General features: G+C 37.6%; 4 protein-coding genes and 1 long non-coding RNA gene across 5 annotated transcripts; 2 read left to right on the top strand and 3 right to left on the bottom strand.

Annotated features, from left to right (window-relative positions):
- Window positions 1–5801: 5801 nt before the first annotated feature.
- Window positions 5802–12063, bottom strand: LOC141907339 (uncharacterized). The gene is made up of 5 exons (XM_074796950.1): window positions 11663–12063; window positions 7282–7406; window positions 6648–6766; window positions 6397–6536; window positions 5802–5970 (listed from the first exon to the last, which is right to left on the bottom strand). Exons 1-5 carry the CDS (start codon window positions 11948–11950, stop codon window positions 5851–5853), a joined length of 792 nt encoding a protein of 263 aa, XP_074653051.1. The 5' UTR covers window positions 11951–12063; the 3' UTR covers window positions 5802–5850.
- Window positions 12064–19628: 7565 nt separating this feature from the next.
- LOC141907736 (uncharacterized) lies at window positions 19629–21030 on the top strand. The gene is made up of 2 exons (XM_074797476.1): window positions 19629–20067; window positions 20288–21030. Exons 1-2 carry the CDS (start codon window positions 19629–19631, stop codon window positions 21028–21030), a joined length of 1182 nt encoding a protein of 393 aa, XP_074653577.1.
- Window positions 21031–24976: 3946 nt separating this feature from the next.
- On the bottom strand, window positions 24977–26378 carry LOC141907735 (uncharacterized). The gene is made up of 2 exons (XM_074797475.1): window positions 25940–26378; window positions 24977–25719 (listed from the first exon to the last, which is right to left on the bottom strand). The coding sequence occupies exons 1-2, from the start codon at window positions 26376–26378 to the stop codon at window positions 24977–24979; spliced, it is 1182 nt and encodes a 393-aa protein (XP_074653576.1).
- Window positions 26379–36479: 10101 nt separating this feature from the next.
- LOC141907687 (uncharacterized) lies at window positions 36480–37520 on the top strand. Its single transcript, XR_012619536.1, has 3 exons — window positions 36480–36526; window positions 36879–36971; window positions 37461–37520. It is a non-coding gene; the product is annotated as an uncharacterized LOC141907687 (long non-coding RNA).
- Window positions 37521–44799: 7279 nt separating this feature from the next.
- On the bottom strand, window positions 44800–49931 carry LOC141907586 (collagen alpha-6(VI) chain-like). Its single transcript, XM_074797270.1, has 10 exons — window positions 49860–49931; window positions 49659–49754; window positions 49160–49440; window positions 48522–48789; window positions 47387–47661; window positions 46862–47070; window positions 46238–46299; window positions 45853–46136; window positions 45513–45771; window positions 44800–44914 (listed from the first exon to the last, which is right to left on the bottom strand). Coding segments are annotated over exons 1-10 (1791 nt in total). The 5' UTR covers window positions 49915–49931; the 3' UTR covers window positions 44800–44912.
- Window positions 49932–69114: the final 19183 nt, after the last annotated feature.

Raw genomic sequence — 69114 nt, 5'->3', positions numbered from 1 at the left:
TCTGTTCGGGAGGTAAATATCTGGCGATATACATAAAAAAGGTATCGAATCATTTAATAAACATAAGTAACTTTTGTAGATTTCCTATTCTATTACTGAACTCGTGAATTACTTAGATTTTATTATCATTTGTTGTAATTTTTGTGTCAATCTAATTGCTCTGTGCAATGTTACTGTAACTTGTGGAGTAATAAACTAAACTGAAACTGAAGTCCAGACCTACGCACGACAAAAGATAAGAAGTTCGGCCCATCAATACATTTACAAGGGTAGTTAGTGTACGTATCAACTCATGTCACGGTTGAAAAATGTCCAGTAAATAGAGACTTACCCGACCTATTGTGAAGGTCAGGTACGGGAATCGGAGAAAGGAATTTTACCGTTGTTACCTTATTCTCAGTTAAAGACCAAACATGTCATCTGTCTTCTCACGCTGGAAAGGGCAATAAATAGTAATTGCACAAAGTGATTAATTTCAGAAGTTAGATTTTTGTAGATCATTATTATTACTATATTGCGTTTACTGATTTTTTAGTATTTTAGATTTTTGTATTTGACACCATCATAACCATTATTCTTTTTACCGATTTTCAAGGCTATTATTGAATTGGAATTCTTGTGTGTTGAATTTTATTTCCTTTAATCGATTTATTCCCCAATTGATCTTGAAATTGTTCATGATCGCAAGAACCCTCGTAATCGAGATTAACAATTGGTGCCGACGAATGGGCGGGAATTCGCGTAAATCGAGCGTAGAACACCGGCCTTCATTAGACGATTGCGGCGCGGCTGTCGATCCACTATAAAAAAATAAAATATAGATCAGCTATTTAGAATGGAGTTCCGACTGCGGTCAACTGGCCGATGGATGGATGTACAGAGAGAAAATAGGACTTGGCCTTTTTGCGTTAGTGCTCTTGGGTGAAATTCATTTACATATCATGTTGTCCAGCCATTGGTGTTTTAAGAACCAAGCATATTGACAGAAAGAAAATTTCCAACGTATCCACACTAGTATGAATTCTCCTCACTCATGCAGACAAAAAACAGCAAAACTTATGTATCTTTACAAGTAAAATTGCTAAAATATTTGTGTAAAGACGGCAATCGCCACTTGTTTAGTACTTGGTATATTGTTTCTATTTTTGTCACTAATTTTTCTCAATTTGTCTCAATTGTAGACCTTGAGTTTGTGAAATAAACTGTTAACTGGTTTATACGTTTTAAACTGGAATAAACTGCACTTGAAAATTAAGGACCCGATGATGGTGTGGACGCTACTGAGTGACTGATTCAGTCTCTCCATGTAGCTCTATCATTTTTCTTCTTCCTTTACATACAGCGGCGGATCAAGGATTCCATTGAGTGGGTGCACAAATCCAAATCGGGGGTCTGGGGGTCCGAAACGACCAAACGCAATGAACACCGGCCAATGATCGAAACGACATGAACGATGTAGGACTGCCGCTGGTAATTGTAAACGACGACATATGCTTACGCATTTTCAGGGATTTTTCACATGCTTGTCTTCCTTCTCGCGAAAAGGTCAGTCCATGAAAAATACCGAGGACTTTAGGGGTGCACATTATTTGTGATAACTTCCAATAATGTAACTTTCTAATAGAAATAGGTTTCTATTTCTATTATTTAATACAACTAGCATGACAAATGAAATTCAAAACATAGAATGTTTCCTTTAAGCGAGTTTCAGTAGTTTTCTGATAGTTTTACGCCACGCTGTCGATGATTGGATTAAAAAAATCTCATGATCGTACGACCGTACAATGACATTCACTACTCGAGAAACTCGATCAATGTGTATAAGAAAATCAGCTTTACAATTGTCGAATGAATTATTACCCAATATGTCCCCAAATGCAAAGGAATGGATCAATATCAAGACCTATAGGCAGGGAGCCACGGGAGGTTCGACTATACGAGCGAGGTACCAATATCCGTGGTAACTCTGGTTTAGATATTGTTATACCCTCATTAAAAAATCAATATCTGGCAGAACGAGAATCACAAAAACAGAGAATCACAAAACCCTAAATCCTACTCTTCAGAATGTTCAAACAAATCGTCTGAATAACTGCATATACTTATGAATTATCGGGAACGGATTCGAACCTTCATTCTAAAGGTCTGACTGATAGAAATCAAAGCCCTCTGCAATAATCAAAACTTTAACACGTGGCATTTTCGATAGAAACTAACGATGTTAACAATCTCTGTCACCAATTAAGAATCAAATGCTTACCGCAGCCGGCAATGCCATAATATCTCTAAGAATTTAATAGGTTTGGGGTTATAGCGCATAACAACGTATGTATATTCCAGTCCTAGCGATGTTCGTTATGTGCATATTGCATGGCAGTGTATGAGAGAAATGTCGACGGTGTTCAAGTTATCTCTGATTTCATAGATAAGCAATTACGCGCAGTTAACGAGATATTTTTATGAATACTGTCTCTTGCTAAATACGACATCTAAGTTTCCAGATTAGAGGGGAAATTTTGTAGCATTATTAGACTGGGTGAAGATATAACGGATTTTGTAATATTGTTTATATGTTGTTTTATCCTGTTACGTTTGAACTTTGGCTTGGCATTCGTCTGTTAAAGGACATTGTAGCAGGATGGACAAACAGAGAATCACAAACGGAATCGTTGCGTAATCAATTAACGATTGATCGATAACGATAATCACCCAAATACAGATTTTCTAGAAATTGCAAAAAAATTATGTGGGTTTCTATGGTAGTATGGAAATATCTTTTCCAAATTGCCGTTCAATGGAGTTGATATAATCGAGTGGATTGTTCTTCAACCGATGATACGTATTTGCCGTAAATTAGATAGTTATAATTAATGATTATGTATTTCAAAAGCCTGTCCTTAAAACTTGCTCGTTTCCTTATACCGCTTCTCGTTCTTAGATTTGGATACAAATCATATGAAGTCAATATCCTTTTGATGCAGCAGACAAAATAACAAAATTGTTGTTTTCGTTTCGTCATTCATTCAAAGATGATCGACGTATGAATTCTTTACCGATTTTCGCCAAAGCCTCAGTGCCGGTGCTGCTGCTGCTGCTGCTGCTGCTGCTGCTGCTGCTGCTGCTGCTGCTGCTGCTGCTGCTGCTGCTGCTGCTGCTGCTGCTGCTGCTGCTGCTGCTGCTGCTGCTGCTGCTGCTGCTGCTGCTGCTGCTGCTGCTGCTGCTGCTGCTGCTGCTGCTGCTGCTGCTGCTGCTGCTGCTGCTGCTGCTGCTGCTGCTGCTGCTGCTGCTGCTGCTGCTGCTGCTGCTGCTGCTGCTGCTGCTGCTGCTGCTGCTGCTGCTGCTGCTGCTGCTGCTGCTGCTGCTGCTATTAACGTGATGGGATACGTGGGAAACGATGCCTCTAAATCGTGTGTTAGGTACTTGTCGAGATTTGTTAACATCATGAATTGGTGATAAGCGTGGTACCAAGTGTGACACGCCAAAGATAACACGAATTATGTCAACACAGCACGCCGTCTGGGCTGAATCGCAATGTATATATATATAGCGATTTTTCATTATTAGCTTTTCTATTAGTATAGTCTGCTCGTATATGCATATTTTTTCCTTTCGATTATCAGGTCCCAATATCAAATTAAACTTCTTGGCAAAGAGTACAATGCAACGAGATAATTCGATGATAGGATTTTAATCTCTATATATTACGGAAATGATATGAGCGATTCGAATATCAATTTCATCGCGATTAAAAACATAGATTTTCGAATACATCGCGGGAAAAAACCAATTGAGCCAGACAGGTCAAACAATGAGGCAATAGATGACGGGATTAACTTAGTGATATTAAAATCTCATTATGGTCTTTATAAATCAATGGTAAAATCTTCGTCACTCTATTTTCCGATTATCATTCCCTGTCAGTCGGTCGAGTGTCGTTGTACGTACCTTGTGCGAGGTAAGTGTTTTTATTTTCGTCAAGAAACATTGCATATTCTAGGAAAGATAACTGCTTTCGTATTTCATAGTCGATATATTGAAATGGTCCTCCTTCATTTTACGTTTCCATATATGCATACGAATTGCAGGATTTACAGCAAAGTGTGTCGTGTGTCATCGAGACAATAAAATAATCATCGACTTTCTATCTATCGTATCAGCGATGGAAAAGACCATAAAGATAATAGAAAATGAGTATCGTTTTTATGCGAAAGATCTTTTGCTTTTTGCTGTCAGGAAATTTAAATCATGAACCGATTTCTATTGACGCTGGTTGTCGTGGGTATTTGCAACACCCTGATGTGGCATCGAGCGAAGTCAGACGAACTGGTTCGATCCAAGTCCATCAGAAATCCTCCACAGCATCCGCCGTCACCCCCGATGTACGTACTACCTGCGGAATTCGTCGTTGGTAATAAAGAAGGCCCGAATGAAGACTTTGGAAACTAGAAAACTGTACAATTTCTCGTTGAATATTTCGATTTCAACGTTTCAATGTTAAACAGGATCATCTAATAACCATTGAAACATGGAGAAACATCACAATACTATTATTACATCTCTAATGTAATTCAATTCGTAAATAAAGAATGATAATGATGATAATATAAAGCAATAAAAAATCGTAGAAGGTAGACGGTATTTACTAATTCTGTTTTATTGACATGTCACATGAAGATCGTGTATTTCAGCGCGTTCATCAGAGATATAATCGATATCGCAGAGAAATGTGAAATTCTAATTCAATATGAATTTTGAATTCTAAAACTCTCCGTGCTCGTAGTTATTATTTCACGAAATGACGAAATTCATCAAAATGGAAATCGTTTCCGTTTCTTTGGTTGTTTAAGCCTTTTTGTACGAAACGACATACAGTCAAACCCGCTTAAACCGGATCGGCTTAATCCGGATTTTCGTCTAATCCGGTCAATATTTGCAGTCCATTTGTTCATCAATGGTCTAGAAAATGACCTTAAATCCGAATCCACGCAAAGCTTCAATGATTCACACCTACCATAAAATTGTCGACGATTAGGTCAGAACAATTCCAACTGAAAAGCAGACATTTATCCAACGTGTTTCCAAAAGTGCTTTTCATTTTCACCTCAGGTAAATCTCCAGGGAGACTGTATATAAGTCTTAAAATTTAAGTCCTACAATCACTGAGCCGAAAAGCTTAGAATATCGTAAAGATGGAATTTATCGAAAATCCGACTTTTTTCGATTTTCCACTAAAAACCATCGTCGGGAATGAATCAGAATAAGGAAATCAAAGTATATATAGATATTATACTTAAGTATATATATATATATATATATTTAATAGATTTTAACTTTACGATATTTCAAGCTTTTCGGATTTGTGATTGTAGGACTTAAATTTTTACTCTTCTGTCGTGACTCCTTGCGAAGTTTTACCTCATTTGCATACAAGTCTATTGATTTTAGATAGATACAGATACGTACATTACGTTGGATGATCACTGGATTTCTTACTTGACGCCACAATGAAACTCCACTTGCCACAGGGCGATTGCCTCTTGTTACAAACTGTTGAAAATTTTCGAAATCTAATTCGTGTGATGACGAACCAAAATAAGCATTCCTCAGAGAGATAGAATTCAATGGTCTGTGGGATCAGAAGTGAGCTAGGTCTACCGCGCATAAATCAATAGCAATAAACGAAAGTTTCACCTCATCTTTATTCAAACTTATACACCCGTTACCGAGAAAGTGGATAAGTGCATAGACGTGCATAAGTTCAAAGCAAGACATCGCAAAAGTACGTAATTTTCATAATGAGCTAAATTTGAAGAATCTTTTTTATTTCACCATCAATTAATTTCCAGCAATTTACAATTTCGACACGAAACCGTAGAGTGTAGTACAAATTATCATCAGCGCGACTGAAAACTTCCCCGATCGCTGAGAGGCGTTCGCCTCGCACGCTGCTTGTTGGAAACCATACGCCACCTAGTGATAATTTCAGAAAATACAAAAAAGAAAACTCAACATCGCGGAAGAATGAAAGTCATGTCCGTTATCATCGAAATCCTTTCAAATGGCATTTATAAATATGGTGGATGATTCGGGCCATACTGAAACCATTTTCTGTACGGCTAGAGGAACGATAAAAACATTGTCACGTCGGCCCGAAAAACAAAGCATTTGATTTTCTCGCACGAGAATTCAAAACTTTTTGTTTTCTCTTGCGAGAAAACCAAAAACGGGCCAATGAGAAAATGTTTTATCGTTCCTCTAGCCGTACAGAATTCTTTTTAGTATGGCCCGAATCAGCCACCATATACGTATTCTTTGGTGAATGTTTGCACCAAACTTCAAAATATATACATGTATATTATATATATCATGAAAATATATACATTCAAGTGTTCGTACCAGTTCGTTTTTAGCCGAAATCCTAAGAATGTCATTAATCATGGCCGTCCATCGGTCTGAGGTAATGAAGAAATTCTCCATCGGCCCTAATATAGTTTCGGCGCCGTTCACAAAAATCCAAGGGGTACCTTTAGCCCCGCCTGTCCACATAACATGAACGTTGAAACAAAATTAAATATATACATATACATATATCAATTATTTGTTGGTGCTTTGAATAGTGCGCTATAGAAGTCTTGAATAATACTTACGCTGATAACCAAGCTTTGAGCAATAAACGATTTTCTGCTTATAATGGTTGCTTGTAATGTTCTTGTAAAGTGACTCTTCATCTAGACCGGTCACGGAGGCAGCATTTTTTGCCAGAGCTCTGGAATGATAGATTATGCATGATTATCGTTGTACAGTCAAACCCGCTTAATTCGGATCGGCTTAATCGGGATTTTCTTCGGATCGGGACAAAATTTGCAGTCCGTTTGTTCGTAGATAATCAAGGAAACTACCATAAATCCGGGTTTCCCCTAAACCGGATGAATTGTTGTTCCCAAATGATCCGAATTAAGCGGATTCTACAAATGCGGGCTTAGTTTGACTTGGGGTGCAACGCAATCGGTTGTAACTGGGCCTTCGAGTCGACTGCGAGGTATTGTCAGCGATGGTGTATGACTAGTTTCTGGCAGTCACAAGAGCAGTTTGTCGGTGCGACTGGGAGAGGCGTTGTAGGAGGAATCCGCTTAATTCGCATTTTGGGACCAATGTGGTTCTAAGGGAAATCCGGATTAGAAGTAATTTTCTTGTATATTAATGTGAATAAATGGACTGCAAATATTGGCCGGATTAGACCAAAATCCAGATTATAAGGTAAAAAAGTACATCGTTTCTTACCTCACTATTTGGAATTCGGTCTTGTCCTGTGTCGCTCGAGTCGAAAATTCAGGTATAGTTTCGAACACTTTTTTGATGTAATCTATCGTTTTTTCTGGTTTGACTTCTTGAACATAATACAGGCCCTGCATAAATAACAAGCATACATCACTGAACACTTTACGATAAATACACGCGAAAGACCTACAGTTCATAAAACTGATTGTTTATACGTATAGGTTTGATTTATCATTTTGAACCTAGAGGGAAAACCTTCTAGATGATAGTGTAAACAAGTATTAAGCTGTCAAATATCCGATCATAGCACTTATGTCCGCCACACCGAGTGATGCGCAAAGTTCGCGTGCTGAAAATTCCCTCGACAAAGCAGCTGCGGCAAGCGTGGATGTATCATATATTTTCTAACGCACATTTTTACCACGTCGAAATACCTAGTATATGATAATATACATTTCTATAGGCCTACTTAGAACTATCCATCCCACCCGGTTTGGCGTCAATAAGACAGAGGACACACGAGGTCGATATGCTTTGTCATCAATTAGTTTACAGAGCGATTAGGATCTCCGATTTCTAAAATAAGGTCGGGTAAGGAAAGGTTTCGAATCCTGGTTTTACAAGTTAACATACGCAAACACACACACGCCCGCATATAACTATTAAACAGCCACATCTATGGTTGCCGATTCGAGCGATAACGTAAAATTCCTGATATGCAAATGAGCTCTTCGTTTTGGCAACGAACAATTTTCGGTTTTGGCGCGGGCGCCACATCGAACCAAACCGAACCTTGGTTTAGGCGCTGGTGCTAAATCAAAGAATAATCGGTTTTTGGCGATCTAAATCGGAAAAACAAGAAATAATCTGTTTTGGCACGCCTAAGTGCATTTCAGTTCCGTTTTGGAACACCAAAATGGAATAAACATTCTTTGTTTTGGCACCCGCACCAAAACGGACAAAATCTTGGTTTTGGCGCTTCAAAACGGATTTCTTGAAAGGACAATCGAGGATTTTTTTCATTTTTTATGTTATGGCCCAAATCTGCCACTATATACTGCAAACCACATTACAGATGATTTTGCAGAGGAAAAGGTTGTCGTTTGATTTATATTTTCTTGCTTGTTCAAGATGTTTCCTTGATATGAATTAATTAATAATTTTTTTGTCAAGCCATTACCACGAAATGGTAAATTGATACTCATTTAGCACGGATTTTATTCTCTCTCGGCAGGGATTTGACGCGGTGCATTTTCGTCAATCTTGTCGAAGTCATTTGATTATAAAGCCCTGTATGTGCAGGGCCTTAAGCGTAAGGATATATATCAGGAGTACAAAACTCAAGTTGCAAGTCGATCAACTATTGTATGCAATTCATTTGAAGAATAAGTTGTATAGATATTATTAATTGACCGTGAAACCTTAACAGATACCTATGATTATGATTCGAAAAGTGCGATATTTCTATAGACATTATTTGCTCCGTGAGATCTCGTCTGCGATGTGTACTGTCACGATTTTTAATGGTTGGGTATGAATATTTAAGACAACAACTCGAGGGCCATTAGATTAATTTCTTAAAACTAACTCATCCAGATATTTGATGATATGGCACCGACATTCAATGGAATTCATAGGCATGCAAATACACTTGAATAATTGGTTTTCATGACCTGAAATGCAGCACATAAATCAACTATATATTATAGTGATTAAGGTAATCTAAAAGAAAATATTTGTTTTGGTGGTTGAACGCTGAGTAGCTACTAGAACGCCAAAACAAGGAAACCGTCAAATCGCCCAAGGAAAAAAAAAGATTTCAGCAGGATGCGTTTTGGTGAACCAAAACTACTGCGTTCTGGCGTTCTAGCGCAGGAATTTACCCTGATTTTTACCGATTACCAGCACGAGAAAACAGGAAAAGAAAGAAATTTTGCGCATCTAGGAAAACTGTTATCGCCACGAGAGGAATATTCTCATCTCTTTGGATTTAGAGATTCGAAAAATCATTTACTATTATCATTATTATTTTATAATTTCAATAAATTTAATTATTTTATAATTATATATATATATATATATATATATATATATATATATATATATATATATATATATATATATATATATATATATATATATATATATATATATATATATATATATATATATATATATATATATATATATATATATATATATATATATATATAATGTGGAAAGATTGTATAATTTACTAGTACTGGAAATTAGGTAAATTTTTCTTTGTTCGGATTTGTCCAGTTAGTTCTCGTTATATAACTTAATCTAAAACCAGAGTATGCAGGACATATTAAAGCAAAATGGTACTCATCCTCAATTTCATTTCGATTACATCTACAAATACGATTATTATAAGGTATCTTAGGTTTGGCCCAACGTCCAGTTTCGACTGACGGATCACGACTAGAACATCTAAACCTTGCAATCCTAGTGCGTAACTCCTTAGGTAAATCTAGATATGATTCATAGATTCATAGATTCTTAAATTCACGAAAGTATTTGACTTTAGATGAGTTTTATAAAAAAAATATGCCATTGCTGTTTGGACTGATCAAGCATTCTAACCTCGATTGAGTGCAGGAACCACTTTTCATTGTCAACGTGCTGGTCTAACCAGAATTGGCCATATCCTAGGCCATTCAATAGATCTCTAACCGAAGAAGCCCAATTAATTACACGGTGATCGCGTATGATCGAAACGTCTGCCATTCTGTCAGCGGACGCACTGAAAATGCAATGTCACTGGCCATTTCTTAAAAGGAAACGGATTCTATACAAATCTACAGATTTTCGCTACCCTCAATTATATAGATAAATTCATTGATTCAATCTAAAAGTATTTTTGAATTGCTGTAACACGTCGACCTACTTCGCAACTCTGTGATCAAACAAAGCGACTTATTAACAAAGCGCTATACACCGGGTTCAAAATTTTAAGATAAAAAGACGAATACATCGATTAATGTTTTCTCGATAAGTCGAATCGCGATAAGTTCGTATAGTTAAACATACACGTATTTACATTCGGTACGTTAATGAAAAGCAATATGAAGTCGTTCAATGAAACAGTTCCTTGTCATCCGAAGGAAAATAAGCTTCCTTCGTGTAAATGGCTTACCGCTCTGCGCGCACAGTTCTTCTTTTGCCATTAAACATTGATTATCGGAAAATCGTTTCCTGGGAACGTCCTTTGCCACCAAAAAAGTTAGCGGTTTATTCCGAGTTTGCGACTGAAATTCCACAATAATTCAGCCAACGATAAAAGTTTTGAATTCAGTGCATATTTGAGCAACGTTTCAGCTAAAGATTACTAGCCATCATCAGTGGTGAGGATTTCTTTCGTAAACGCATTTTGTGCATTTTCTCGACTCGCAACTCGGAATAATCTAGTAACTTTCTACTTAATAATTATCTTCTTACTAACCCGGAATAAATCTTGAAATTTTCTGTTTAGTAATACGTCCCCAAAACGCTTCCGTAGTTTATGATTTCAGATGTGAGGTATTCATAATCTTATTGTGCAAATACCTACTAATTCTCTTTTTATTTACTTATAATAGCCTATAATTTCGTGTCATCTTACATGTTTGAGCTTTTTTCTTTCTTTTTTTCACAATATTTCTTTTCATTTTGTTAAATGCAGATTTTGAGAGAAAAAAAACAATTCAGAGATCCTCCTCCATTATAGATGCAGATCCGGGAAATATGAAAGGCAGGGTCCAGAAGAAAAGAAGGCATTTTTCAGATGAAGCGCATGAAATGGCTGCATAGGCTAGTATCCGAATCCCACCCTCTTATCAGATATTTTTTGAAGAAATACGTCATAAGATATGCAATTGCAGAGAGGAGTGTCAAAATGTTTCAACGGTTTTTGTCATGATGAAAGAAGCAATTTCAACCTTAAGGCAGGGGTCCGGACCCCCGGAACCACCCCAAAATCCACCTCTGCATTATTGAATAATTACTAACAATGACATTATTTAAGGTGTGCCCGTATTGAAAGAGATGGTTCGACCTCGTGCAAAATACCACGATGGCCCGCATTATAAAATGACACGAGCAATTTACCAAATTATGGGGTGACCACATTCATAGATAATAGGAGATGAAACTAGGACAGTGCTCTTCTGTCGAAAAAAAAATCAGAATTTTTATGAGGTATTGAAAGAAAATCAAAATATGGATATAAGCCATATATTGATAGATTCGAGGGGATTTCGGTACGGTAGTAGATAGAAACAAATAGATTGTAATAGAGTCGTACATAAAATTTTTAGCATCTGAATTGTAAAAAAATTATAGTCATTATATGTCAATCTTCGATGGTTATCTTTTCTCTTACCTTAGCTGCGACAAACGCGTTGCGATGCCACGGTAACATAAACTGATAAAGCTCCACTCTGACTTGCTGTGGGCTAAACTTCCCTATAGCTCGGGTCATTTCGATGAAGTTACGTTGCGAATCCGGACACGCTAAGTCCATGAAGAATTCAACTTTCACAGGGGCGTCGGGCCTCCCGCCGTTTGCGACTATGGCTACATCATTTGGTATGACGGGTATAATGTGTAGATAATCGGCGAAAACTGGCGCGAAAGTTAAGAAAACGTTGACGATGAAAACTCGAAGCATTTTCCGTTTTGTGGTGCGGCGACTATGGTGCGAACCCGTCCAGTTACTGGTTAGATCATGTGAAGGCTCACGCTCTCTCTCTCTTTACTACCACTACTGATACCACTATATATATAGTGAAACATAAATTCTGCGTGCAGCTCGTAATAGAACCACTCAGTGTTCGTAAACAATTCCGACTAATGAACGAGGTCTCATAAATAAAAGATATAGATGAGCGGCGTGAACGTTTTTCTGTTGGGGGTCGAATTTATCAAAGGCGCAATTTTCGCGTAACAAATATGTGCGTATGTGGACAAAGAATTCATCGGTTTTAGCGCGCCAAAAAGGATTTCTAGAGAAACTGTGCCGATTTGTTCATGTGTGTTGGCGTTCTCGCACTCGCATTGGTATATCAGAGCCGAGTTTCAGCGTGGGGCGAAGTAATCTTTGGAGACAAATTGAAATTTTTAGTGAGTTGTTACTGTAGGTTTTTCAATGTAGCTATGATTGTTACATTACCTAAGGTCCAGGACCGGTTTTATAGAATGGCACTCACTTTAACCCGGGGCTAACAGGGGCTCACTACAATCTAGAACAAAGCTCTGGCCGCATCAACACTATAATTCATTTCAAAAACTCGCTAATTGATCGCTTAAACCAAGAAATCATGTTTCAACAAAACCTTTATATTTGGACTCTTAAGAATGTACTTATACACCTGGACACAAGCGGACTGAACGTAGTAAATAGAATCACAATCGACACCATTAGCGTAGTCTATTAATTAAACCCAACGCCCTTTTTTTATTACTTACACCTACATATCCCGACTTTGACACTGGAGGTATGTTCTGATTTAGATCGAACAGGGATGACGGTCTATCAATACGCATAGAACTGTCTGACCACTTTTCCTCTATATCATCACATACGCATTAGTTTGTTTACTGTTTCTGGTGTTTTGACTGTAAACTCAGTCTCATTGCCGCGATAGCTGGAACGTTGCCTCCGTTTTTGGCCTTAGGATAGCAAGCTCAGTCTATCTACGCGCAATGGTGACTGGAAGGTTGCCTCTTGACATCTGTCTCATTAAAAACTACCAAATACATAATCGTGACAATGTAAATAAAACCCGATCAAGACTGTATACATGTAAGTGTAAAAACATGTATTAAATATTCTCGTGTTTGTGCCGCTTTCTTACTGACGGTCTATCAATGCGCATAGCACTGTCAGTTTGATTGCGATACATTCACGGACCTAACTATGCACTGTATATTAGAAACACAAAACTGCTCCCAGTGTAAAAATTTTACTTTTAGGCAAATTCAGCACCAGATGTGGAGTACCAACTGCGCACCCCTTGACGGAGAACCCATCCTCATCGGAGCTGCGCCGTCGATGTCATACAACTACACTTCGGATACCCCAGGGCCATACTCTCATCTGGAAAATTTGCGTTTCGAAATGTGCTTTCTTCCTATCTAGTCAACACGCGGGATCATCAACTTAGAGGACTTTTACATCAACATCTACCCGAGGAAAAAACCACAATAAACTATTGGACTATTTACACGTAGAAAACGACCCAAAAAATATAAAAATGGACAAAATGATCTTCAACCTTGTAAAATAGCTATTTCCAGAATCCCAATGTATTAAATTAGGCAGCCTGAAAAATTCATCCCAATCATTCGCTTGCCGGTTCAGACTGAATGGAAGATTGTTTGGATGAACCGGAACCGAATTTCCAATTATGTACTTCGATTTTAAAATATTCTGTTAACTCGACCGCCGATCACACATCTATATCTGTACTTCGATTTCCGATTTCTAAATCAAACCCCCTGTTTCGCTCCCGGCAGGTGTGGTGGGTCTGTAAGGGACACTCAATCGAAAAATCAAACAAAATTTACCAGCCAAATAAATAAATAATGGGGACAATCCCTATTTTAAGATAAAAAGAACAGGGGCTAACTCAATTCATTTTCAATCGAGTTAGGTGCATAGTCAAGGCTTGGATTTAAGACCAGTCTAAGATAATCTCAGTTCTGTCGTCAATCTAGCAATATGAAACCAGTCTTAATATTATAAGACCACTAAGAGACTTAAGTCAGGACTGTGCAACTAGCTGGTTTAGAGTTAACTCTGGGCCCAGGGTGAAGTTTCACAGTTTCACAGTGATAACTCTGGGTTAAATTAGTTAATTAATGAGTTAACATGAGTTCACATCGATGAGTTAACTCATGAGTTAAATCTAAACCCCCAACTGTTGTTGAGGATTTTCCCTGGGGAAACGTCGATACCCGTAGTCCATGAAAGCGAACTTTCAAGTAACAGACTGTTATGCGAAAAACATAAAACCATGACGATAGAGTTCAGTTATTTATTCATTCATTCATTCATTCATTCAATTGATTCAATGGGGAGCTTTAACACTAGTTATCCCCCCCAGATAGTGTGACGAGCACTCGGTCTTAACGTTGTCAAGATTAGTTCATTTTCGATGAACTTTGAACCGAATTTTTAGGCTACCGAATCCATACATAGTCACAAGACCCACCAAATATACTTCAAATTCATTATTCTACTCAGTGATTGGTATGGTTTCCATTAATAACTGAACTATCTAAGAGAAAGTCAATTCAACTTCAACTGAGATGTAGAAGCAGTGGAAGACGGAGTTACTCAGCGAACCTGGCGAATCCTCGCCTGCCATGAGTGGAATCTTCTATTGCCACAGTAGGGTTGACTAATACATTTTCTAAAAATCAGCGAATTCTAAATCTATTTCTGACACGATCTTCGTACTGCATCTGGTGATCGGGTGTTCACTGGTGCAAAGGTGCCAATTCAAAAGTCTCCCAAGTGTCGAAAATATATCCTCGAGCTACCTCAAAATTAAACCCGTCCAGCCAATCTTCAATGAGGGAAACTTGCTTGTCGAACGGCTTAAAAGCCGATTAAAAGGGGCTTAATTTCGAGCAGGCATGGTGCCACTCTAAGCATCCCTGGTAGATAATCATTACTATTGTCTGCAATGATTAATTTTTCACACCCAACGTATTCAAGTATTGATTGACAAGTTTCATCAAAGCTTTGGGTTGATCTGCTTTGATTTGTATACTAGTGCTTCGATCGTGACGTAAGTGTTGCAAGAAAATCGTCAAACTTGTCAACAGTATTATTTTAAGGCGCGTTCACACGAAGTCTAGACCGGTCTAAATTTGGTCCAGTCCGATTAAGACCGGACCAAGCGTCACACAGGCAAAAATACCGTTCCAAATTAGACCGGTCTACTTTAGACCGGTCTAATTTGGTACGATCTTAAAGAGCGAACCAGGACCGGTCCAAATTTTGGACCGGTCTAATTAATCTATGTGTGTGGACAGAAACTGGTACCAGGTCCGGTCTAAATCATAATTCTAAATCTCTGTGGTAGATGTCGCGATCTCTGCGGTTGAGTTATTCGGACAATCTGCAAGTACTAGCTGGACTTGGGCGGTACTCCATAAGTATCGAGGTGAAACGGAGGATGATAAACTTTAAATGACAGTAGGAAATATGAGGAAAATTAAGCGAAGAATTTATTAACATTGGACCTAATATTCTTATTTACACTAAATTTTTCGTGAATGCACAGTTTACATATACGTAACATATTACTATGATAATAAAAATTTTAAAAAAAAACAATGAATGACAAATTTATAAAATAAAGAGAATCACAAATTTACAAAATAAAAGTCTGACATAAGCAAGAAATTCATTGAAATTATTGATATTCTTATTTACACAAGATGATATTGAGATACAACATATCTTTAGATCATTGGAAATTAGAAAATTACTTCTCATATAATTGAAATCAAAAAGCGAACATAGTGATGATTATATAACACATTTCTACATTACTGAATATTAACAAGTGAATGAATGCACAGAGTTTATATATTGAATGCATAGTTCCGATAAAGCATATTTCTAGGTACAATAATAGTTATGATAATTAAAATCAAGGTTTTCGACGAGTTAGTTTGCTGTAGTTCATAATATCAAAGAAACAATTCTATGAATAATTTATTTGTTTCTTATGCGCTTGTTTCTTATATTAATTGAATCAATTTACCCTTCTGGCATTATTTCCTCTGGCATTTTTACTTCTGGCATTATTACCTATGGCATTTTTACCTCTGGCATTATTACCGCGTACCTGGTAAATCATAAAGCGCTCTCTAAGTACGTGAAACAAATTTTTCGTGACCAACATATACAAGAAATGCTTCAAAACGTGAATGACGATCAGCAGTATGTTAATTTCAAACTATATAAAAACGATGTTAAACTTGAAAGATATGTAACTCAACTTGACGAAAGTCTTGCGCATAGCTTATTCGAATTCAGAATTGGTTCCTATATGTTACCGGTAAATAATCGATCGAACGCTCATATAGACATAAGTGAAAGACTGTGCCCCGCCTGTAACACCGTAGGAGATGAGATGCATTTCATCTATCACTGCACTTTGTTAAGTGATTTGCGTGATAATTCTATTCATTTAAGTACAGCCAAAAATACTAATATAAGGAATCCTACCCCACAAATAGCTCAATTTATCCAGTAAGGTTTAATTTTATACAAATCTCTCCAGTAAATTGTCTATGTGTGTATATGTATATGTATGTCGTGTGATACATCTTGCTGTACATAATTCAATCTCAGTACCTGCTTTGTCTGTAAATAGTTTTACTGAAAAATTGGTTCTTAAATTTTGTTATGGAATTATTTTCCTATTTGTTTTGTCTGTATATATGTATATAATTCTGTTCATGTTTTGTAAAATTCTATATTTCATATGTTTTATACAATCTTGCCTCCATGTACCATTCCTTTGGTTGGAGTGAAATAAATATCTTATCTTATCTTATCTAGTGTGAGACCAGTTTATTAAGTTTTAAATGCTTTTATTACCATCTATGTAATTATTTCTAAGTACTGTTTTTTCCTCCCTATACCATGGGTGGAGCGAAACAAAAATTCATATTCGTATGTCGCGATCAACATCCGTTTTACTTTCGTGTCTTGAATCGTGTTAAAACGACACTTAGAGTTTCAGCGTGATACAATAAAATCAAATTCGCAAAAATATCTAAACCTGACAGAGGCTCGAATTGGTCAAATTAAGAATGTCTTGTTCTACTTGGAATCTGGAAGCAAGACTTCATCCAGGCCCATATTTAGCAGATGGCGACATCTTGCGCGGCAAACGCCGTATGAACGCTCACCGAAATTTGGTCCTGTCTAAATTTGGACCGGACCAGGTACGGACCCATTTAGACCGCTCTAACTAGTTGTCGTGTGAACGCAAATTTGATCCTTATATATTCAAGAATGGGCTACCCACAAAACCAGCTATCCCACCAGATGCCACAACGAGCATTAAAACTTGGTGATGACTTAGAAACTAGTTTATTTGAATTTAGGGTCGGGTGCTATATCTCACCTGTGAACAAATTTTCAAACCTTCACTTAGACAGAGCAGATAGAATATGCCCGCTTGTAATACTCAAGGTGATGAATCCCATTTTCTGTTTGACTGTACCTTTCTTGATGAACCCCACAAAAGTTTTTTGAATTTGAATAACTTTAATACCCTTGGTATTTTGAAAAACCCAACGGTCCAATAGGTTAAATTCATTAAAACCGGCTTAAATGTATATAGATCCCACCAATAGCATATATATGTATTGTAAATAGTTATAATGTATATATATTTTGTTACGTTTTCATTCTCTAAATTTTTATCACTTCAGTGTTGTTTTGTAAATATTTGTATAAACATCTGTAATAGTTTTCCTCCATATACCATGGAAATGGTTGGAGTGTAAATAAAATCGTTATCGTAATCGTAATGGGCCGTTGTCAAAATTAGTTCATTTTCAACGAACTTTGGACCGGATTTATAAGCTACCAAATCCATACATTATCACGCACCCACCTAATATACAGGACTTCCATTCTTCTACTCGGGTATCGGTAAATAGTTTTCTCAAGTGATTGATTCATCTAAGAGAAAAGTCCATTTAGATTTAGACAACCATAAAAGCGTTTAGACAACCATAAAAGCGTAAGCACGATGAATCTCGTTGTCAAATAATATGTCATTGTCATACGATAATGAAAAATACACCTATTTAAACAAGTTGATGGTATAACAATAGATAGCCCATAGGCCAGGTCCAACTCTAGCTAAATTCTGTCTTGCGCAATTTGAGAATAAATTGCCATCCAGGTCCAAGCACAAACCCATCTTATACCTTCGATATGAGACGAGAAGATGCACAATATCCGTGTAAGATGATAACGAGAGAAATCCCACAATAAATTCAGCCAAAACGAGAAACTTGAACAGAAGAGTTATATATTTGCGCAACGTTTCAGCTAAAGACTATTGCCCATCATCAGGCGTACTGAGAACAGGAGAATATTACAAGATATTTATACAAGACCAAATCAATAGCAACAGAGTGAGCGATTAAAATGTTGAAAGGGGAATAGATTAAAATAATGACATAACAGCTGGAAAACAATAGTAAAGAATTAGCAACCAAGTCTTATATCATCTGTAAACATGTCAATTCTACTCTGATGCACGGACGAATAAATATTAATCAACTGTTATATGGATTTGTCTATTTTTTTAAAGGAGCACCCCTTGCTCTGCGGTAAACGACCAACAAACACCCCACACGACAATAGCCCATAGGTCCAACTCTAGCTAATTTCTGTTTTGCACATTTTGAGAATAATTTGCTATCCAGGTCCAATCACAAACCCATCTTATACCTTAGATATGTTGACGACATTTTCTGTGTTTTCAGAATGACCAGTTTAATATGTTTTTTGGAGACTTGAACTCAATGCACTCCAATTTGAAATTTACATAAATGCAAAATCACAATTCGTCCGTGCATAAGTGTAGAATGACATGCTTGTCAAAGCTACCCTTTTTATACGATGCAGGGAAAACTGTATGGCCGGTATAACGTCATTGCAATTCTAAACCAACCCTTGCATTGATATTTTAATCTTCCGCTTGGCTCCACTGGCAAATCCTTAATTTTCGCACCAATCGATGATGGGCATTATGTTAGTTTAAGAATAAAAGGATGCAAATGAATTCTCGCGTATTAATCTTCTCGGATATGGGTGTAACTAAAATATTCGATAATCGGTTTTCTCACATACCATTGAAGAATTATAAGTGACGTCATTTACAATTGATTTCGGTTTCACGATAAATTCGGGAGCTTAATCGTGCCTGGTCACTTTCCGGTGAAACCGCATAGTAGCCTATAACTGCCGCAGCAATAACAGGTATGTAGATATAAATATAAATGCAAGTTGTATTTTGAAAGCCAGACTTTAGAGAAAATGACCATCGCACATGCATAATACACATTTATAGTTTTAACTGTTTCAGGAATTTTTAAAAACCAATCTTATTATCCAGGCTTTTTCGTGGTCCTGCTTAACCTGTCATTGTAGTTATCATGTGTTAATATGCTGTATGTTTACTGTGAACAGAGCACTGAATATGGTAATGATAGTAATAGTAATAATATCACATAAGATATGCGGTTAGTTAGGAGTTCTCTTTTTGTTTAAGGTGCGCAACCTTTGGTAATCATCGACAATGTCAAATTTAACATTTAGCTCAACGGAGCCAGCCACATTTCTGAACGCTACCTTGAATCAGACGATCAACGCAACGACTGGTGAACCAACTAAAGCAGCGTCGTCGACCAAATGGATTCTCGAGTACTGGCCGGCGTTGATAGCGAATGTTTTTTGGGATATAAACACGTTACCGCAATGGATCCGCTGGATGCGCTTTCTCGGCACGCCATTGATCATGCTGACTGGCCTGGTTGGTAATACGTTCGCGTTGATTCTGATGCTGGACCGGTCGATGAGGAAACATACGTACGCCTGGTATATAATGACACTAGCCGTTTGCGATACGGCTATGATTGGAGTTCGTCTGTGTTCCTGGATTAACATGATATCACTAGCTACCGGCGGAGGGCTTCTCATTAAGATTACCGACGATGTTGGTTGTATTTTGAGTGAAGGTAACTTTGAATATGTATTTTGTAACATTCGATTTCTTATGTGTGTAGGCTCCAGAAGTCGAAGTCTCCGGAATCGTGAATTATGATCATGAACTATGATCGTGATCATGAAACAATACAGTAAAAATGGTGATAGAAAATACTTAATTTGTAGTTATCCCCAAAAATATGTATATTGTTTATGATTGATTTAATGTTGTTTCTGTTGTTACGATTCCAGGTATTCCGGATGTATTTCAGACTACTGGTGCTTGGATGATGGCTACTATTGCGGCCGAACGCTTTACCGTCGTTTGGTTTCCGTTCATATCGCGTCGATTGACGCCGAAAATATCTGCCATCGTCATCGTCGGTATGTTTATATTCGCTATTCTCTCGACGCTGTACTACATCATATATATCCGATTCGTCGAGGAGGTGCAGTTTTGTGCCGTGCCGTACGAAATCGGATGGGTAACTCAACTCTACCTGGGATTTCCGATGGAATACATTCCGGCGATGATAATCATCGTCTGCAACGGATTGGTCGTCTTTTCGTTAACCCGACGCCAACGCTCGGTCAAAGAAACGAAGAAATTGGCGACAAAATCACGCAACAAAATCACCTTCATGTTAATGCTGCTCACGTTCTCATTCTTGATACTCACGCTGCCGGCCTGGATATTCGAGGAGATCTACAAGAAATACTACGGCTCCATTCCCAAATACGTCGAGATGCCGACAAGAGAAATCATCGAGTTCTTCTACCAGATGAACTACAGCGTCAACTTCTTCATCTATGTTATTTCCGGCAACGAGTTGCGTGCCCTTTTCAAACAGAAGATGGGCGCGTGTAGATCGGCGCTGAGACGGAATATCCACGCGTCAATGCAGAATACTTCCGATCAATCGGAGAGTAATCAAAGGTCGGACAAAACCTACAAAACTAGCGTACCTTCGTCAGGCAATGAAGCCAATACTTAGCTTAGAATATAAGAGGAGGCAATCCGTCGTGGATCCGATATTTTTTGGATTATCGCACAATGGGGTGCTGGCACCGCTACTAAGGCAATCGAGGATTCCACGTATGGCAGGCGAGAATCCACCAGGTTCGCAAGTGGTTACTCGGTTACCTTTCTTCAGTATTTTCTACATTTAGATTCAATTGGAATCAACTTTTCTCATTAGTAAGACAATTTCTACTAAAACTATACCGTATAGACTTGTTTGACAACGTTTCCATTTAGGAGCCTAAAAATCCAGTTCAAAATTCATTGTTATGCCATGTGATGTGTGTGCCGGTACCCCATTCCTATAGAGATTACCTATGTTTTGATGTTGTAATACCTGCACAATATAAAAAACATGTATTAACTACATAACGACAACAACTTTTTGATTTAACGGCGGTTTTAAATGCATTAATTTTCATTGTTGTTTTCACTTTTGTGTCACAAGTACTTGGAATACCCATATTCGATATTTGAAAACGCCTAGATTTTGTTAGCTTTAGCTGAAATAAACGACGGTTTTATATCGGAGTTGGAGCTTTGTCGTCTCATCTATCGAGGACCTGGAGGTGGAGGTTGCAGGTCATCATCGGAATCTGCGACGGATATTATTCGCGCGGAAAATCGAGTTCCTAACCGACCAGTAAAAATTCTAGTTACTACAAAGTCCGCCACGAGCGTGTCCTACCATTTAATCATCAATTACGGCACTTCCATAGAATATCGAAGAACACAATCAATATAAAGACAGTAGTTTTTGCTTAGGATCATCAACTTAAATCATGATTTATTAATTCATACAAATTACATGACGTGGAATCAGTAATTTATCCATTGTGGAATCAGTGGTTTATCCCGGGTATTTGCTTCTGTATTTCTTATAACCTGGTGAATACCCGCGACGAGCGAGTTCGCGAGCGATTTCTTCTTCAGTCGAATCATCAACTGCAGCTTTAGCGTTCACCATCGTCCACAAACAAATCACTAACAACATGATCGGAAGTAAACTTCTCAACATTTTCATCAGCATTGACGCTATAGATTAAGAAGATAGTCAATGTAGCCTATCATCATTATTTCTATTATTAGGAGTATTCAATTTAACTGATAGAAAGTAGAAAACATTACTTCGTTAGAAAAATCAATCTAACTTTAAAAACGTTTCTTACAAGTTCCTGTTCGAATGACAATGAAATTACGAATTTGACTTACCGATCATTTTGACGATTGCTTTGGGAACAAATCACAGATGTTTACGAGCAATTTATGAAGCTAAAATGAGAATTATATACACCATTAATGCATTGGAAATTACATTGTGATTAGACTGTATTAACGATACAATTATGAAAACATCGTAAACACACTGAAAATGCATTGAAACAGAAAGTAAATTCATTCTAAAAACACTACAATTACATTGTAAATACACAACAAATATGATGAAAATCACGTGAATACATTGAAGATACATCGAATAATTTATGCATTGGCTATACGATGCACATACATTATAAATACAATCTTAATACACTAGCAAAACCGATCGCTAATATACTGGAAAATAATACATTTTCATTTCCTTCCGTAAAAAGTAGAATGAACCGTCTCTGGTGAATATTAAAACAAAATATAAATGAAATTCGATTTTAGTTCGTGACATTTTAGAATCGAATTTTAACGGTTTTCTTTTTTTTGCGAACAACAGCAAAATATCAGATATACCAAATCACGGCTTGACAATTCATCGTTATAGTAAACTTACCTTCGAATTCAAACGATTCCGATGAACTGATGAGATATCGATGAAAAATGATCGGTTTAAATCGAAACCCGGTTCATTGTCGAAACTCAAACTCTGCCGGAAATTTCGAATGCGTGCAAAAAATTCACTCGACCAAATATAGAAATAATAGAGGGCTCTTTAGCTATTAATTGTTCCCCGCGTCTCGCTCCGCAGGAACCCCGTCAGTGCGAGAGCCGTCGATTATTTCAGTCTCCGGTTGAGTTACTTTTTCGCACGCATTCGATGTTTCGACAATTAAGTGACAATAAATTGTGAATTCACGCTTTCATAATTCGGGCCACTGATTGACAGTCTGAGAGTGACACAGGTTGCACCGATGCGGTCAATATAAACCGTCCATTTTCATCGATGTTTCATCAGTTCTTCGGAATCGTTCGTATTCGAAGGTAAGTTTTTTTTTCGAGGAATCAAAGCTTCGATCGGTGTCTCCAGTTGATGCTGACAGTATACGGGAGAAGTACGGACGAATCTCTGATATTTTGTTATCATTCGGATTAAAATTATGGAAAATTTATACATTTCACGATCGTCAAACCTTGATTCTAAAATTGTGTAGAGATATTGAACTTTCTTGAACCATTTGAGATGTTCGCTAAAAATCTGAGGAAATATCACAATTCAAATTTTTATATAATAAGATTTTTAACATTCAAAATTACAGAGATTGTTCATAGAAGAAACATTACAATTTATTTCCTTTGTGTTTGAAATGTATTTCTCAGTGTATTTACAATGTATTTTCGATGCATTTGAAATGTGATTTCCAGTGTATTTACAATGTTATTTCCAAGGTATGCACGATGTATTCTGTTCTTATTTTAGTTTCATAAATTGCTCGTAAAAATCTGCGATTTGTTGCAAAACCAATCCGTTAAAATGATCGGTAAGTCAAATTCGTGATTTCATTTTTAAACTTCGAATATGAACTTGTCACGCATTCAAACAGCGATTGATCTTTTCTTACGAAATATTTTTCTCTTTATTTCTGTCAATACAATTAGATAATCATGATTAGAAACACAATGAAAATACGTTGACTACTGTTTAATTTTTAGCGTCAATGCTGATGAAAATGTTGAGAAGTTTACTTCCGATCATGTTGTTAGTGATCTGTTTGTGGTCGATGGTGAACGCTAAAGCTGCAGTTGATGATTCGACTGAAGAAGAAATCGCTCGCGATCTCGCTCGTCGTGGGTATTCACCAGGTTATAAGAAATACAGAAGCAAATACCCGGGATAAACCACTGATTCCACAATGGATAAATTACTGATTCCACGTCATGTAATTTGTATGAATTAATAAATCATGATTTAAGTTGATGATCCTAAACAAAAAATACTGTCTTTATATTGATTGTGTTCTTCGATATTCTATGGAAGTGCCGTAATTGATGATTAAATGGTAGGACACGCTCGTGGCGGACTTTGTAGTAACTAGAATTTTTACTGGTCGGTTAGGAACTCGATTTTCCGCGCGAATAATATCCGTCGCAGATTCCGATGATGACCTGCAACCTCCACCTCCAGGTCCTCGATAGATGAGACGACAAAGATCCAACTCCGATAAAACCGTCGTTTATTTCAGCTAAAGCTAACAAAATCTTGGCGTTTTCAAATATCGAATATGGGTATTCCAAGTACTTGTGACACAAAAGTGAAAACATCAATGAAAATAAATGCATTTAAAACCGCCGTTAAATCAAAAAGTTGTTGTCGTTATGTAGTTAATACATGTTTTTTATATCGTGCAGGTATTACAAAATCAAAACATCGGTAATCTCTATAGGAATGGGGTACCGGCACACACATCAGATGGCATAACAATGAAATTTGAACTGGATTTTTAGGCTCCTAAATGGAAACGTTGTCAAACAAGTCTATACGGTATAGTTTTAGTAGAAATTGTCTTACTAATGAGAAAAGTTGATTGCAATTGAATCTAAATGTAGAAAATACTGAAGAAAGGTAACCGAGTAACCACTTGCGAACCTGGTGGATTCTCGCCTGCCATACGTGGAATCCTCGATTGCCACAGTAGCGGTGCCGGCACACCATTGTGCGATAATCCAAAAATATCGGATCCACGACGGATTGCCTCCTCTAATATAATAAGCTAAGTATTGGCTTCGTTGCTTAACGAAGGTACGTTAGTTTTGTAGGTTTTGTCCGACCTTTGATTACTTTCCGATTGATCGGAAGTATTCTGCATTGACGCGTGGATATTCCGTCTCAGCGCCGATCTACACGCGCCCATCTTCTGTTTGAAAAGGGCGCGCAACTCGTTACCGGAAATAACATAAATGAAGAAGTTGACGCTGTAGTTCATCTGGTAGAAGAACTCGATGATTTCTCTTGTCGGCATCTCGACGTATTTGGGAATGGAGCCGTAGTATTTCTTGTAGATCTCCTCGAATATCCAGGCCGGCAGCGTGAGTATCAAGAATGAAAACGTGAACAGCATTAACATGAAGGTGATTTTGTCGCGTGATTTTGTCGCCAATTTCTTCGTTTCTTTGACCGAGCGTTGGCGTCGGGTTAACGAAAAGACGACCAATCCGTTGAAGACGATGATTATCATCGCCGGAATGTATTCCATCGGAAATCCCAGGTAGAGCTGAGTTACCCATCCGATTTCGTACGGCACGGCACAAAAATGCACCTCCTCGACGAATCGGATATATATGATGTAGTACAGCGTCGAGAGAATAGCGAATATAAACATACCGACGATGACGATGGCAGATATTTTCGGCGTCAATCGTCGCGATATGAACGGAAACCAAACGACGGTAAAGCGTTCGGTCGCAATAGTAGCCATCATCCAAGCACCAGTAGTCTGAAATACATCCGGAATACCTGGAATCGTAACAACAGAAACAACTTTAAATCAATCATTAACAATATACATATTTTTGGGGATAACTACAAATTAAGTATTTTCTATCACCATTTTTACTGTATTGTTTCATGATCATGATCATAGTTCATGATCATAGTTCACGATTCCGGAGACTTCGACTTCTGGAGCCCACACACATAAGAAATCGAATGTTACAAAATAATTATTCAAAGTTACCTTCACTCAAAATACAACCAACATCGTCGGTAATCTTAATGAGAAGCCCTCCGCCGGTAGCTAGCGATATCATGTTAATCCAGGAACACAGACGAACTCCAATCATAGCCGTATCGCAAACGGCTAGTGTCATTATATACCAGGCGTACGTATGTTTCCTCATCGACCGGTCCAGCATCAGAATCAACGCGAACGTATTACCAACCAGGCCAGTCAGCATGATCAATGGCGTGCCGAGAAAGCGCATCCAGCGGATCCATTGCGGTAACGTGTTTATATCCCAAAAAACATTCGCTATCAACGCCGGCCAGTACTCGAGAATCCATTTGGTCGACGACGCTGCTTTAGTTGGTTCACCAGTCGTTGCGTTGATCGTCTGATTCAAGGTAGCGTTCAGAAATGTGGCTGGCTCCGTTGAGCTCAATGTTAAATTTGACATTGTCGATGATTACCAAAGGTTGCGCACCTTAAACAAAAAGAGATCTTCTAACTAACCGTATATCTTATGTGATATTATTACTATTATTATCATTACCATATTCAGTGCTCTGTTCACAGTAAAAATACAGCATATTAACACATGATAACTACAATAACAGGTTAAGCAGGACCACGAAAAAGCCTGGATAATAAGATTGGTTTTTAAAAATTCCTGAAACAGTTAAAACTACAAATGTGTATTATGCATGTGCGATGGTCATTTTCTCTAAAGTCTGGCTTTCAAAATATAACTTGCATTCATATTCATATCTACATACCTGTTATTGCTGCGGCAGTTATAGGCTACTGTGCGGTTTCACCGGAAAGTGACCAGGCACGATTAAGCTCCCGAATTTATCGTGAAACCGAAATCAATTGTAAATGACGTCACGTATAATTCTTCAATGGTGTGTGAGAAAACCGATTATCGAATATTTCAGTTACACCCATATCCGAGAAGATTAATACGCGAGAATTCATTTGCATTCTTTTATTCTAGAAATAACATAATGCCCATCATCGATGAGTGCGAAAATTAAGGATTTGCCAGTGGAGCCAAGCGGAAGATTAAAATATCAATGCAAAGGTTGGTTTAGAATTGCAATGAAGTTATACCGGCCATACAGTTTTTCCTGCATCGTATAAAAAGGGTAGCTTTGACAAGCATGTCATTCTACTCTGATGCACGGACGAATAGATATTAATCAACTGTTAAAAAAAAGAAGAAAATCTTTAATTATGCGAAATCATCTCAGAAATATAATATACGAATATTGATACATAGTTTCGGCCTAAGCTATATTGTTATAATAAATTATGCTCAAATTTGCATTGACAAGCATGTCATTCTACTATGATGCACGGACGAATAGAGATTAATCAACTGTTATTTGGATTTGTCTATTTTCTTTTAAAGGATGTAGTTCCCCTCGGACTGCGGTAAATGACCAACAAACACCCCACACGACAATAGCCCATAGGTCCAACTCTAGCTAATTTCTGTTTTGCACATTTTGATAATAATTAGCTAATCCAGGTCCAAGCACAAACCCATCTTATAGATATGTTGACGACATTTTCTGTGTTTTCAGAATTACCAGTTAATATGTTTTTTTGATGAATTGAACTCAATGCACTCCAATTTGAAATTCACATTTGCAATCGGTCCCAACCTCTTCTTGACGGTTAGCGGTAAAAATCCCCAATTCTTCAAAGTAGGTAAAAATCCCCTCTTTCTGAATGTAGTGTAAGTAGATACAATCTTAAGGTCAATCAATTCATAATATTGATACATATATCCAATTTATTATTGTGGAACATCATAACGATATCATGAGTATACAGACTTTAGTATATACTATTTGAATTAATACATACTACAAATTAACAGTTCATTAATACTAAATTAGTACTCAAAGTTATCAAAAGCTTAATGAAAAGGTTCATCACCACACATTTCAAATATATTACACTTGCTTGAATCTAAAATATCTAGAATTAAAAGTTCATTATCGCTTATAACTCATGGCATTGCACTGCCCAAATATACCGCAAGTCAACAAGAGACTGTTCAAAAATATTCCAGTTCGAATTTTAAGATATATCATATAAAAAGTTCATTATTCTTATTAATTCTAACAATTTATTTCATTCTAAAAGTTTACTTAAAGAATTTATTCCAACGAAAGATTCCATTGCGCAGTTCAAACACATTTCAGTCTCATTGCAAATGAACAAAATTGGAGTAACGTTTTGCTTTGAAATGTTCTTGAAAATCACCAAGTGGGGATATTCACCTACTTTGAATATTTGGGGATCGATTTTTACCTAGGGGATTTTTACCAAGGGGATATTTACCAAGGGGATTTTTACCTAGGGGATTTTTTCCCAGGGGATTTTTACCTACAACTCTGCTTGACACCGATATTCAAGGACCTTTAGAAATTGGTAATACTTTTATTTTGCGGGTTTACAGAAAAGCATCCGACACTGGGCTACTTCTAAATTTCAATGCTGCGCGTCCATTTTAAAGTGAACCTTAAAGAGTGTTTGAAAGTTGTCATAGTGTATCGATGTGAATTTCTTCAGACCGAGTTCCTCGTAGATCGTAGATGATTAAGATTAGTTGTTTTATGCCCGAGTGTTTATACTACCTACTGGAAATAAATTCATCACCGTCATCATTTAGAATTGTCGGTTTTACTCGACTCATGAAACAACGTCTAACAGCACAGTGAAAAAAGGGCACCGACTGTGAAAAGGGCCAGTATGAATGCCCATGTACGAGCGAGTTTGATTTTGAGTGCCATTTATTGGTATAATGCCACTAAATTTGCCTTCACATTCAATTTGCTTGTGCCTTTGATAGATTTTTGGTGAAATTTGACCTGTTTCGATTAAACTTATAGAGCTACGATAATGTCTCTTTTAGAATAGTGCCCTCTGGAGTAAAAGAAAGTGCCTTAGATTGCCCTTTATGATTTTGGGTAATTCATTTTCATTCACATTTTGCTTTAGGCATAGTAGAAAGAAAATTATCTTTTATGGCGCACAAATTGTGTCCCCTTTTATTAACTTTTTTCCCGAAACAAACATTTTTCAAGGGTATTTGAAAACCGCGACTACTGTACGTGCTGCATGTGCGACAGTCTGGACCCGCGCCTGTAGCGCACCACTGGTGTCGTCTACTTTACAGAGGGCACTGATGCAGTGTTTCGGGAAAGTTTAGAAACATTAATTGACGCCGCCATAAACGATAAGAGAATGAAATTGAATAAAATCAGGTTCCGTTTTTGATCATCCGTCAAAATTTTTATTGTATCGACTCACGCATATTACATGATATCGAATCAGTAGTTTATCCACTGTGGAATCAGTGGTTTATCCCGGGTATTTGCTTCTGTATTTCTTATATCCTGGTGAATACCCCCGACGAGCGAGATCGCGAGCGATTTCTTCTTCAGTCGAATCATCAACTGCAGCTTTAGCGTTCACCATCGACCACAAACAGATCACTAACAACATGATCGGAAGTAAACTTCTCAACATTTTCATCAGCATTGACGCTAAAAATTAAATAGTAGTCAACGTATTTTCATTGTGTTTCTAATCATGATTATCTAATTGTATTGACAGAAATAAAGAGAAAAATATTTCGTAAGAAAAGATCAATCGCTGTTTGAATGCGTGACAAGTTCATATTCGAAGTTTAAAAATGAAATCACGAATTTGACTTACCGATCATTTTAACGGATTGGTTTTGCAACAAATCGCTGATTTTCGCTGAAATACATTGTAAATACACTGAGAAATACATTTTAAACACAAAGGAGATAAATTGTAATGCTTCTTCTATGAACAATCTCTGTAATTTTGAATGTTAAAAATCTTATTATATAAAAATTTGAATTGTGATATTTCCTCAGATTTTTAGCGAACATCTCAAATGGTTCAAGTTAAAGTTCAATATCTCTACACAATTTTAGAATCAAGGTTTGACGATCATGAAATGTATGAATTTTGCATAAATTTAATCCGAATGATAACAAATTATCAGAGATTCGTCCGTACTTCTCCCGTATACTGTCAGCATCAACTGGAGACACCGATCGAAACTTTATGATTCCTCGAAAAGAAAACTTACCTTCGAATACGAACGATTCCGAAGAACTGATGAAACATCGATGAAAATGGACGGTTTATATTGACCGTATCGGTGCAACCTGTGTCACTCATCTCAGACTGTTAATCAGTGGCCCGAATTATGAAAGCGTGAATTCACAATTTATTGTCACTTAATTGTCGAAACATCGAATGCGTGCGAAAAAGTAACTCAACCGGAGACTGAAATAATCGACGGCTCTCGCACTGACGGGGTTCCTGCGGAGCGAGACGCGGGGAACAATTAATAGCTAAAGAGCCCTCTATTATTTCTATATTTGGTCGAGTGAATTTTTTGCACGCATTCGAAATTTCCAGCAGAGTTTGAGTTTCGACAATGAACCGGGTTTCGATATAAACCGATCATTTTTCATCGATATTTCATCAATTCATCGGAATCGTTTGAATTCGAAGGTAAGTTTACTATAACGATGAATTGTCAAGCCGTGATTTGGTAGATCTGATATTTTGCTATTGTTCGCAAAAAAAAGAAAACCGTTAAAATTCGATTCTAAAATGTCACGAACTAAAATCGAATTTCATTTATATTTTGTTTTAATATTCACCAGAGACGGTTCCTTCTACTTTTTACGGAAGGAACCGAAAATGTATTTCCAGTGTATTAGCGATCGGATTTTTTAGTGTATTAAGATTGTATTTATAATGTATGTGCATCGTATAGCCAATGCATAAAATATTCGATGTATCTTCAATGTATTCACGTGATTTTCATCATATTTGTAGTGTATTTACAATGTAATTGTAGTGTTTTTAGAATGAATTTACTTTCTGTTTCAATGCATTTTCAATGTGTCTACGATCTTTTCATAATCGTATCGTTAATACAGTCTAATCACAATGTAATTTCCAATGCATTTATGGTGTATATAATTCTCATTTTAGCTTAATAAATTGTTCCTAAACATCTGTGATTTGTTCCCAAAACAATCGTCAAAATGATCGGTAAGTCAAATTCGTAATTTCATCGTCATTCGAACAGCAACTTGTAAGAAACGTTTTTAAAGTTAGATTGATTTTTCTAACGAAGAAGTAATTTTCTCTACCTTCTATCAGTTAAATTGAATAATCCTAATAATAGAAATAATGATAATAGGCTACATTGACTATCTTCTTAATCTATAGCGTCAAAAAAACGTTGACTACTGTTTAATTTTTAGCGTCAATGCTGATGAATATGTTGAGAAGTTTACTTCCGATCATGTTGTTTGTGATCTGTTTGTGGTCGATGGTGAACGCTAAAGCTGCAATTGATGATTCGACCGAAGAAGAAATCGCTCGCGATCTCGCTCGTCGCGGGTATTCACCAGGTTATAACAAATACAGAAGCAAATACCCGGGATAAACCACTGATTCCACAGTGGATAAACTACTGATTCGACATCATGTAATATGCGTGAGTCGATACAATAAAAATTTTGACGGATGATCAAAAACGGAACGTCTGATTTTATTCAATTTATTCTCTTATCGTTTATGGCGGCGTCAATTAATGTTTCTAAACTTTTCCGAAACACTGCATCAGTGCCCTCTGTAAAGTAAACGTCACCAGTGGTGCGCTACAGGCAGTGGTGCGCTACGGATCCAGACTGTCGCACATGCAGCACGTACAGTAGTCGCGGTTTTCAAATACCCTTGAAAAATGTTTGTTTCGGGAAAAAAAAGTTAATAAAAGGGGACACAACTTGTGCGCCATAAAAGATAATTTTCTTTCTACTATGCCTAAAGCAAAATGTGAATGAAAATAAATTACCCAAAATCATAAAGGGCAATCTAAGGCACTTTCCTTTGCACAAAAGGGCACTATTCTAAAAGATACATTATCTTAGCTCTATAAGTTTAATCGAAACAGGTCAAATTTCACCAAAAATCTATCAAAGGCACAAGCAAATTGAATGTGAACGCAAATTTAGTGGCATGATACCAATAAATGGCACTCGAAATCAAACTCGCTCGCTGGGCATTAATACTGGCCCTTTTCACAGTCGGTGCCCTTTTTTCACTGTGCTGTTAGACGTTGTTTCATAAATCGAGTAAAACCGACAATTCTAAATGATGACGGTGATGAATTTATTTCCAGTAGGTAGTATAAACACTCGGGCATAAAACAACTAATCTTAATCACCTACGATCTACGAGGAACTCGGTCTGAAGAATATTCACATCGATACAAACACTATGGCAACTTTCAAACACTCTTTAAGGTTCACTTTAAAATGGACGCGCAGAATTAAAATTTAGTAGCTTTTTGATAACCTTGAGTACTAATTTAGTATGAATGAATGTTAATTTGTTGTATGTATTAATTCAAATAGTATATACTAAAGTTTGTATACTCATGATATCTTTATGATGTCCCACAATAATAAATTGGATATATGTATCAACATTATGAATTGATTGACCTTAAGATTGTATCATCTACTTACACTACATTCAGAAAGAGGGGATTTTTACCTAATTTGAAGAATTGGGGATTTTTACCGCTAACCGTCAAGAAGAGGTTGGGACCGATTTCAAATGTGAATTTCAAATTGGAGTGCATTGAGTTCAATTCATCAAAAAACATATTGACTGGTAATTCTGAAAACACAGAACATGTCGTCAACATATCTAAGGTATAAGATGGGTTTGTGCTTGGACCTGGATAGCTAATTATTCTCAAAATGTGCAAAACAGAAATTAGCTAGAGTTGGACCTATGGGCTATTGTCGTGTGGGGTGTTTGTTGGTCGTTTAGCGCAGTGCGGGGGGTACTAGATCCTTTAAAAGAAAATAGACAAATCCAAATAACAGTTGATTATTCGTCCGTACATCAGAGTAGAATGATATGCTTGTCAATGCAAATTTGAGCTTAATTTATTATAACAATATAGCTTAGGCCGAAACTATGTATCAATATTCGTATATTATATTTCTGAGATGATTTCGCATAATTAAAGATTTTCTTTTTCTTTTTTTAACAGTTGATTAATATTTATTCGTCCGTGCATCAGAGTAGAATGACATGCTTGTCATAGGTACCCTTTTTATATGATGCAGGAAAAACTGTATGGCCGGTATAAATTCATTGCAATTCTAAACCAACCCTTGCATTGATATTTTAATCTTCCGCTTGGCTCCACTGGCAAATCCTTAATTTTCGCACCCATCGATTATGGGCATTATGTTATATCTAGAATAAAAGAATGCAAATGAATTTTCGCGTATTAATCTTCTCGGATATGGGTGTAACTGAAATATTCGATAATCGGTTTTCTCACACACCATTGAAGAATTATAAGTGACGTCATTTATTATTGATTTCGGTTACACGATAAATTCGGGAGCTTAATCGTGCCTGGTCACTTTCCGGTGAAACCGCACAGTAGCCTGCCGCAGCAATAACAGGTATGTAGATATAAATACAAAATATAAATGCAAATTATATTTTGAAAGCCAGACTTAAGAGAAAATGACCATCGCACATGCATAATTATACACATTTATAGTTTTAACTGTTTCAGGAATTTTTAAAAACCAATCTTTTTATCCAGGCTTTTTCGTAGTCCTGCTTAACCTGTCATTGTAGTTATTATGTGTTAATATGCTGTATTTTTACTGTGAACAGAGCACTGAATATGGTAATGATAATAATAGTAATAATATCACATAAGATATACGGTTAGTTAGAAGATCTCTTTTTGTTTGTTTAAGGTGCGCAACCTTTGGTAATCATCGACAATGTCAAATTTAACATTGAGCTCAACGGAGCCAGCCACATTTCTGAACGCTACCTTGAATCAGACGATCAACGCAACGACTGAACCAACTAAAGCAGCGTCGACCAAATGGATTCTCGAGTACTGGCCGGCGTTGATAGCGAATATTTTTGGGATATAAACACGTTGCCGCAATGGATCCGCTGGATGCGGTTTCTCGGCACGCCATTGATCATGCTGACTGGCATGGTTGGTAATACGTTCGCGTTGATTCTGATGCTGGACCGGTCGATGAGGAAACATACGTACGCCTGGTATATAATGACACTAGCCGTTTGCGATACGGCTATGATTGGAGTTCGTCTGTGTTCCTGGATTAACATGATATCGCTAGCTACCGGCGGAGGGCTTCTCATTAAGATTACCGACGATGTTGGTTGTATTCTGAGTGAAGGTAACTTTGAATATGTATTTTGTAACATTCGATTCCTTATGTGTGTAGCGGCTCAAGAAGTCGAAGTTTCCGGAATACTTAATTTGTAGTTATCGCCAAAAATTTGTATATTGATAATGATTGATTTAATGTTGTTTCTGTTGTTACGATTCCAGGTATCCCGGATGTATTTCAGACTAGTGGTGCTTGGATGATGGCTACTATTGCGGCCGAACGCTTTACCGTCGTTTGGTTCCCGTTATATCGCGACGATTGACGCCGAAAACATCTGCCATCGTCATCGTCGGTATGTTTATATTCGCTATTCTATCGACGCTGTACTACATCATATATATCCGATTCGTCGAGGAGGTGCAGTTTTGTGCCGTGCCGTACGAAATCGGATGGGTAACTCAACTCTACCTGGGATTTCCGATGGAATACATTCCGGCGATGATAATCATCGTCTGCAACGGATTGGTCGTCTTTTCGTTAACACGACGCCAACGCTCGGTCAAAGAAACGAAGAAATTGGCGACAAAATCACGCAACAAAATCACCTTCATGTTAATGCTGCTCACATTCTCATTCTTGATACTCACGCTGCCGGCCTGGATATTCGAGGAGATCTACAAGAAATACTACGGCTCCATTCCCAAATACGTCGAGATGCCGACAAGAGAAATCATCGAGTTCTTCTACCAGATGAACTACAGCGTCAACTTCTTCATTTATGTTATTTCTGGTAACGAGTTGCGCGCCCTTTTCAAACAGAAGATGGGCGCGTGTAGATCGGTGCTGAGACGGAATGTCCACGCGTCAATGCAGAATACTTCCGATCAATCGGAAAGTAATCAAAGGTCGGACAAAACCTACAAAACTAACGTACCTTCGTCAGGCAATGAAGCCAATACTTAGCTTAGAATATTAGAGGAGGCAATCCGTCGTGGATCCGATATTTTTTGGATTATCGCACAATGGTGTGCCGGCACCGCTACTAAGGCAATCGAGGATTCCACGTATGGCAGGCGAGAATCCACCAGGTTCGCAAGTGGTTACTCGGTTACCTTTCTTCAGTCTGTTCTACATTTAGATTCAATTGGAATCAACTTTTCTCATTAGTAAGACAATTTCTACTAAAACTATACCGTATAGACTTGTTTGACAACGTCTCCATTTAGGAACCTAAAAATGCAGTTCAAAATTTATTGTTATGCCATCTGATGTGTGTGCCGGTACCCCATTCCTATAGAGATTACCGATGTTTTGATGTTGTAATACCTGCACAATATAAAAAAAACATGTATTAACTACATAACGAAAGCAACTTTTTGATTTGACGGCGGTTTTAAATGCATTAATTTTCATCGATGTTTTCACTTTTGTGTCACAAGTACTTGGAATACCCATATTCGATATTTGAAAACGCCAAGATATTGATAGCTTTAGCTGAAATAATCCACGGTTTTATCGGAGTTGGATCTTTGTCGTCTCATCTATCGAGGACCTGGAGGTGGAGGTTGCAGGTCATCATCGAAATCTGCGACGGATATTATTCGCTCGGAAAATCGAGTTCCTAACCGACCAGTAAAATTTCTAGTTACTACAAAGTCCGCCACGAGCGAGTCCTTCAATTGAATCATCAATTACGGCACTTCCATAGAACAGCGAAGAACACAATCAATATAAAGACAGTATTTTTTGCTTAGGATCATCAACTTAAATCATGATTTATTAATTCATACAAATTACATGACGTGGAATCAGTAGTTTATCCATTGTGGAATCAGTGGTTTATCCCGGGTATTTGCTTCCGTTTTTCTTATAACCTGGTGAATACCCGCGACGAGCGAGATCGCGAGCGATTTCTTCTTCAGTCGAATCATCAACTGCAGCTTTAGCGTTCACCATCGACCACAAACAGATCCACATACAACATGATCGGAGTAAACTTCTCAACATTTTCATCAGCATTGACGCTAAAAGTTAAACAGTAGTCAACGTATTTTCATTGTGTTTCTAATCATGTTTATCTAAGACAGAAAAAAAGAGAAAAATATTTCGTAAGAAAAGATCAATCGCTATTTGAATGCGTGACAAGTTCATATTCGAAGTTTAAAAATGAAATCACGAATTTGACTTACCGATCATTTTAACGGATTGGTTTTGCAACAAATCGCAGATTTTTACGAGCAATTTATGAAACTAGAATAAGAACAGAATACATCGTGCATACCTTGGAAATTACATTGTGAATACACCGGAAATCACATTTCAAATGCACCGAAAATACATTGTAAATACACCGAGAAATACATTTAAACACAAAGGAAATAAATTGAGATGTTTATTCTATGAACAATCTCTGTAATTTTGAATGTTAAAAGTCGGTGCAACCTGTGTCACTCATCTCAGACTGTCAATCAGTGGCCCTTATTATGAAAACGTGAATTCACAATTTATTAATGTCGAAACATCGAATGCGTGCGAAAAAGTAACTCAACCGGAGACTGAAATAATCGACGGCTGTCGCATTGACGGGGTTCCTGCGGAGCGAGACGTGGGGAACAATTAATAGCTAAAGAGCCCTCTATTATTTCTATATTTGGTCGAGTGAATTTTCTGCACGCATTCGAAATTTCCGGCAGAGTTTGAGTTTCGACAATGAACCGGGTTTCGATTTAAACCGATCATTTTTCATCGATATTTCATCAGTTCATCGGAATCGTTTGAATTCGAAGGTAAGTTTACTATAACGATGAATTGTCAAGCCGTGATTTTGAGCCGTCTGATATTTTGCTATTGTTCGCAAAACAAGAAAACCGTTAAAAATCGATTCTAAAATGTCACGAACTAAAATCGAATTTCATTTATAATTTGTTTTAATATTCACCAGAGACGGTTCCTTCTACTTTTTACGGAAGTAAATGAAAATGCATTTCCGGTGTATTGGCGATCGCCTTTTCTATTGAATTAAAATTGTATTTATAATGTATGTGCATCGTATAGCCAATGCGTAAAATATTCGATGTATCTTCAATGTATTCACGTGATTTTCATTATATTTGTAGTGTATTTACAATGTAATTGTAGTGTTTTTAGAATGAATTTACTTTCTGTTTCAATGCATTTTCAGTGTGTCTACGATCTTTTCATAATCGTATCGTTAATACAGTCTAATCACAATGTAATTTCCAATGCATTTATGGTGTATATAATTCTCATTTTAGCTTCATAAATTGTTCGTAAACGTCTGTGATTTGTTCCCAAAACAATCGTAAAAATGATCGGTAAGTCAAATTCGTAATTTCATCGTCATTCGAACAGCAACTTGTAAGAAACGTTTTTAAAGTTGGATTGATTTCTATTTTTCTAACGAAGAAGTAATTTTCTCTACTTTCTATCAGTTAAATTGAATAATCCTAATAATAGAAATAATGATAATAGGCTACATTGACTATCTTCTTAATCTATTGCGTCAAAAATACGTTGACTACTGTTTAATTTTTAGCGTCAATGCTGATGAATATGTTGAGAAGTTTACTTCCGATCATGTTGTTTGTGATCTGTTTGTGGTCGATGGTGAACGCTAAAGCTGCAGTTGATGATTCGACTGAAGAAGAAATCGCTCGCGATCTCGCTCGTCGCGGGTATTCACCAGGTTATAACAAATACAGAAGCAAATACCCGGGATAAACCCCCGATTCCACAGTGGATAAACTACTGACTCGACATCATGTAATATGCGTGAGTCGATACAATAAATATTTTGACGGATGATCAAAAACGGAAACTGATTGTATTCAATTTATTCTCTTATCGTTCAAATCGCTTTCGAGGAGGTAAACGGAGTCATTGGCAACTGTTCCTGGAAAATCCTCGCAGAAAAAAAAACAAGCAGATAAGAAGAAATAATGAAATGAACGTAATTTCTATTATCATATTTTCTTGTTGTAACATTCTTTTTCAGGCGTGAACGAATATTTAACTCTTCAGACATAGAAAAATGCATTTCTTTTCTTAATCCAGTAGACTCCATCCAATTCATACAATTTAACTCGAATACATACAATTTAACTCGATCGAATACATACAATTTTAACTCGAATACATACAATTTAACTCGAATAAATACAGTTTAAGTCGAAGAGAAGTAGCTATTTATATTTCGATGCCGGAAATTCTCATTCAAGAAGAATAAAGGACAATATCAGTCGTATTCGTTTATTGAGAAAATCATTCGACACATTACACGCCGAACTCGGAAAAACTAAATAAAATAGGAATTCGAGAAATGATTTGGTTGAAATTGAAAATGAGATTTATTTTCATTCGAATGTTACATTATTGGACGATACCATAAGTTAACGAAGAAAAATGTAACAAGATAATGGTGCAATACGGCGAGACTGAAACAATCTATCTAAGCCAGATCACCCAGGTTTTTCTTTCAAGTTTTAGTCGAGGTCTGAGTTGGCCATGTCCGAATGAGGCTACTAAATAAATTGCATGAACGCTAGGCCATGATAATGGTATAATCATCATGGCCTTTGGAACTCTCGCGAACTATCCCAACGCGTATCTCCTTACCTCGCTAGCTTCCAAGACCCATCTCAAAACAATTTTGTTCCATACAGCATACCATTGAACTCTCGAAAAGCGCATTTGAACGGTTAAAGTATACTTGCACTTTATAAATGAAAACTTACTAATGATTTCTTTCAAGGAAACACCTTTTAAAATGATTTTACATGAAAATTTGTGGCCATTACCTTCACCACAGAGGGACCAAACACCTAGGAATACAGCTGAATTAGAATATGAGCATACACTTTAGTGGGCCGAGTCAGCAATCTGTTGAATAAACTATACTCAATCTTGAATTACAGTCAAAAATCTTCACCGACAAAAATCTTAAGTGCGGACCTGGGACCTTGCTTATTTCGAAAATATTCAACTGGAGTTCAGAAAACACCATGTTCCACAGTTGTGAATTAGGTTAAACCTGGAGTCAAAATCAATTCCGGCCACAACCAGTTGATGTGGAACCGTATTATGATGTTAAATTTGAATTTACCATCTTGAATAAGTGCTGAACCAAACCTATATCGGTGTATGGTGTCAAAGTCGCGGTAGAATTCCATCCTGAATAGTTAAACTATTGTAAGGACTTTTACCAAATTGTAGTATGCATACACGTCTCGTTAAAACACTTTTCAGGGTATACGTATGTTATGCGAATTTGCGAATATTGACGGAATTAGATATATACGACAATTACATCCAATCCAAGATAATGTTCAGTTATATGTGTGTGATGTATTATTATACATCCGCATGCATAATAGATATGAAAAATCAATGTTGGTATATATATATATATAAAAAAGCAGACGGCGCCAGTTTTATCATATGTACATTTCCTTAATGACAACCTTTAAGACGAAGACATGAGTAAGACGTTTTGACGATAGACGTTTTATCAAAGTACCTACAAATAGACAAGGTTGTTTTTGGTGGGAATGGCCGCCGATAAGAGGGAGGGCAAACACCCATCAATGCAGTCCTTTCACTTGACCAATCTGTGTTAGAAATATTCAATCAATAATATTAATCAATATTTAATCATCTGGGAATAATTTTCAACGGGCAATTTACAGGTTGCTTTGTGGTTAAAGTGTGTTGCTGAAGAATAATTTCAGTAAACTTTATCTCGGTGGGCATCCATTGGCGGGCTGCTAAGAATGTCTAACTATTCCTCAGTTATGGATTTTGATAGCCATATTCTTTTCCGATGCCATCGACATATCAAAATGAAGAAAGTCATCTATATCATCTTCGCATTAGTTGATGCTTATATGGGCCATGAAGTAGTTTTATCATAAATTATAGTCGTGAGTGATTCCACGAAATTGAAACAACTACCGGTAGGTGAAAAGGGAAAACTCAAGTTAAGTGCATCTTTTGATGGATCGAGATCATAAATGTAGGGCTGTTGTAATTAGTTAGTAGCTTACTGATTGATATAGCAAGTTTCGTGAGTAAAGGTTTTTAGTTTTTCTACCGACAAAATTGGTCAATATGGTTTAACGCATGTGGACTAAGCAATTGATATCCATAAATGGATATCGTCAGGGAATCTCCTACGCATCACGGGATTTGTACAGCATCCACCATGGTACTATGATCGTACAAAACGTAACCGTGAATTTTTTTGCCAAAAATATAGATCCGTGTGGTCAAGAGGAAATATTCGAAATGCGCACCACGCCACATCACGACGCGATTCGTTCGGCGGCCCATTAAGTTGTCCAACCAAACGATGTACCAACAACAAAGAAGGAGAAAAGTTAGTTATGAATAACTATACGTATGAACGTACAAATCTCCAAAACGAATATGATAATCGATAAAGCCCAACGTTTTTGATATGTGTCATATTTGTTATGCCGTGTGGCCAAGTACCCATTTACTCCTGGGTAGAGAGAGGCAAAAACGTATTATTTCAATTCGAAACTTTCTAAAACTGATAAAATATATGAAGAAATTAATGGCGTTGTTTGAGGTTTCGATTGTTGCCGTTACCAATGTAATGAAATAGAGTAGGTGGGGTTTACCAGGCCAGTGCAAAATAGACGGGTTCGCGTAAAAAATAGAATTTACTAAGGTATTGGGAAGCGATAGAATTAGATATAAAGAAGTTATCGCTACGAGGTTTTTGATGCATGTCCTGTCTTGTTTAAATATTTTGTACATTATTCGAAGCTTTAGTCGGTCTTGAAGTTAGTTTCTTAGCGATTACCATAATGCAAGAGGTATTTATGATGTAAGGTACAATAAAGTGCGTTACACGAATATACATCGATAACGCTATTCTAAGCACGGCATTCCCATCGATGTAATTAGGAAATAACATGCAATTTTGACGTCCGTCTGAGTAAGGGCGAATTCCGTAAACATCGGTAAAAGAGCTCTCCACGGCGATGACAATGGTCCACTGACAAACGATCAGATATCGCCGTCGAGATTTGGTAAAGGCATTAGCAACTTTAAGAGGCATAGAAATTGCGAGTGATCTCTCAATGGCAAAAATGCACAAAGTCCAAGTAGACAGTTTGATCGAGATACTGGCAATTACCAGCAAAACCCTACAGGCGACTTCGGAGGATGCGTAGAATACGTACACTTCAAAACCGGTGCCCGATGCAATACTGATCTTCTCCAGCCATTTCAATGACACTGTGTTTAAATGTATCAAATCCGATGTAGCCAACGAGAACAAGTATTGAGAGCTGGGGCCGTCTAGTTCGTTGCGCAATTGAATGAGTAAAACTAATGTGAGAATGTTGCCGATACTACCGACAATCCAAATGAGATAAACTATGAAATTGTACGCGTACCAGACGGACATTTGCCACAACCAAGATGGTGGCTGAGGCAATAACGTCCGATTCATGATTCGAAATTAATTGCTTACGCGCTAGTAATATGAAACCTAAAAATACGACTAGTTCGTTAGCGATGTCAATGTATCGTTTCTTTCTGACAGCGTTCACACGTTCATCCACATTTTACACCAGTCAGCAACCAAAACCAGCTTAATCCGCAGATTGATTATTCTTACGTAAAATGTAATGTCAGCTGCGCATAACTGACGTACAACTTAAGTTCACATTCAAATTTATAGCCAGAGTAAGCCGCAGACGAGATGCAACCGCAACTAGATGATGTTGACGATACTTCAATTAACATTTTTCATTCTAAGTGAAAAAGTACAAAATCTTGGATGAAAAACATGAAATAATTTAGGATAATGATCATGATAGCGATAACGGTAATGATAATGATTACGATGGTAATAACGATAATGATAACAATAACGATTATGATAACTATAATGATAATGATACATTCGGTGGAAAGCAATAGGATTTTCTGTGAAAAAGGCAAAAAACAAAAAACCCTCATAAGGATGCCTTGTTTTTTGGCAGCAGCGGTCCGGTCGGAAAATATTATGTAGACAATTTGTAAAAGATAAAATCCAGGTGGCCAGATCCCTTCAAACAGTATGTATCATTTCAATGTTTAAAATCGTCAATCTGCCGTGTGTAAATTAAACTTGAGTTCAGCTCATTTCTTATTCTTTTGCTCACAAATGGGGAAGAAATTCACCGATGCTACACGCGAACTCGAGCCAATGAATCCTGGATTATGAAAATACCTGTAGCGACAGGGCAAGCGCTGGTGAAGGGCTCAAAGCCGTTGACGAATACGACGATAGGGCGTTGCTTGTTTTCAAGAAAATGAAATCAGTACGAAAAATTGAAATAGTATGATATTTTCTTTTAGGGAGATTTTTGGTTTGCCATGCAAGTAATCAGGAACTTAAATCGGGGTTAGGGCCGCGGAAGGAGTTTGGTGCCTACAGTTCTTTTGACCAGGTTGAACCATTTTACCTCTGGTATAAATTTCATAGCCACATATCAAAGCGCAGTTGAGGAGAATCATTCCTTCGGGATTTGAAAACATTATTATGCAGTCAATATAAGGGCGCATCCCTGTCTTTACCTACCGTATCGTACCCATATTTCGACATTTCAATCTTTCATTTATTTGACAAAAATCCTTAAAGTATCTTTAAAAAATCCTTAAAACCCTTCCTGCCTGGTACAGAAATTCCATAAATCAATGTTTAGAAATGAATTCTAAAAAGAACACGTGCCTGTATGGTCACTTTGATGAGTGAAAGAGAGCCAGAAGGTATGATTGTTTAGCCTAAACAACGGCAATCTATTTACAGGTGATCAACCTCGTGAACTCTTTCCGAAATTTCTGACCGCAACACAGATACAAGATGAAATTAATGGCATTGTTCGAATAGAATAATAAACGTAGAGCTGGCCCCAGTATTTCTACCAAACCACCAACAAAAGCAAAACTACTTTTGGTCAAATAAACCACGAATCCAACGTCGGGAAGCGTTGTGACGATGAATGTTGTGCTGACTGCCAGTAAAGTGCTAGTGACGTTATTATGATCGGTTCGCTTTGTTACCGCACCGACCGACAAAACACGCCGACGATTTGTAGCAGAATTAAGATTTTTGACGATCGTTAAATTCATGACTGAAATAAGTGCAAATGGTATAAGAGAAGACGCGAAGACGCTGATCCACGAGTAGACGCGAATCTGGAAGTGTCTATAGAGATCGTTGATCGGCTGGCAATGAAAACCAACCAACGGTGGACGATTGGAGTAACGAATTCCGAAAAGAATGTGCCCGTTTACGAGAAATAAGACCGATACGATTGTGGCGATACCAAATACTGCATTTCGACGCACCGCCAATCGGGTCGCCATCATAGGAAAGGCAACGCACACGAATCGTTCCGCGGTTAAGAGTACGACGAGCCAAGCGCCGACTTGGGGGCTATAGTTAGATATGAAGGCCGATGCGGGGCACACGAATCCGGTCAGCGGGCCACTGTGCTTGCGTATATCGACGACAGACTTACCGTCGCTTCGTATTAACGATATGTAAAATACAACGAGTCGAAGTAAACCTAGGTCGAGGGTCACTAGATCGCAGATGGAGATGCAACATAAAATTAAAACGGTCGATTGCATTTTACTCCCGCGACTACTCCGTCTCAGTACAACGACGCTTAGAACGTTGCCCAGTGTCCCGAAGAGTGCCAAAACAAGGCCGCCATATCCTAAAATGTAACTGCCGATTATATTCCTCGTAATGACAGTCGTATTCATTTTGATTCGCACTTATCGTCGATTTTCCTTTCCATCCACTTTCGAAAACTAAGAACCCATTTACTTTAAATGGACCACTAGTGCATTAGTGGAAAGGATCACGATATCGATTTTCAGATTGATATCAGATACCGTTGTAATGGAAAAAGCTTCTTGAAAAAGTACACATATACATATTGAATGAATGAATGCATTGCTTATGTCAAAGAGCATATAATATACCAATTTAATGGAAAGAAACTTTCAACATTAGAGAAACGATCACGCGAATGTTTTAGCCCGCGCCATAAACATGGCACCCAAGGAAAATCTCTACGCTACCGCAAACCTTAAATCTTCCCAAGTCTCAAAATTTAATTGGTTAAATACAAAATATACCCCAAAATACTTTATCTCTAGAATTCATATCTATTCACATATCAATAGCATCGCCGATTTACACTCTAGCTTATGTACATTAGCAAGAATGTCCACTTTATTTCACTGCCAATGCAATTAGATCCAGCGTCATATCTCAGACATAGTCCTAAGACAACGCCCCCAACAACCCTCAGAATGTCACCAAGTCTCCGAAGGGTACTATGACCATATCCAAAGAATTAAACACAAATTCTATTTCTTCGATTTCTATAATTTTTATTCATTTTGAGTAAATCACATATTCACTGTCGTATGAACGACTAAGAAATTGTACGATTCAGAAATTGTAAGAAACTTTTCTTTCTGATAATTGTACGTTATACATGTATAATGATAGGCAATATCCATCGACATTCTAAACAATAAAGTAAAATATCTAACAGTACAGGAGATGCAAAAATCAAATTCAAGCATAGATTGCGACCTATTCGGTAAGCGTTCAAATACTAGTCCACGGACTAGTATAACAATGAAGACTAGTCTCGTGTCAGTCTGTTTTCTGAAAACAGATAAATACATTAAGAGAATAGTACTCTTATTTTTCAGGATTACAGAGAAAGGGTTGACGTTATAACTAAGATCTTCTCATATGCAAATATAAGTCGTAAGTTTTACCAATTCTGATAGTCAAGATAGACAAAATTGATACGATATGATTTGCAATCTGGATGGATGATATCAAATCAAAGCGGCAGCGAATTCAATGTCAAATATTGCCTGTGCTAGAAAATGCTGGCCGGTGCCAAATTAGGCCCGGAACAACTGTTCACGCGGTTGCCAAATGAGCCGTGCCTTTTTGGCCGAGCCCAAAAATAATGCCGCGCTTTGTTCAGGTATTGCTTACTATCGACTGAGTGGTTCACGTGTGAACACGCTCACTAATTAGGCACGGGTAAAATTGACTTGGGACTGATCAGTGCCAATTTGGCCGGGGCCAAATCGTCTCCGTCTGATCACGGCTATAAATGAGAAGTCGTTCTACTAAAATATGCAGTTCTGGTGATATTTGAAAAAGGAGGCTTGGGGGATGGACCTTATATTAATTAATTCAAAGGAATAAATAGAATACAATGCAATTCAAAATGGCTGATACTTACAGCAGTAGAAATCTCGGGATACAGCAAGATCCTGATAGCTGTCAAATCTCCTCACCCAGTCCGGTTTATAGGCCACCTCTTTATACATATCATAGAAATATGATGCGAACGATTTTCCGACCAATACAAATAACACTTTGATATCATCCTGCTTATATAGGCGACCCTGTTCGAGAAGAACTGAACTACTCGAGGGGTATCCGTCGGTAATAATTATTGCAATTTTTTCCGCTTTAGGACGTGCGTGATCGAAAAGGTCCTGTGAAAATTAGAAACCATAAGATAATTTGTGTGTTGCATTGATCATAGCACATATGTATCGACGGAATACATTGTGTACCTTCTTGGCAACTTCCATCGCGTAACCGGTTTGTGTCATTGCACCAGCTTTTTCGAGGTTTTTTATCTTTCCTAAAATCGAATCTTTTTCGAGGTCGGAGAAATCTACGAATGTCTTCGTGGCAGTCGTGCTGCTGAATCTGACTAACCCGAAGCGAGTTGCTCGCTGTCCGATATCTAATGTTTTCGCGTAAGAAATGATGAAATCTTTCGTCTTTTCAAATAGCTCCACCGGTATGCTTATGGAACTGTCTAGAAGAACGGCCATGTCTCTTTCATTGCAACCTAAGAAAGAAAAAGGCGTTCAGTAAACCGAGTATTTCGGCAAATTTGTTCAGAATCTTTAAAGCTCCCTTTAAAGTCCCCCGTTCCATGTGAAAGCTTACCACAGAAAACCTTATCCCTGACTCCATTGATGTGCTCCTCAAGTTGGGCGTAAGAATCCAACCTACAAGCAGTATATGTAATAATAAGCTTTTGATAATCTAAGATCTTTGTGTTTTGTATAAATTGATAAAGGCCATAAGAAGTTAATTGAGTTCGTGTGGGCATTCTTTAGCGGAAAAAAAATCGGAAAATGGATTTATGAACTCGATGTTTAATGCACATGTCCAGGGACGGATCTAGAGGCCAATTTTGAAGAAGTTTTCACATACCAAAAGGGCACTTCGATGTTCAAAATGGCACTCTCTTACACTGAGGGGCTAATTTTGAAGAACTTGTCAAGTCCCAAAAGGGCACTCTGGTGTAAAAAGAGTTAATATCAAGCGTACCCCTGCACTTTGCACCAATTATCTTCGTTGACAAAATGAAAAAGGGCACTCAAAAAAATTGATGGACATGTAGAAGTTTCATAAATCCCCCTGGATCGACCCCCTGTCGTCTTTATCTCAGATAAGAAATTATTACCGTTTTGGCTTCAACATTAGATGTTTGAAACTGTAAATTATAAAGATTCCCAAATTCAGTTATAATGAAAATATAAGTATATAATGCATTCAATGTTGAACCTGATAACCCAGTCTGGTCTGTATGCCGCAGCGCTTAACTCGGAAACGTCGATCGACGGAGGCCTTCCGATAACCACGAACATCAGTTTGTTGTTATCTGCACGGTATCGCGTTCCCCAACTTAATAAACTTCCGGGATCTGATGGCATCCCGTCGGTCACAATAACCGTCAGCTTGCGTGCATCCGGTCGGGATTCCGAAAACAGGTTCTGTAAGCAAAAAGAATTATGCTTTTTGGACTTCGTGATGATTCAACTGGGGACATTTCGACAATGTTTATCTCTAAATTTCCATCTGATATTAGTGATGTTTGATTTAGTAATGTCGTAACTGTAATAAATCAGGGGCCAGTTGCTCAAAAGTTGGTTAAAGATCACCGGCGGATAAATACCATAGTAGCAATGAACATTGGTACCATATCAACTTTCTGCTGGTTAACTCTAAACAACTTTTGAGCATCTGATCCACGTTTTGAAAATGGCCTATAGAATTGGGCCGCATTCTTTTCATTTCAGTAATGTTTACCTCGTTGGTGAATTGCAAAGCTTTTCCGGTAAACGTCATTCCACCTTGAAGCTCCATATTATCTATCTTTTCTTTGATCGATTCCTTGTCGGTATCGGTAAATTTTACTATGAGATCCGACTTCGAGCCAAATCGGACGACACCGATACGAATCGCCTCGTCGCCGACATGCACCGAGTCGGCGAAAGCGTTCACGAATCTCCTGGCTTGGTCGAACATCGTCTCGACGAGACTCGTCGATCCGTCTACGAGAAACGCCACGTCAGCCCTGCATCCTAAAATACATTTCATTTTTTAAACAACAAAATCGTAAAATACTGGCCTACAGCCCATATATACATGTAATGGTGCATTTTGAAAAAAGAAAATGAATGTGGTTGGATCAAATTTAAATGAACACACCCATGTATGCGCTAGTATTTCATTATAAAGCCATGCGGTAACCCTTGCCTAATTGTGAAAACTGGGAACGACAAAATTGGTCCGTGGGGAGGGAATTCCGAGTTCAGATTTGGAAAAATACGATATCAGGAAATAATTCAATTTTTGTCAAAGACCGATTTGGGGCATGTCTAAGTATGGTGAGATCACTGTATATGATGTAAATTCAAGCATCGGGCGAAATGAAACCGTTACTACTTGTTAATTTATTTCTGGAACCTCGGAGTATAATGATAGATATCATCGTTTTATATTTAATCGGAATCTTGGTGGTCATAAACTGAAAAATCAGTGCGTCACTATGATAGTTACCACGGTTATAGATTAAGATAAACCAAAGGACAAAAGAAATTCAATAAAACTCATAGAACTGATAAAAGAAGACAACACAGCGTTCCTGTATCTTTTTGGATTTATCATTTCGTCATGCACACTCCCAATTCACCCCCGTTCTGTCCCTTCCCAATCAGTAGTTTTAACACTTCGAGACGTCTTGTTCCCTTCTCCAATTTTGCTACAAGCCACTTATCTTCTTCATCTTGACCCTTCTCACCGGAAAGGGCAGCGCAGAAAAGGGGCGAACTGGCATGTGGCAATCGGGAAGGGGCGAAGATGGAAACCATGCATCAGTCGATAGATCATCATTTTAGACGACGACACTTGAAATGATTATGAAACGATGTTCTATACTTACTTATGGGACAAGCGACGTCGTGCACGGTTGATAGTGTATTTCGCAGATCGTTATATCCAGATAATCGAGCGACCCAATCAGGTTTGTAAGCTGCTTTCTTCAAACCATCATCAACGGCATCTACCCCGATATGGAGTATAACCAACATGATGTTTGCCTTTTTGTACTCTTGGGCTATTTCCAGGAATTTGGTGTCGATGGTTTTATCGCCATCAGTTATCAAAACGGCTACTTTTTTGGCATTTTCTCTCTTGTTCGAAAATATCTCCTTCAAAATAATGGTACATGCTTATGTACGGAAATACACGATCAAATTGTAGAACCACTGGCCAAGTGGTTGACTAGAGTGGGCGTTTGTCATCTCCTTTTATGACATGTCTTAAGTGGCTGAAAAGCCAAGAAGATGCTTCGAAGTCGATAGTAGCGAGTAGCACCCTTGTCTAACTCTGGTTATCCATAAGAAGTCATTATTAGCAATTAACTATGACACATCATTACTTTTCCATGCAATCTATGTCACCTCCGGGGCTGCGAATCCCACAGAGCAATTTAGACTTAAGATTTCTTTTGGTAACAGCTCAGCCCTTCGTAGATGATTCGATGTAGGCCTTGATAGATAATACATTTACAACGCTTACCTGTTTAGCCTTATTCAGAGCATGATGGGTGTATGTTACACAGCGCTTGAATTCCATGTAATCGAGTTTCTGCTTAATTGAATCTTTTTCGAGATCGGTAAAATCGACGGCAGTCTTCGTACTCGTCGGGCCAGTGAATCCAACCACCCCGATGCGGGTGTCATTCGGGCCCACTGTGACATCATTGACGAACGATTTTACGTAATTTCTAGTGTCGTCGAAATCAGCTTGGCACCAAGTCCCCGACGCGTCGATTAGAAAAACAATATCTACCTTACAACCTATAATGCAAAAAAACTACCTCAATGCCCCTCATTAAACCGCTCGTCAAAATACGACGTCGATATTTCATAATTTAGAAAAGAACTCTGAATTCAAACATATGTCGCGAAAAGAGATATGTATCAAAACGTCTCCATGTTAATTAACCTTATCAGGAACGGCTGTTTTGTTATAAAGAAAATTAGAAAATCGAATGTAGGTTATTCAACTTACGTACCGTCAAAGATAGCCCGAGACTGGACAGGATTTTGTAAGAATAGCCCAGTAAGTACTGCCAACATGGCAAATCGTCTCCATTTTACTTGCATATTCACTGAAAGGAGGACTTCAATTTTACAGTTCCACAGTTGTGAGTTGGTTTTAACTCCGAATCGAAATACATTCATTTCAATGTTTCAAATCAGAAGTCAAATTTAACTTAGAACTGTGGAACTGGATCCTCGACTTCTAAGCATCGGATTCAGACAAAGCATTCAACGGATAGTTCATAAAACCATCATAAGCCGCGATCACACGGAGACGATTTAGCACGGGCCAAAATGGCACGGATATCAGGCTCGAGCCAAATTAGAGACTGCGTTCACACGCAAACCACTCACTCGATACTAAACAATGCTCAACCAAAACGAAGTCAGTCATTTCCGGAACCAATTCAAACGCAATCATTTGTCCCGTAATAAAATTTGGCACGGGCCTGGTCCGACGTTTTTGGTCCGCTCATGTGATCGCGGCTATAGTTCTTTTAGACAAACGATTTTGATCAGACATCCCAAATCTAACAATTACAAACCCAATATTGCATAGACACCTCTGTCGTTGGCTGCTGTCGATGGTGATCTCTCACTATACACCAATCTAAGGCTAATTTAAGTACATTTAGAAGAACCCCTCTTATAAAACCATTCCAATGCGAAAGGAGCATGTCACAGCAGATGACGTTTAATTAATGCGTTATTTAAAAAAAAAAACAGCGACTGCGATACAGTAAACAGAAAATGCAATATACGTTTGAAATTCCGATTAAATTCTTCATTCAATTTTGTGTTCATAGACGAGCGATTTATTGATAAGAGAAAAAGAATCGACAAGATGAAAGGAATATCAGAAGACGCCATGTAATGGATCGAATGCGATTTCATTTACGTACAAGATTGATTTAAGGCTAAAGAAAAATTATACCTTGTTTCACCCTATCGGCCGGGTCACTTTTGTAAACTTCAATACAATTGAAATCGGTTCATTCATATAGCTGCCGGTTCTTTTATGGTTAGCCTGATCATGTACAGGGTAGATAGGCGACCGGCCGGCCAAGTCAACTTTAAGCTCAGCCGAAAGGAGAAACGAGGTATTATTTTTAGCCTGAAGTATAAAAAGATAGTGAACGAATTTTAGACGTACGTTAAAACATTTAGATATTCGATGACAGACGAAGTAACGATCATTCATTCGATCCCAGTACTATCCATATGTTCGGTTATAATTTAATGAGAAAAAAAGCTTGTCGAAGTATTTACTCCATCGAAATTAGATTAAACGAGGTAGACTTCGATACTTGATTATCGTTCTGCACAATAATTCAATAGCATACTTTTTATACGCTTTTAGAAATTCAATTCAATAATTGGAATAATGAAAATTTGTATTGGAATAATGGAAATTTGTATAAAACGTTGAAAAGTTTACAGTAAACGTAAATGGTATTACGGTGAAATATTTCGGTCGTTTCATTTGAAATTATGAAAATGCTACTTTCAAACCAAGAAAATACAGATAATACAACGCGTTGGTATATACTTACCGCGCATAAATTCGGAGTTTCCGATTAGCTATACAACCAAAATCATCAGTAAACTACCCGAAATAGGAGTTGCTAGACAGACACCTAACTACCCACCTATTTAACTCGATAAAAAGAAATAACAAATAACTTGAGCAAACAGAAATCAGACGCTAGGTATTCATATGAACTTATGATAATTCAAGTGCGGGTATATCAGATGGTTGATTTTGCGACATGTTTGTGACTGGAAAAAGTTCAGTGTACGAAAGAGCGTTTGTTTGTCGAAGCTGTCATTATCATTGGGAATTCTTTTGACGAATGAGTCTATGACAAACATCGAATCATACATCACAAGAGTTTTTTTCATTGCACTCGACATATCTAAAATTGGAACAGGTTTATTTGTCGATCCGACACTTCTAATCGGTGCATTGGAGATTATCAATAGAATTTGATAAGGGGTAGTTTAAGGTATATTTTAATTGGGGTGCGCAATACCCTAAAACCGGTAGGGCCAGCAAAAACGATAAACATTTTACAGTAGCCAGCCGCCACTTTGTTAGGGTACTTAAATGTCCTGTAATGTTGGGTCATTTTTCTCTTTTTTAAAAACTGGAGATGTCACAGGTGTCAGTAAACGCCGAAAATGAGAAGCATTATGCTGTCTCCTCCAGAAAAAGATTTAGAACTATTGCTCATAGATTCATTCTCCTGTCATTCGAACGATTGCGCCGATGATGAGTGAGAATTTCTATTTGAGTGGACCTTTAAAATGACAAAGGTCAGCAGGTTGGACTTGCTCCATCGGCCCTTTAAGATAAGTCTTTAAAGTAGGCTTGATGATCTCAATTTTTTTTCAAATTAACAGATCTACATTTCACTGATGTTTCATATAGAAAATAATACCGATAATTGAATAGGATTGACCGGCAACCAAACCAGTCTCACCCAGATATATCGATGACGTTGTGTACATTCTCTAAAAAATGATTATCAGAAAGACTTAAAAATGTACCAAATAAAAGCTAAGAGTCATTAAATATGTTCAACTACGAAATAAAAGCCAAAATTCACAATATTGTAATAGTTATTTAGAAACATCAATATTGATGACGTAGTGCACAATCGACTCGCACAAAACCCCTGAATAACCTTTTTGTGAAGCGTACCTGAGCACTCAGGCTAATGTGGTGGTTTCGTGCCGTGGCCGTTGAGTCTAGTGGTTGTTCGATTGTCCAGCGGTCAGGCCGAGTCCCTGCTGAGGGAGGATGCGACTTCCCCGGAATTTGCTGGTCTATTCACTGGAAATCTATTGGTCACAGGATCCAGCATGCGAAGTCCGCTGTATGATAAAGTTCCGATTAGTTTCAAACTTCTTTCGTACAAACCGTAAAAGCCGGAAATTAAGGACTAATTATTGAACTGCAATAAAATATACTTACCGTCGTCGTTGCATGTCGACGTTTACCCACTAAATCAGTAGTTCATCAAATCCAACCCGTTTTTTCTAAGAGACACAAGTGACTTATACATAAAGCTTTTTTCATTTAGTTAAAATAGGCTAATTATGTGCAGGAAACCTCTGTGGGTAGCTATATTAGGTGCATAATGGGCCTACGAAATGTGTATCTACATTTCAACATTTTGACACTTAACAACCCATATTTCCAACAGCTCACGCCTAGGGCTGCAGTTGCTTTTTCTGGAAACCAGGAGGCCTTTGATTCGTAATTGCATCATTTATTAATCTACCGGAGGAAGAATACGTGTATGCTCCATGAATTTGATTCATAAAATGCACAGCCATTAATCGTGAACGTATCCATGTCAAACGTCGTAAAGTCAAGCAATTGATTTGTACGATACCTTAGAATCTGATGATTTGAGTGCTCAATCGCTCGATAAAAGCAATTCAGGCTTCGTAACTCCACCCGCACGTTCTGTCAGTAAAATGGCTAATCATGGTCCTCCTGGTCCCAAGTAAAAGAACTATCGTAGAACATAAAACATCGCTCGTAGTAAAGATAATGATTGAAAGGTTAATTGGATGGAATGGAACTGGTTCTGTACAGAAAAATCTAAGGCTGCGATCGCGGTTGCTCTCAGTTGCGTCGGTAGGAGTCGGTAGGCGTCGCGTTGCTTGTTGACATAAGCCAGCCTTAAAAGCTTCATCCGCATAGCGGTGGATCCAGCTAGGGGTGCACAGGGGGCACGTGCACCCCCTAACTTCCGCACTATTTTTTATGGACTGACCTTTTCGTGAAAACGAGGACAAAAATGTGTAAAATCCCTGAAAATGCGTAAACTTATGATACATACAATTACCTTAAATTGTTTTACCCCATGATAAGAAGTTCCACGAGGACTACGGCCAAACATGTGGGTCTCCAACACCCCATCCCCCTCCCCTGCGCTTATGTTGCCCGCAGAGCAGCTAGCAGGACTCGAGCCCGCACATGTCACTCAGCGCTGAAGGCGAATACAACAGCATCACGCCTTATCCCACTGAGCTACTGAGAGGCCGGCTTCGCATGAAGTTTCATGTTTAGACGCAGCCGTTTTTAGCTCAGTGGGATATACAATTTTCTGCTTGCTCTTTGTGTTTCCAGTAAGTCTTTTCAGATATGTGAGGTCTCAGCTCTCAGTATTGACGCTCATTGCGCTCATTACTCTCACTTTCTGAAAGTTTAATATAGAATTCAATCGATTTTTTTCTGATTCGTACCAGCGTGTCCATTATAATCGCTGCATTTGGCACTAAAAACCGTTGTGCAGGGTTACTCACCACACGAATCACAATACTGATATTTTGTGGCATTTGGCAATAAAACTATTACGTGGTGTTCGTCAAAATGAACAACAATATTGATATTCTAATTCCCTAGTCACGTTACTATGGACAATACAGAAAATGGAAGCACAGATACTCATTTATTGATCGGCAATTTGCTCAAAATGTTTATGAATATCTGTGTAACAATGCGATTTTAGTCCTATGTTGAGAATGGTGGTCGTCGGAAACATCCCGAATAAACAACGAGAGAACGCTCAAGTTCGAAAACTGATTGACTTTATTTTTACACTAGCTAGTTATATCACAAGACAGGTGGAGACATGGGAAATGATACAAAATCAAAGGTGACGAGTAGTGACATGACAACAACAATTACGTAACACATTACGACAAAGACAAACTTTCTTAGCGGAGCAAGCAAGGAAATCGTTATTTTTTGTATTAAAGAAGGCCAGTGAGCGTTCCTTAGATTTAGTTAGAACTTCTAAACTTCTTGATAGCATGTCTCTACCAATCTTATCGTTTGGTTGCGAAATTTGGGGTTTTGAAAACCTCCAGATACTCGAACAAGTCTTATCTTTTTTCAAGTATTCACTTAGAGTAAAACGATCTACCCCTATAGTAGTTTTGTATATGGCGAACTGGGTGGGGCGCCACTCCTTAGATATTTTTGTCAAAATCAGAATGGTGAAATTTTGGGCCAAATTAGTCAGTGAGACAAATAAAATATCCTCGTTAATATATAAACATGGTCATTACATGCACATAAATGGTAAATCTAATAAGTGGATATATCATGTTAAGAGCATTCTTGAAAGGAAATGACCTCGGTTACTTCTGGCAAAACCGGGCTCCCTAACATCAACCACTTAACTCTACTGCAACAAAGATTGACTGGACATTCAAGACTGGCAGGTAAAAATCGATGAATCTCACATTGCTGTTTCCTACAGAAAAATCAGAATAACTTGCTGGTTTCAAATGTGAAGAGAGTATTTAACTTCCATCCCTTTAAACCTTCGTATAGGGATGTGCTGTTTCAGATGCTCCAACCAGTTACCTGTAGAGGTGGGTAGATATCACCACATTGAACGGAATAAAAGAATATACACTTAGTGTAATGTGGTTAGTGACGAATTTCATTTTCTTTTAGTGTGCCCATTTTTGCCAAATTTAAGGGGCAAATTCACCCCTAGATATTTCTGGCGCTCCCCTCATGAAGGTCAACTGGCTGGATCCTCTGCGTTCAGTTCCGTCGCGTCGCAGATGAGCTTATGTCGGTTGCAATCGAAAGTAACTGTCTGCCTACCGTAGGCCGGAGTAGAACATGGGCAACTAGCCGGATACGGCTTGCGACGAGTCGGTAGGTGTCGATTTGCCGTTGCAAGCCGGATTATGTCGAACCTTGGAGTAATCATTTCAAGGTCGAACTGATAGAGCAGCAACTGCGCGGCCTCTCGTAGGCCGCTTTGCGTCGGTAGGCACCGTTGCTTGTCGACATAAGCCAGCCTTAAGTCGACCGAGCTTACCATTTCAATTCGTGGCAGGTTCTGCTGGGTATTGCGACTTACCTTTGCGCGTGTCGGTATTGTGTTAGAACATTTGCCACTAAGTTAAAACACTATACAATAAATTAAGCATTAAGGAGGAATGGACAGTTTCATACCATTGATAGAATAAACAGAATTAGCCCAGACGCCGCCGCATTTCTGTCCCGCATTTCCGCCGCACGTCTTCGAACATGAGCTTTCTGCAAGCGTACCATACGATCCATAACTATTTCCGCAAAAACACTGACTTGAATATTGAGTGCCAGCGAAGGAAAAGCCTACAATATTATGATAAGCAGAAATAGATATAATCGAGACTGATGCGAATTGTAAATTTCTTATCTGTACTCTTTTTATCACAAATCTAAGCAACCGTTTCTAGAGACATGAATCACTTCGGGTTTTGAAAGAAGAAATGATCACCATCCGAAGAATATGTCGCGAATACAAACACATTTAAGAAGGCACTGATTTTGAAAAATTCAAACTATTTGATGACAAAATGGTATGCACCACCCACAGGGGCCCTAAAGCCAGGCGTAGGTCCCGTCATTTCTTCTTTCAAAATAAGTTCCTTCGTAAATGTGTTTGCACTCATTCGTAACGTATTCTTCGGATGTTGATCATTTCTTCTTTAAAAACACGTTTAAAAACATGTTATACTTGAAATGTACGTAATTTATTCTACTCTCTAAAAAGTTCCACAGCTGGGAGTTAAGAGAGTTTCCCACTGCGGAACCGTCAGTTCTAAGCCCGATGAAATTTGAAGTCAGAATTGTGGAACTGCATCCAAAAAACTAAAGAGTTGATTTGGTAATACCTGAACAGATTGCCCTGCACTGTTGATTGGTCATCCGTTTATCGTGTGTCATTTTCCCATCGAGATCTCGTGTGGTGTCGTCTTTGTAGCAGCCCAAGTACACTGCTATAGAATGGAAATAAAGCAAGAAATTTATAAATGAATATCTAAACTCCTGTAACATCATATCATACCAAAAATACTGAATTTCAAAAATTATTTATCTGAGCTATGTTTACTGTACTGGTATGCTGTGTGTGAATATGTGAATTAGCATGCTTGTGAAGAATGAGTGTATGTAGAGTGGGTGGCCAGACCTACAAGCATTTGCTTCATTGGGTTCCTTCATTTGATATTGGCACATTTTACACTTGTATTCATATTTATGTATGGATATCATGTTATAAATTGTTTCAATTTCTTTGAAAAATAATGATTATCATATATTCCAATACCATATCAGATTAGGTCCTGATTATTTTACATCAGGACATTATGATGTTTGTTTTCTTTGTATATACTGAAGTAAAATAACAGCCGGAATAAAGCAAACCTTGTAGTCACTAGGTTAAGGCACCCTAGTAAAGAAGAAAAAGAAAAAAGCGTAACACATAAACAAACACGTGCACACACTCACACGCGCAAAAACGCAAGCAAGGCACGCTACTGGCTACATAGATTTATGATTTATCAAATTGGAGAGGTATATAATCGAGAATGTATACGTGATGAATTTTCTCGATATCAAGCTTTTCTTCAGATTTCTGGTAAAGGAATGCAGACTTTTAGACTATTTTCAAATTTTTCAATTTCAGGAAAAATATATCGGGCAATAATTTAACAAACTTAATCCAGGCCCTCTGAGCGGATAATTCTTTTTAGGCTCGAAAACAGATACCGGTATTGAAAAGGTAATTGAGCTAGATAACAGAAACTATCGGTTTTCTCTGAGCAATAATTCATAAATTTTGCGCATGGAAAATAACCCACCGCGAGGGTTTTGATTTGTTTTTTTTTTCAAATACATTTTTAATTGCCTGAATCAGCCACCTTGACTTAGCTACGACGGCAGACAAATGCATTGTTGATGATTATTAGTGAATATAATAAGCGATATACATATATCGACGTGTATATCGACGACTAATGGCTGACAATTTATGACAGAAGCCATCGGTTGGGAGGGTTATAATTTTTTGAATTTTTAATTCGCCTAATGGCCTTACGTATGGTGGCTGATTCGGGTCGCACTAAAACTAAAACATAATGAAACGCGATCTCCATCAGTTTTGTTCTACATTTTTCGTTTTGAAGCATCGTTAAAACAAGCTTTTCGTTTTAACGTGGCGTTAAAATGAAAAACTGGTTTTAGTGCGACGTTAAATCGAAAAACTGGCTTCGATGTGGCGTCAAAATGAATAACTCGTTATAACGTGGCGTTCAAATGAAAAACTGATAGCTTAAGTGTGGCATTAAATCGAAAAACTCGTTTTAACATGGCGTTATAAGACAAACTCGGTGTTACACGAAAAGTTAGTTATTAACGTGGCATTAGATCGAAAAACTGGTTTTAACATGGCGTTAAAATGAAAAACTCCTTTTAACGTGGCGTGAAAACGAAAAACTTGGCATAACGTGGCGTTAGAAAGAAAAGTTGGTTTTCAACTAGGCGTTAAAATGAAAAACTCTTTTTAAACGTGGCGTTAAAACGATAAAACTCGCTTTGACGTGGCGTAATAGCAGAAAACTTGGATTAACGTGGCGTTTAAACGAACATTTTTTCTACGTGGCATTAAATCGAAAAACTGGTTTTAACGTGGCGTGAAAATGAAAACCTCGTTTTAACGTGGCGTTTAAACGTAACACGGAAAAAAACGTTGCACGGAAAAAAATTAACGGACGTCGAGTAGCATATTTTGGCCACATTAATGGGCTGAACCAGCCACCATCAATAATTCAAAGCGGCTTATTCGTCATAAAACAACAAACACGTTTGGGTTGAAAAAAAGCGAAAAAAGCAGCAAAAAAACAAGCAAGAAATTATATTTAATACTGAGAACGTAATAATGATAAAGAAATTCAAGAATGAAGAAGTATATTAGTCATATAGATTTACACGTAAAAGCGAAACATCGAGCGGCTCCTCATTAGAGGGGTCTGAATCAACTCCCCTGGGAATCAGCCATGTTAATAAACAACAGACACATCAGGGCTACACTAAACGGAAGAAAAAGAATAGCCATCAGGACTTCTAAGAATGATTTATATAAATAATGATGTGATCATCAAACCTACAGGCAACATTCGAGATAGGTATTACAACGTCAGTGATAGTCGCGGGGTGCATCTTAATGATTTAGGAAAGTCGGCACTTTCCAGTAACTTTGAATCTGCTCTTAAACCTGACATTACGTCTACGCCATCAAATAACAAAAGAAAGAATAGATCGGTGACCTCTCCACCCAGTGCGGAAAAATTAGCGAAAAAACCAAATGTGGAATCAGATGGCGATGATGAATAAGACTCTTGAAAGAGTGTCCCGACTCGGGTCAATGTTGACATTAATGTGTTCACTCGACTAGAACATTTATTCTATGGTTGATATATCAGGCAATAATACCTGTCGTTATTACGACGAAAATGAATTACTCTCAAGTGGAGATAATTTATCTTTTTTTTTCACATAATGCCAGGAGTTTCAATTCAAATTTTGATAAAATAACGGATTTTCTCTACTATTCGGCCGATAAATTTTCTGTTCTAGGATTCACAGAGACATGGACAAATGATGACCATGATAATAGTATAATGTATAATACCCCTGGTTATTCAAGCGAATTCAATTCCAGGATCGAAACCCAGGGTGGTGGAGTAGCTCTTTATATCAAGAACTCAATGAAACATAAAACCCGCAACGATATCGCACCAAGTTCTCTTACATTCGAATCTCTTTTTATCGAGATTGATATGGGCAAACGCTCCAATATCATTATGGGAGTAATTTATAGACCCCCAGGAGGAAGGCTCGATCCTTTTGTTGAAGAGTTTGAAAAACTACTTGTAAATATCAATCGCGAAAACAAACGGTGTTACCTTATCGGTGACTATAATATAGATTTATCCAAATTTGATGAGCACAGAAATACTGAGGTGTTCGTGGATACTCTGGTTTCATCATCTTTTTTTCCAATGATTGATAAGCCTACCAGAGTAACCACGAACACATCCACTGTTATTGTTAATATCTTTACTAATGATTTAAATGTCATGATTTATCGGATCATTATCCTGTTTTTACAATGTGCAAGAAGATTTTAAATTGTTCAAATAACAGACAAAATATGAAGCGTTCTTACTGTGCTAAAAATATATCCAAGTATCGTAGACTCCTATTAAGCACTGATTGGAATGATATTTATTCATGCTCAGAAGTTGATCAGTCCTACCATTATTTTTCAAATAAAATTAATCTTGCGTTTAATGAAGCTTTCCCCCTTCTCCCGACCCAACTAAATGATAGACAACGCCTTGAGAAGCCGTGGATTACTCCAGCGATATTTAACTCCATTAAGCACAAAAACCGACTTTATAAGAAATCAATTCGTTCTACATCCGCGGATGTCAAGAATAGTTACAATACTTATAAAAACATTCTTACTAAAATCTTAAGAAAAGCTGAATCTGATTATTATTCTCAAAAGTTTACCGATATAGGTACTGATATGAAACTTAAATGGAAACTTATTAACCAGATACTTCGTAAATCATCTTCTCCTATTTTACCTAGTGTTCTTAAACAAAATAACCAGGAATTCAAAGGCGACTATCGCATAGCGTGTGGGTTTAACGATTTCTTTTCTAAAATAGGCTCACAAATTTCTGAGACTATACCTGATATCCCTGGTCACAACTTCACATATTACCTGAAAAATCATACTAACGAAAATTTCTTTATGTTTCCTACTAATCATTGTGAAATTGAATCTATAGTTAGAAATTTTTATCCGAAAAAAAGTGCAGGGTTGGATGGTATTAGTACATCTTTACTTAAAGACACAATAGATCTAATAAATGCTCCTTTATCGCATATATTTAATTGTAGCTTCTATAATGGTATTGTTCCGTTTGACATGAAACAAGCCAAAGTTTACCCGTTATTTAAATCAGGTGATTCGGAAAATTTCAATAATTATCGTCCAATCTCTATTCTTCCGGTATTTTCAAAGATTTTAGAAAAGCTGGTCTTTAACAGATTATCCTCCTTTCTCAATAAACATAACGTTATTTCTTCAAATCATTTCGGTTTTCGATCAAATCATTCCACAGCACTTGCTCTTGCCAAAGTAACAGACACCCTAACATCATACCTTGATAAAAAATAAGGCATTTTCTTAGACCTAAAGAAGGCATTCGACACGGTCAACCACACAATTCTGCTCGGTAAATTAGATCACTATAGTATTCGGGGTTTACCTCTCAAATGGTTCGAAAGTTACCTGTCTGATCGTGGTCAAATTGTTTGTTTTAATGGTATTAACTCGTCAAGAAGGGGTATAACTATCGGAGTTCCCCAAGGTTCTATTCTCGGTCCTCTTTTATATCTATTATTCATAAATGATTGTGTCAATGCTTCAAAAATTCTTGACTTCACCCTTTTTGCAGATGACACAACATGCTTCGCTTATTCAAAAGATCATAAGAAGATATTCCAACTGATAAACAATGAACTCATCAAACTTCGAATGTGGTTTCAAGTTAATAAATTGTCTCCTAACCTTAAAAATGTTATTTTATGATTTTCGGAAATTTCAAGGGTACCCCTTGTGCCATAAAAATTGGAAATGTCCCAATAAAGCAAGTTCATTCCACAAAATCTCTTGGTTTATATATTGATAGTAAACTGACGTGGTCTGACCACATATCATTTGTCTGTAAAAAGATCTCTCGTAGTATTGGTGTTTTGAATAGAGTTAAAAGACGATTGCCAGTTTTAGTGATGAAAACCTTATACTATAGTTTTGTTTACCCGTATCTCCAATACTGCAATTTTATCTGGGGCAATAACTTCGAATCGAGAATCAGGCCAATAATCCTACTTCAAAAGCGTGCGATCAGGGTAATATCGAAGGTTGCCTTCTTTGACCATACAGCCCCCATCTTCAAAAACTTAGGTATGCTTACCTTTCGAGCAATGACAAAATTTCAATTGTGCTTTTTCATATTTAAATATAAGAATTCACTACTGCCTAACTCGTTTTCAGATTATTTTTCATTAAATTCCGACTTTCACCATCATCATACTCGAAACCGTCATGCATTCAAAGTAGAACAATTTAGAGCCAATCGAAAGAAATTTTCATTAAAAGTATCAGCCCCTTTAACTTGGAATAACTTACCTTACTCACTGAAAATCATTGGATCAGTATCCCCTCCAGTTTTTAAACGTGCTCTCAAACAGTATCTTCTCAATTAATGTTTCGATAACCTTGCCAGTCTCTGCCATCTGGCACTTAAATATTTTCAGTGTGAATGCAGTGTGAATGTAGTGTGAAAGAGAGTGTGATTGGGTGTACGAGGGTGGCATGAATATCATATAAACCTTAACAGGTTTCTTCATGTTTCCCTCCATCTTGAATTTTTGTATTTGTATTACTTTGTACGATTATTATAATTCAAAATGGAAAAATAAAATAATAATAATAATAATAATAAAAATTTGACTACGAAATTAAAAAAGAAAACTGCCAATACACTAAGAAAAATTGTAGAAATTAATCTCATGACAGCACCCTCATAAGAAAGGAACACTTAAAGGGCACATTCAGTGCCTACCTCACTATGTTATGTTATGTTATGTTATGTTATGTTATGTTATGTTATGTTATGTTATGTTATGTTATGTTATGTTATGTTATGTTATGTTATGTTATGTTATGTTATGGTATGGTATGGCATGTTATGTTATGGTATGGTATGGCATGTTATGGCATGGCATGTTATGGCATGTTATAGCATGCCATGTTATAGCATGGCACGTTATAGCATGGCATGTTATAGCATGGCATGTTATAGCATGGTATCACAGTAAACACTCGACTCGTAGACAATTTTTATTTTGGTGCGACGATCGACGATTAGACAAATTAGTGTTGATAATTATCAATGATTGGACTACGTACGTGATATCAATGATTCCGTGTAACAACGACAACTGAGTCAAAAACTAATGACGATAGGAAGCGATATTGAAATTTCCCACGGGAAAGTGAATTGTGCTCTTATATGTGAAGTCATCAAATAATACCATTATCGCAATTGAAGATGGATATTAAATCGTTGTCCTTCACGCTATGTCACTAATTTAGACCGTTCTAAATTTCTACGAATAATTATCACTGAGTATTTTACCAAAAATAAAATGCGTAACTTATTGATAGATTATGAGTCACTGGCTGTAATTTACTAAGAAAACATTTACTTTCGATTACTATGGAACACCAGAAAAAAACTCTATATCGTGTTTCAACAACGTACTCACAATATTATAAAAAGTTACTTTTGAAGTATATAAAAAATGCATTTTTCAACAGTTAATCTAGTGTTGAATCTTGAGTTAAGCGTTGAATTTCCTATAGTTTGAGTCGATTTTCGAAGTTATGCCATCATCGTACACCAGGTGGCGCTGAAGTGAATTTTCTGTTGCGCAGACTTTGGTCGACCTGCGGATAGAGTAAGTGCTACGTCCGAAGATTGAAGTTAGGCCTTCAGGGCACGAACGCTACAAGTGCGCTCATACCCGGGAATACAGTAAAATGTGCGACCCAGAAGCAGAATATTAACCTTTTTCGTGAAACCACCGGTTACTGCAATGTGGCAACGCAAACCCGTCCGTTGTAACGGATTGTCACCGCCCTAGCTATATGGCACGGTGGTGCCACCTCTATAACTAACTCGAAAAATGGCCGAAGTCTCACTACCAATTTTGGAAAACAAAGTTCCCCGAAAAATAAATCTATTGCCATGAAATCAAAATCGCTATTATCAATATGTGTGGGTTACGAAGCAAACTACAGAATTGCCGTCCAGAGTTTCTCGAGTTAATCAGGAGATTTGATATCGTTGCCGTCCAAGAAACGGAATGTGACAACCCCGACGACTTTGAATATTTTCTTCCCGGTTATGAGATATTTTTCTAAAACAGACATGCTCGCGAATAGAAGATCTGGCGGGACTGCAATAATTTACGGCAGGATCTGTGCGATAAATTATTGATACTAGCAGCTCAACTTGTGTCTGGATAAATGTTCCGAAATCAGTAATCAACAACGAGAAGTATATCTATAGTATTTGGTTGAATCTTGGAGGTTGAATGTACATTCCCCGCGAACAACCACCTTATTCCAGAATTGAGCTCTTCTGTGATATCTTGGCAGACATTATCGGTTTTCGTTGCTCGAATAAGGAGGTCTGCTTGCTGGGCGATAGCAACGCCTAAAATATCAAATTTGCCAGACTTGTGCATAGTGATTATGTAATAGAAGCGCCGCCGCAAAACCGCGAATTAATTCAACCACGAAATTCCAAAGATACCGGTAATCGCCTTATCGAAATGTGTCGTGATTTATTGATTCTAAACAGGTGTGGAAGTGACCCCTGGAAAGCTAACTTGCAAAGACGTTAATAGACGTTAAACGCCATCGGTACTAGGGACTAGTATGAATTATTCAATAACTTTCGAGTGGACGATTTTGACCCGTTGTTTTCGGATACTCGTTGCGAATTATCTATGTCAGTAACAGCCCGATACCGAAATCGATCGCCTTGAAGCAGATATTAAGGAATTGATTAATTACGCCAATATTGATGACGTAGTGCACATCGACTCACATAGAACCCCTCAACTTATTATTAATAGTTTATTATATCAAAAAATATAAATTTTTCCTATGATACAACACTAACTTGATTATGAGTCTGTTGTACGATTGCGAATACGTTGTAAAAATTCAATACAGAGTTTTTGCTAGGATGGCGTTCCATAGATTACTAGCTATATACAACGATCTACGGTGAATTCCAGGACATTTTCAAAACAGTTAAAAGAGAACGCGCACTCTGATTTGGTCCGTTCTAATTTAGATACGTTAATTCTTCACAGTACACGCCTGTGCTGAGCTATTTTGGGTGGCAGTTCCATTTCAAGAAAAGGGACACTATTCCTACTCGTAAATGGGCATTTCCCTAGTGTAAAAGGATAGATCATTAGTATGAAGTGCCCGGGTATCTAAATGAATCAATCATTTGAGAATGGATTACTTTATATTTTCCAAAAAAGCATGAAAATTGTATCCAAATGTCGAAAAATCTTTATCCAAAATATTTTTACGCTATGTTTGACAATTTGAAAGTTCTAGGGGGTTCGTTCGCTAAATAGGTTATTTGTAAACTGTCAGAAAACTGTTGATGATTGTGTGGCGAAAACAAAATAATGATACTAGTGGGACATTTTTCCTACTTTTGGAAATTTCTTTCCTGTGACATTATTTCAATTTACCGAAAATTTGAGAACTTACAAAATCCAGTCTTGAATAGAAGAATCTTTATACATATCAAGACCAACATTTTTTCGCCACGCACGTGCAATTTTCTACCTGAAATATATGGACAATATACTAGTTGATTAACTGAAATAGTTACGATATACAGTCAACCATCGATATACGACCCTCCCATATGCCACCACCCCAGCTTACCGTCAGGTTTCCTCGATGTACATATTACTACAAATACACAGTTAAACACCCCCGATACACCGACATACTCTCTATACCGCCAAAATCGTTCTGCACCGATGTGGGCGGTATATAGGGGGTTACGCATTTATTTATCACACATCGCATATCAGCGCGGTTTGCATAGTAGGTACCCGCAGAGACATGAAAATAACCACAAATCATTGCCCTGGTGAAAATCCTCTACGTGTAGATGTACCCCTAAGCAACATCCCGCCCCAAATACAGTTTTCATCAAACTAGATTAATTGGTTGTACGCATATATCAAACTTGAATAGACCGATAATCATTAGTGAGTGGATTACCATGGACGTATTAACTAGAGTTAATACGTCAATGATTCTACTTTGAAGGATTAAGTGTAATAATCATGATAAGCGGAGTGTGGTTTTAGCATGGACGTATAGCATGGACGACTAGGTTAGTAGTTTATCTAGTTTATACGTCCATGGTTTTAGGAACGCGACCCCTATAATGTCATAGTTTTTCGGATGGCATCGATAAACCGATCCAATCGTAATTTACTACTCAATAATTCATTGAATGCCGAGCAATTTAGCAGCCTAATACCTCTGGTCAGTGTACTGTATTGATACTAGTAAGGCTGCTTAGCGACCATTTTCAAGATTAACATTACCGGTTGCAAATGTGGATTTAGGAGGAATTGTGCTGTGAAATTAAACTTGTGAGGATTTTTATACCTAGGGGATACTTCCTGGGGGGGGGGGATTTTTACCTGGTTGGATTTTTACCTAGTGAGATTTTTACCGCGGGAATTTTACCTACATTCGGCTCATCTTCTCCTTCCATCCCAACCTAATACAAACGCAGAAGATCAGTCAATAGTCAGGCATGCTTTCATAATATCTTTCACACACAGATATGACTTCGGCGTCCTAGGATATCCTACAAATGTTAAAAATAAGGCACATCCTCCTCCCATCTACAAACCGCATACCAAGCTGGGCCGTACCTAGGGGCGGGGGGCAGTTTCACCCAAACATTTTGGAAAATTACCCATTGCAAATGTAGATGTCATATCCTATAGAACTGGTTCTCTGCCCCGTAAAATTCAAATGCTATGCTCAGCCCTGCCAAGTTATGAAAAACTGGTTGTATTCGGGAATTCTGTCTACAATGTTACAAAACAATGTATTAACGCTACCGTACAGTTGTTCACTGTCGATGAAAAACTAGGAAGATGAACGATCATGGAAGTAATATTAATTGGATCTTATGGAAGGTATGATTTAGACAGTAAAAGCAGTCGATCCTCATTAGCTTGATTCGGCTTTACAACGAAAACCTCAGTAATACGATGCATTGAAGAATTCACGGCTTTTTATTTTTATAGCTTTTCCCTATAAAAATATTTGCTCAGTACGACCACGACGAAGCTACCGGCAATACGATGTCACATGTTACGATTTCCTAATATTTCTTTGTAAATAAACACGCTTAGTGCAGTGGCCCATAATGAGTTTCTACTTTTAGTTCGATTCATCGGCATTATCTATGCGTCGCCTAGGCTATCTATTATTTGGTGGCGCTGACCACACGTGCAATAAACTTCTTTATGGGGTGCTTACCTCGTTACCGCGAACTTCACGGGACCAGAAAATATGCTCTTTATAACCGATAGTTCGTTATATCATATCCAGTGTGAAATTGGTGAAATTGTGTTACTTGGAACAAAATTCTATATTTGTTATATCCGTTGAATCGCTGTATCCGAGTTCGTTAAAACGAGGTGCCACTGTAGTATTTATTATGTTAAGGTAATTGTGAAAATGTTTTTTATCAAATTGTTAATACGATATTCGGTTATATAGTTTGTACGATGATTTTCATTTTCCCACAGACATCGTACTAACGAAGTTCGAGCTGTATCTCTACGCCATAGTAAGGGATTTAGCGAAAGTAGAAATTTCGAGATTAAAAGTCGCAATTTCGAGTTTAAAACTCGAAATTTCTACTTCAAAAAATTGTTCATGTCGCCGCAACGCTCTTCCGTACCATATAGAACATTTAGAAAAAGTTTTTATTCAACAGCTATCCCTCAACTCATAGTGAAATTCTCCCGACCAAATGCTCTGCTAAACTATGTAAATCAAACGTAGTATCTGTTGTGGGGTTGAGTTTCTCAACCAATTGTTGTGGGGGCCACGTTGCGTTCTCCCCTCGTGTTGTCGTTGTTGGTTCCGATTAATCCGATAAGTGATATCCCTCTGACTCCGGAATAATAACAACTCTTCTCGTGGGTCTACGTTCTTTCTTTATTTTCCCGCACAATTCTTATTCCTTCCTACAGCTCGTATTTTTAGGCTTCTCCGCCACTCTAGCATCTCTCTCCCCCTCACTGTGCTGACCCTCTCTTTTTATCTTATTTCATGTTATTCGTGACGTATACTTCTACATATGTTATACGTCACGAGTTTATTATACTTGTTTACTTCCTAGCCATACCAGAGCTCAAGGCGGCCGCTATAACCAGCAACCCTACGCAGATACTCACGTCACTTTCACCTATCTTCTATTCAGTGTCTTATGTGCGACGTAAGCATCTACGTAGGTTATTTACTAACTTCAGCCACTGCCCTGAACTCTGGCTTCCCTCCCTCTATGCAAACTACTAATTTATCACCCCAATATATCCTTCTGGGCTGTGTTTTTTCTCGTCAAAGTTTTGAATTATAGGTATATTTGTACATGAATACGCACGTTATTGTACATTTTTATTTCTCTGTTTTACCCATGTACAAGTATTTACGAATAAAGCGATTTATCAAGTCAAAAAATAAGCATGTTGTACTAGCTACTTGTCTTGATATAATTTGAATCAACACCTACCTATTTCATCAAGCATCTCAATTGCCGTAAAAATGGTAAAAACTAATTAAACGTCCGATTTCGTATACGTCCGAGTAATCAGTTTGCGCTAGTCCATTGACGTCCGGCGTGATTAGCACAAACCACGCAACGGACATTCGACGTGAAACGCTTGCACCAACGCGTGTACGTGCCCTGATCGCTATCAGAGGGAAACTCCTCTGAGTTCAAATCCAGTGAAATAGAAGGTTCGTATCCGACGGTTTTTCTATATCGTTGCTCTATACTCGCCCAAGGTATAAGAAAAAAAGTCGCACGAAAAAAAGAAATCGCTTGTATCGGTTTCATTTTCCGCGCGCGTCAAAAGAAAGTTCATCGATAAAAGATAAAAATAAAAAAACTCGCATCCCGCATCCAGAGATCTGTTTTCGTTTCTTTTTTTAAAAGTAAAACACTCCCGCACGCTTCCCGATAAACAACCTGATAACATTTTTTTAATGTTTTTCATCACGGTCAACTACCCATTGTTACTGTGGCAAGTGAGTAACACTAAGGAAGTGCTGATCCTGATTCAAGGTCGTTATTGCCTAAATTCCCACATTCAAAAATGAAAAATAGTCGCCCCCGTTACTTTTGCAATTTTGAAAAAGGCTTTGTATTTCTATTTTTTTTAAAGAAAGTATAAATAAAAACCTGTCGGCCTTTTACCAGACCATAGTCTCAACTACGAACCCTATTTGATTCTTCAAACAATATTCAGTTCTCGAATTTAGAAATATATCATAAATAAAAAGTCGATAAATTCTAAAACTTTGTCGCATCGTAAAATGAAATATACCGGTACCACAAGTTTAAATAAGTTCACTGTTCAAAAACATTCCAGTTCTAATTTTTAAAAAGATAACCCGCTCACTGACGAGGTTTCGCCCAAATGCCGGACTTAAGATAATTGGGAGCATCAATTTCAAAAGATTCATCGGTAACACTTTTTCATTCGTTTTTGTTCAAAAAGTGCGAAATGTGTTTCCAAACTCACATGATTGAACTCCAAATCGACGGGAAAATGAACCACAATCTTCAGCCCAAATGTGCTAGAAGTTGTGAAATTGCTCCTCTTCGCATCTACAT

Source organism: Tubulanus polymorphus, chromosome 6 (assembly GCF_964204645.1).
Source record: "Tubulanus polymorphus chromosome 6, tnTubPoly1.2, whole genome shotgun sequence".
NCBI lineage: Eukaryota > Metazoa > Nemertea > Palaeonemertea > Tubulaniformes > Tubulanidae > Tubulanus > Tubulanus polymorphus.
This window is presented reverse-complemented; position numbering and strand designations above follow the sequence as displayed.

Bases quoted from the DNA above. Each gene is read 5' to 3' on its own strand.
- LOC141907735 (XM_074797475.1), bottom strand. From the start codon at position 26,378: ATGTCAAATTTAACATTGAGCTCAACGGAGCCAGCCACATTTCTGAAC. The intron at 25,720-25,939 runs GTAACTTTGAAT...TTACGATTCCAG, and splicing joins TGGTTGTATTTTGAGTGAAG to GTATTCCGGATGTATTTCAG.
- LOC141907586 (XM_074797270.1), bottom strand. From the start codon at position 49,914: ATGCTTTGTCTGAATCCGATGCTTAGAAGTCGAGGATCCAGTTCCACA. The intron at 48,790-49,159 runs GTAAGCGTTGTA...ATTATTTTGAAG, and splicing joins CTCTGAATAAGGCTAAACAG to GAGATATTTTCGAACAAGAG. The intron at 47,662-48,521 runs GTAAGTATAGAA...AATGTATTTTAG, and splicing joins CGACGTCGCTTGTCCCATAA to GATGCAGGGCTGACGTGGCG.
- LOC141907736 (XM_074797476.1), top strand. From the start codon at position 19,629: ATGTCAAATTTAACATTTAGCTCAACGGAGCCAGCCACATTTCTGAAC. The intron at 20,068-20,287 runs GTAACTTTGAAT...TTACGATTCCAG, and splicing joins TGGTTGTATTTTGAGTGAAG to GTATTCCGGATGTATTTCAG.
- LOC141907339 (XM_074796950.1), bottom strand. From the start codon at position 11,950: ATGCTTCGAGTTTTCATCGTCAACGTTTTCTTAACTTTCGCGCCAGTT. The intron at 7,407-11,662 runs GTAAGAGAAAAG...TTATTTATGCAG, and splicing joins ACGCGTTTGTCGCAGCTAAG to GGCCTGTATTATGTTCAAGA. The intron at 6,767-7,281 runs GTAAGAAACGAT...CTATCATTCCAG, and splicing joins ACCGAATTCCAAATAGTGAG to AGCTCTGGCAAAAAATGCTG.